General features: G+C 52.9%; 2 protein-coding genes across 2 annotated transcripts; both read right to left on the reverse strand.

Annotated features, from left to right (window-relative positions):
* Nucleotides 1-25,877: 25,877 nt before the first annotated feature.
* On the reverse strand, nt 25,878-43,705 carry PMP22 (peripheral myelin protein 22). The gene is made up of 5 exons (XM_062506063.1): nt 43,665-43,705; nt 42,698-42,798; nt 41,444-41,534; nt 31,166-31,306; nt 25,878-27,459 (listed from the first exon to the last, which is right to left on the reverse strand). Exons 2-5 carry the CDS (start codon nt 42,773-42,775, stop codon nt 27,293-27,295), a joined length of 477 nt encoding a protein of 158 aa, XP_062362047.1. The 5' UTR covers nt 42,776-42,798; nt 43,665-43,705; the 3' UTR covers nt 25,878-27,292.
* A 7,190-nt stretch (nt 43,706-50,895) lies between these two features.
* Nucleotides 50,896-57,550, reverse strand: TEKT3 (tektin 3). Its single transcript, XM_062506303.1, has 7 exons — nt 56,975-57,550; nt 56,377-56,460; nt 54,839-54,909; nt 54,461-54,604; nt 53,063-53,285; nt 52,397-52,551; nt 50,896-51,127 (listed from the first exon to the last, which is right to left on the reverse strand). Exons 1-7 carry the CDS (start codon nt 57,548-57,550, stop codon nt 50,896-50,898), a joined length of 1,485 nt encoding a protein of 494 aa, XP_062362287.1.
* Between the last annotated feature and the right edge of the window lie 12,291 nt (nt 57,551-69,841).

Consider the following 69,841-nt stretch of genomic DNA (forward strand, 5'->3'; position numbering starts at 1 on the left):
TGTGAGGGTGGGCAGGCCCTGGCACAGAGAAGCTGTGACTGCCCCTGGATCCCTGGAAGGGTCCAAGACCAGGCTGGATGGGGCTTGGAGCAGCCTGGGATAGTGGAGCTCCATGGCAGGGGTGGAACTGGATGTTTTTTAAGGTCTTTTTCAGCCCAAACCATTCCAGGACTCTCTAATATCTGTTACAGCCATTTCTGAACAGCCAGACCAAAACTCAGCTGAGTGTGATAGGAAATCCAGCAGTCCCAGGGGTGATTCCTGGGGAAAAGTATCTTGAAAATTATATTTCCCACATCCTGTTCCTCCCTTACACCTCTTTGGTGCCCTGACTCGCCCTGTCATAGCAGGAGGGAGCTGTGTGGGTGTGGGTGCCAGCCAGTCAGTGCTCCCTCCCGGAGCTGCAGGAATTCCCAGAGCAGCAGCACAGCAGCCTCTGGAACACAGCAGTGAGATAAGATTTAATGTCAGAGGGATTCAAACTGAAATGCTCCACTTGGACTTTCCAAGCAGCAAATCAAAATGTGTCAGCAAGAGTCAAAGTCCTAAATTAATCATGCACAAATGGGAGAATTAAAAAGCGATTCCTCTAGGTTGTCCTGTGGTTTAGAGCAGGAATAAAGTAAATTAGAACCACAACTTATCTTCTAAGCAAAAGCCTGAATAAGAAAAAGTTCTCTCACTCATTTCAGTGAAGCTGCAGCTCCTCAGATTCCTGATGCTGAAGCATTGGGTAGAACAGAGGGAAAACTTCCCACAAGGGAGTTAATTTTCTTTGCATTTCGCTGTGCCAAAGGAATCTTATCCCAACTAATACACAGTTATCAAAGGTGGAAATAATATGGAAGAAATTTTCATCATAATAAGCATTACTGCATTGAAAAAAGAGCTAATTCCAGCAGAAAAGTGTCTTTAGTGAATGAAAAACTATTCTTGCACTCATCAAATATTCCTATCCAAAGGAGAGGAAATTAGTCCTAAAATTATAACGTTTCAAATAATCCTTTAGACCTCCTTGGACAGGTGCACTTGATTTTGGGGAAAAATGGGGGGGAAGCTTGAGGAAATGGAGTCCAGGAGTGTTCCTGGATCTCTGCTTAGGGAAGCCACAACCAGGGCACTGTTCCTGTGCCATGGGCAGCTCCTCCTGCAGGCAGCTGAGAAGGGGAAGGGGAAGGGGAAGGGGAAGGGGAAGGGGAAGGGGAAGGGGAAGGGGAAGGGGAAGGGGAAGGGGAAGGGGAAGGGGAGGGGGAAGGGGAAGGGGGTCACTAAGAATGTTTGGATTGAAAGGGACCTAGCATGACCATGCAGTCCAACAGCTAACCACTTCAGGGCAAATCCAAATGGACAAGAAAGGATACTGAAGAGAATTCAGGATAGTAGGGGAAGAAAGGGGTGGTTTAGGGTAAGCAGCCACCAAAGGTAAGGACTGTGTGGAGCTGGTGGGAGATAACTGGGAAATCCTGGGAATACCTGGGAAAAGAGGTCCATGCAAATACTATCTTCCCTTTTTCCGCTCACCTGTCACCTGCCGTGCCGTGGGAAGGAATCACACTCTTATGGGAGCCCTGGGGTGAAACTTGGTACTAAATATGCCTGGGTGAAGCAGGAAACAATGGCACCATGGAAAAAGGATGGGTGCCAAGGTGTGGAGAGGACAAAAGCCTGAGGATGCAGGAGAAGGCTGGAGGAAGGGCTGGGAGGTGCTGAGACCAGAGGCACATGGGGGCTCTGATGTGTGACAAGTCCTGGGGCTCTGCACCCTGGGAACATTCCTTTAGTTAATTTGGGTTTTCAGTAGGAAATTGGGAACAGGTTTTCATGTTGGCACATCTGCAAGGCTGGGGGCTCCTCAGCCCTGTCCATACCTGGGTGTCTTCCTGCTCTGCCCAAAGGTGTTGCTCCCACACCTTTCCTTGGATTTGCAGAGGGCAAACGGAGCTGTCAGACACCAGAACTCTGCTCCCACTAAATATTAAGTGAGACTATTGAATGCCCCAGACTTCCCATGTGTTGTCTGGAAAGAAGAGTGCCAGGGAGAAATTGCTTGGCAGCACTTCCAAGGGCTGCAATTAGGGCTCCAGTGACACAAAACTAACCCAAAAAACCCAAACTCAACACCCTTAAACTGGCAAAACTTGCCTGTGTTCAAGGGGGATTTAAACATGACCTCAGCTGCCTGAGGTACACAAGCTGTTCTTGGGGAAAAAGGTGTGGGGTTGAGTAAACCTCAGAGAATTCAGGATTGGAAGCAATGGGCCATCAGCTGGAGACCATGAAAACTTTCAGTTCAAGGCATTTTCAAAACAGACTCATTTTAGCCAATGGAAATGTTCATCTTGATGGTATTCTGAGGGTTTTCTGTCAAAGCACAAATCTTTCAAGTCTTTGACAGCTGAGAAATGGAACATGCCAACCAGTCAGAGGGAAAATACTGCAGATCCCGGTAGTTTTGACCATGCAGCTAATTGTCTTCTATTTGAATTGCCAAAGAACTGCTTGAAATGTTTGTCAGCTGCCAAACCCCAGAAATATTTGGTCTCTAATGTTTAGATGAATCTCAACATTTTATTTATAATTTATCAATATTTTTCCCCCAGAAATTGTCTTCATGTCATCTATTCTGAATTAAGCTGGGGTGCCTGCAACTGCCTGAGACTGGTAAGGCTTTAATGTTTATTATTTGCAGAGGACAGCAGCGGCAAGGAGCAGACCCCTCCCAAAACCCTGGGACTCTGTAAAGGCAGAAGTTGCAAACATGGATTTTTTCAGGGCAAAAAGCAGAATAGCAATGGCTCTTTCAGGTGAGGGCAGGACAGGCCATGGAGAAGTGCTGAGGGGTTTGGAGCAAAGAGCCCCCCTGGCAGTGCTGGCAGCTTGAGCAGGATGGCTGAACACATGAGGAGGGGTTGGTGATTTCCAGACAGAAAGAAAACCACTTACTCTGCTGTTGTCAGGCCGAAAGAAAAATAATCAACATCACATGAAATGTCACCAGGAAGAGTTGGGGGGAAGGACTTGCAGCACTGACTGGGTGCTGAGACATCCCACAGCCCAAACCAGGCAAAGGGCAGAGCTGCATTTACCCCTCAGAGACTGGAAGGTGCCCATGGGAACAACCCCAGGTCTCTTCTGCTAGTCAACCATAAAACCTTAAAAGCAGACAGAGAGCACTGGCTGTTTAGCCTGGAGCAGAGGAAACTCCAGTGAGAGCTTAGAACTCCTTCCAGAGTCTAAAGGGACACCAAGAGAGCTGGAGAGGGACTGAGGACAAAGGATGGAGTGACAGGACAAGGGGAAAGGCTTTAAACTGAAGGAGGGTGGATCTAGATTGGATATTAGGGAGAAATTGTTCCCTGGGAGGGTGGGCAGGCCCTGGCACAGGGTGCCCAGAGCAGCTGTGGCTGCCCCTGGATCCCTGGCAGTGTCCAAGGCCAGGTTGGACATTGGGCTTGGAGGAGCCTGGGACAGTGGAAGGTGTCCCTGCCATGGATAGGGTGGCACTGGGTGAGCTTTAGAGGTCTCTTCCTACCCAAGTCATTCCATGATTCTGTGAATGAAATCTTCTCTAGTTTTGCCAGACCAGCTAAATCCCCATGACTGGTTCCTCTGAGAGGAAAAACCGAGTTTGCTCCCTCCATGTGCCCCCCCCCCCCCCCCCCCCCCCCCCCAGCAGAGCCCAGCTTTGCTCCTGTCCCGGGGCCTGGGGGTGGGCAGGAGACCTTCCCTGCCTTGGGATGGGGCCACCCTGCGCTGGTGGAGACCCCAGGGCTTCCACTGCTGGCCTCTGTAAAAAGGCAGAGGATGAGTTCTGGAGTCCCTGTCCTGTCCCTGTCCTGTCCCTGTCCCTGTCCTGTGGTCGCTCGGGCTGCCCCAGCCCCAGCAGCTGCTGTGTGGCCAACACAAGCTGATTCCAGGGGTGTGAGGAGCTGGGAGCTGCCCCAGCTCTCGGAGGAATGTGGTGGGAAGCCAAGAGCTTGTCAGGCTCTCTCCCACCGCAGGTTTGCCAGGAACTCCATAAAAATGTCATTGTCTCTCAGCTGCTGGTGATTATATCCCCCCTTTCCTGGGGCTGCTGCAATATGGGCGTGTGGATATAAGGGAGAATATCATTTCTGCCCAGGGCTGGCGTCCCCCTGGCCTTTTTCAAACAATAATGGACTAAATATAAAGAGACAGAAGCCGTTACTTGGCTCTTTAACCAGTGCCAAGGAAAATGAATAATTATGAACATATTACTTGCAATGAATTTCTACAGATGCTTTTAGGTTAGGACCCACTGAGATAATTTTTTAAATTCATCATTTCCCATTCATCTTTCATACAGTGTTCATACTCCAGCCTAATATGTTATAGGAGCTACTGTTTAGATCTGAGTTTAAAAAAAGGCAGGCTTTGGGTTTCTGTTAGGAGCCACAAAAGAGCCTGGGTGTAAAGGAATGAGGCAGTTAATGTGTTCTGTCTGTGTTTTACCTGCCTGCAACTCCACAACGCAGCAGCCAGCAAAGAGCACTCGGGGATCTCCAGTGCAAGCTGCCAGAAATGTGTCCTGAGGAGAGAAAGGATGGAAACCCCCCGGAAAAGTTCCTTACCCTGACACTGCTCTCAAATATGAAGGTGCTGGGGAGCAGCTGCTCCCAAGAAAGCACCCAGAGACTGAGAGTTCAACCGATTTATTTTTTTTCATGTTGGGGTTTTTTTTGGTTTTTTTTTTTTTTTTTAGCATGGGGAGAATCTCAGTGGAAATTCAGTAAGGTTTTTAAAAGAACTGGTACACCACTTTCTCTTCTGAGGCTCAGAGAAGGTTAAAACTGGCAGCAAACCTGCCTGGCCACAGAGGGAGAGCATCCCTGTGCCTTTTCTGCAGTAAGACCAAGCTGTGGCACACCAGTGTAGCAGCCTGGAAAAGGGTTTGATGGCTGGGGAACCCCAGGGGACCTTGTTTAGAGAAGGGTTGCAATCTTCGGGGCCACCCATTTGGAACCAACACAGAATTAATTTCTCAAGGGGAGAAAATGGTGCTGTGTATTAAGGAAAAAACTCCCATCCTCTGTCCCCTTCCACTAATTGCATGGCCAGAGAAGGATTTGGGAGGCAGCTGTCTGGTGTGGGGAGCTTTGTGATGGGAAACAGCGATGACAGCAAAAGCCCAGCCTTAGGATGCTCCATTTCCTGACCTTGTTCACCAGAGAAGAGGCCTGATCACAAAACTTCCAGAGAAGGCTCTGAAACCAAGAGGCAAAGATGCAGCAAGGTTTAGTGGCTGTCCACCAAAAGTTAAACAAAGCTGTCTGGAAAGAAGTACAAATTGCAAAATCTCGGCTGAAAAAGCGCAGATTCCAAAATCCTGGCTGTCCCTACACGTGTTCAGTCCCACGTGAGCACCTTAACACAGACAGGATTTGTGGGAATCTCGGACCTGGATTATGCAGGAGGTCAGGCAGGGCCATCCTTGGGGGCTGCTCTGCCTTTGCACAGTGGGTTTTTGAGAAAAGCCCTCAATTAGCTTTATCCCAAATGTGAGAACCCAGCTGTGATGTCTCCAATCAATGACAGCAGCACAAGGCAAGCAGCACACACAGGAGTCAGAGGCAGCCCAGAGCCCTGGGCTGCACCTCTGTGCAGCTGCTCACAGTTAATTAATGCAGCAGGAACACCGGGACATTTGGGAAAGAAAAGTCTTTTAGCTCCCTGTACACCTTCTCCAACCCACATGTGTCCCCAGACCACTGACAGTATGGAAAAACATTGCGGGAAGTGCCAAAAGGAGACAAAAGTGCCACAAGGAGAGAAAAGTGCCTTTTCTCAGTCCGTTCAGCAGCAGCCCCTGGAGACTGGGCCCTGTGGGGCTGTTCCAAGCAGGGAACTGCTGTTAATTCCCAGTCACTTGAGCAATTTCCTTGGATAACTCCCCTGCAGTGCAGAGGGTACAGGTACAGAGCCAGTGTTAGTGGAAGCCACAGAAAGCTGTGAAGTTACAGTGGATTTGGAAATGTCAGTACAAGATCTGGGCTGCAACATTTTCATGGGACCCCAAAATCCCTGCAAAGTTTTCCCTTTGAAGTCTTCCACAAGGTTAATCACAAAAGCGCTCTGCTACTGGGATTTGACCTTCCATATGGACTCAGCTTACAGAAAGGAGGGAGAAAATAAAAAATTACAGCAGGCCTTCCAATACAGCAATAAAACTGTGCCAAATTCCATTTGTTTTCAGTTGAAGAAACATTTGTGGAGCACCATAGGTGACCACCAGGCATCTCCCACTCACGGCTGCTTTTTGGCACCTCCCTAACAGCAGCCATATATTTCATGGATCTGTGAGTCCAGCAGGCCTCATGAATCAAAGGTTTCTCATGAATCAATGTCTTGCTGGAAAATACAAATCCATTAAACCCCAAATGATTTGTCTAAAACATCCCTCCTCTGAAGGAGTTCTTGTGGAAGTTCCCTTCCTTCCATTCAGTTCCATCTTCCTTTTATCTCCACTCATCCCTGGAAGTGCCTGATCTGCAGAGTGGGTTGGTCAAATCCACAACTGTTAGTTAGGAGGAGAGATTTAGTTTGGATTTTAGGAAGGAATTGTTCCCTGTGAGGGTGGGCAGGCCCTGGCACAGGGTGCCCAGAGCAGCTGTGGCTGCCCCTGGATCCCTGGAAATGCCCAAGGCAAGGTTGGATGGGGTTGGAGCAGCCTGGGACAGTGGAAGGTGTCCTGAGGTAGGGGTGGCACTGGATTTGCTTTAAGGTCCCTTCCAGCCCAAACCACTGTGGGATTCTCTGATTCTATTTTTGCCATCATCCCAAAGAGAACCTGTCGTGCCAGAGGCTGGAGAAACAGAGGTCTCCTGCTCACACTGGTTAGAGTGGGGGACTGAAACAAACATCTGGGTCTGAAACCAGTTTAGTGCTGTTTAAGATGCTCATCTCCCTGTAGCTCAGTTTTTCCTGATGAAAACAAAGTTGAAAAGAGGGAGAGTATCAGCCAAATTCTCCTGCAGCCAGAACTGCATTGAAGATCTTTGCTCTTCCCATCCCACAAACATCGGGGCTATTGCCTGTGCCCAGGAGAGATGAGCACACTGGCACAGCCTCCCAGAAAGCTGAGCTTAGCACAGAGAATTGACCCTCTCCTAACCCAGAGACAGTGGATCCCATGGATCTTGTCCTTCCCCAGCATCAGCAGATCAGCAGGGGAAGCAGGAACACAAACCCTTTGCTGATCAGAGAGCCCCAACCCCCCCGAGCACAGCACAGCCGGGGTTAAACCACACTGCTCAACTCCACCCCAAAGCAACTTCAGAATAAATAAGGTCTTAAATTGAAATTACTCTTCAGAGAAGGGAATTTCCACTGGGCACATTGGGCACACAGGAGCAGCATTTGCAGGCACTCTGTGGCTCTCATGCCAGAGACATCAACCACATGCCCAGCACCAAGTCAATTTTATATTTCTGTTCGAATATTCCTACAAGTGTCACTCCTGAGCTGATTTAACACCACGGCTGTGGTGTCTAACAGCTCTCCAGTGATTAATAACAGCCATTTGTTCAAAGCTAACAGCCCCAGTGTGACAGTAACAGATAAATTAGCAACATTAAAAATATGCTAAGGAAAACATTTATGTACTGGCTGAGTGTAGTGTGGGATGGTAACACACATCAGTGGTGCCAATAACAAGCTATTAATGAGGAGGGCTGGATGTTTAAGCCATTTTTGCCCATTCACCCATAATCACTCTGCCATGGTTCATATTTAGCCTGATGAACTGGGCCAGCTCCTCTGGACAAAAATGTTTTTATGTGCTCAGGCAGGAACATTGCAAGCAGATGGTGGGAGGAGCAAGAAGGTGGAACATTGTTCCCTCTCACTTCCCTTTGTCACGGAGCAGCCAATGTGCCAAGTAAAATCTGGGCATAAATTACAGGGCTGTTTCCCAAATTATGTCCCCAGCTTTGCATGTCATGCAGAATATTTTAATAATGCCAATTAAAATTCTGTTCAACAGGTCCCAGGATGCTCCTCTTGCCTGCCAGGAGTCACAGCAGCACGTTGCTGTCCCCAGGGGTGACCAGCAGCCCTGGAGGGGAGCTGAGCCCTCGCCCTGGGTCACAACCCTTTCCCTGCCGTATTCCAGCCTGGAGAAAAGCTGTTGAACTGAATGAAGCCTTGATAGAAGTCTGGAGCTGAGTCCCGTCCTCAGAACAAGCTGACACATCTCCACTTGCTCCATGTGAAAATAATCCCAGGGCATCACAGCACCCATCTTATAGAAAACTGCCAGCCCAGCTGCAAAATGCAGCCTTTTGTCATGACAAAACCCAGCAGACTGTGCTGTTTTGTTCAGCTGTTGAGGTAAGAAGGGCCTTTTGATGAAATTCCACATTGCAGTGCCAAGCCCCGGTAGAAATCTGCCTGTTACTAGGATGGATTGGCTTTCATTCCTTTTGTTCCCACCCCTGATTCAGGAACAGGCCATGAGACAGAAACATCAACAGCTTCGTTGTACAAATGATTCCCAGCAGGTGAGAGATGCTGCTGCTTGGATAGGCTGGTGCAAACAGAAATCAGTGCAATATTCCTCAGCAGATCTTGCAAGGCAAGCGGAAAACTTGAAATTTAGGACAAAGCAGTGGAAAAACTTGAACAGAGTCCAGCCCCTGTTCCCAGCTCCGCACAAGCAGGCCCCAAGCACAGCTCCTGGAGGCTGAGGGAAATCTGCCGGGGCTGTGCTGCCCTGGGTGCTCTCTGCACAGGGGGCTCCCAGGCCAGGCCGGGCTGTCAGCACAGCCAGCGTGTGCAAACGGCACGTGGAGCCCGTGCTGACAGATACCTGAGGTCATTGTTCCAGGCACTTGTTTCACCCAGCTCAGCCTCTCTCCACAAGGATGCTCAGCAACTCCTCATCTCTCTTGTCATGAGTAATGGACCCGTGTGATTTGAGCTGTTTCATTCACCCTAAACACCGCTTCCAAGCTGTGTCTTGCTTTGAGGTGTTTTTTTTAAACACTCCCATGTTCCATTTGGAAATGTTCTTTGAAAAAAACCCAAATGGTTTTCAACAACAAGCTTTCCATTTTGCTGATAATTACTTCCTTAGTTAAAAGAAAAAAAAAATCTGTGCTAGGGGAACATTTCCCCACTCCCTTTTCCCTGGGATGCTGTCCTCACTGAGTCTCTGATGGCTCTTGCACGGGGAGGGTTCAGGGTGTGCTGGGAGGAGCCCATCCCGAGCCCAACCCTGTGGGACAGAGCCACCTGCTCCCTCCCCATCCCCGAGTGAGCTCATGGGACAAGCATCCCCTGGAGCATGAGCTCACAACTCAACAGCTCCTCGGCTCCGGCTTGTGGGAAAATGTGAGCATTTCCCTCGGCTCCTGATTTGAAAAGTCACAGTTCTGTCTTCCCCAGGAGCCAAAACCTCCCCAAGGACTTACCCAGGGAGCAGCGTGGTCTGGTCAGCAGGAAGACAAAGGCTTTCACCTGGCTTTGCTGGGATTTAGAGGGGAGCTCCTAACCCCAGCCCTCAATTTCCTACCAAGTCTCAATAGAAGATTCATCACCAAGACTTTGAAGCCTTGCCCTGCATAACACCTCAGGTGTGAGTGGTTGTGCAGTCCTGTTCCATGGACGTGTCCCCTGAACTCACTGCTGGGTTCCCTGGTGTGAAATCTGGGATGTGCCTCACAGACACCAGCAGAGCAGTGTCATTGAGTGGGACACTACTTGCACCCTATTTACATGCTCATACAAGCAGGGAAATCACACATGAAGGGCTCTGATTTGAGGCAGAAAAAGGCCAGGAAATGTAATTCCTGAAGGGGAGAAGACGGGCCCAGTAATGCAAACACAAATGCCTGTGCTGTAGGGCTGAACAGCATCAGTCTTACAAGCACGGTTGGGCAGTTTTTCTTCCCCATTACATGCATCCAAGTCTCTTTGAAAGCAGTGGTTCTGAGCCTGGTTTCCATCTGAGGCTTCTGCCCAGACACAGCCCAGCACGCTCAGCTTCTGCAGCGTGCCAGGGTTTGCAATCTTCCCATCAGCTCAGCCTCTGCCACCCCTCCCCAGTGCCAAGCGGGGGCCGGTGATTCAGCAGCTCTTGCTGTCATCCTGAGCCGCAGACTGCTCCCACATTTCACCCCACCCCGGGCTCTTTGCCTGCAAGAGAAATGTGTCAAGGTTTTTTGGTTGAAAGCTCCACTTGGCAGTGCAGCCCAGCAGGTCCGGAGCTGCCGGGAGCTCTGACACATCTCCCCAAATGCCTTTCACAGATTAACACGGGCACCAAGTGTGGGACGAGGCTGTTTGTTTGCCGTGGCAGATTTGTGGGAAGGGCACCTGCGATAAAAAGGATTTGGAGGGGGTGTAGCAGCACACAGAGAACCCTCTCCAGATTTAGTGGACATGAGGAACTGTGCTGAAACTTGGCAGCTTGGCTCTGCTTTGAAGGCAGGAGTTGCGGCTTGTTCTGAAACAAGCAGGGGCAGATGTGGCTCTGGATGCAGATGGTGCATAAATAACACATTGCTGTTGCTGACCATGGGTGTAGCTGACCAGTGTTGGGAAGGATCTCTGGAAGACACGGCAGTGCAGGTGAGACAGGCAAGGGCTCAGGGGAGAATCTCACCTGGCTCTCACTTCCTGGTCCTGCTCTGCCTTTATTTTTTCTCTGGCCAGAAGCTGTGACTGACCACGCTGATGCTCAAAAGAGAATTCCAGATTTCATTCATTCAAGCCAAATCTCAACCTGGCCAAGAAAGCATGGAGCAAAGCAGATCAGACCGATCAATCACAGATTGGCTTTCACATTTCTTACAGGCAGCAAAGGCCTTAACAAATATCAACTGCAGGAGCTTTCTGACATTGCTGGAGAAGTTTTCCAGGTTTCTGGTGGAACAGAAGTTAACTGGAACCCAGTGCAGATGCTGGAGGAATGGAGAGGGCCACGGGCATCTGAGCCACAGCCAAGTGTGCACAAACCACCCAGAGACTCACAGTGTGCAGGAAGGAGAGGAAAGGGAATAACTTAAAAGGCTGGAAAAAGCAGCCCAGGGAATTTCTTGGTGGCACTGGAGGACAATAAACCCCAAACTGTGCTGTTCAGACCCAAGTTAACTCTTCATTGCAAAGGAGAGGGAGACAAATTCCTCCTGCCTTCAGGAGCAGCCTGTCCTTGAGCCCAGAGCCCATCAGCAGTCCCTGTGAAGTCCCTGTGGACAGCCCATTTCAGTCCCTCTGGAAGCAGCTGAACCCAAGCTCAGGCTCAAAGCACATCTCTGTGCATAAGATTAGAGTGGGTTTTAGGCCAGACAGCTCAGGCTGGAGCACAGTGGCCAAAATACAAGAGACCTGGGAAGACCACCAGAGCTCGAGCACAGAGCTGGACAAGGGCTGTGCCTCGCAGAGCTGGGCTGGAGGAACCTCTGATGCAGCATTCCCACTCTCCCTCCTCCTGCTCCACACGCAGGCGTTGGACGTGGCTGAGCAGCAAGTGCCCAGGTATTTCCTGGAGCATTATTAGGCAGGAAATCTGCCTCTGAGCGGTGCTGCTCATGTTGCAGACCTTTGCCCTCATGGTGTGAATGCTGCACGTTCCTCCTTTCGCTGTCACTCCAGCCCTGTGTGTGAGTCAGTACGAGATGCTTATTCTGGCTTCTTTCAGACCACGACTCATTTGCAAGAGACCAACTGTCATCACATTTATTTTTCTTCCTCCTGCTCCCCTTGGCCTGGCAGGCTGGGCAGGGCTGGGATTTGGGCCCCTGGGACCCCAGATGTGCCACAGGATGACGCAGAAACATCAATATTTTTCCTTGGAACGGATGTGTTTTTGTGCCATCGCCAGCTTGTTGCAGTCCAGGTTGTTTAAGGGCTTGGGAGAGAAGCAAAGCACTGATGGAAACAAAGGAGGGAAGAAATACTTGGGGGCAGTGGTCAGGAGGAGATGACTTGGGTTTAACGGGGCTGATAACGATGCAGAAGTGGAGGTGATGGCAACTGGCTGCCCCAGCTTCACTGCTGATAAATCTCTGGGCTTGGCTGGGAACCGCTCGGGCAGCAAATCCGACAGAGGCACATTCCTTGCAACTGGATTGGAAAGGCATTGCTTCCACCAGGCTCTGCAGAGGTGGGGGCTGAGCCTGCCAAAACAGATTCCTGTGCTGAGCTGGGAGCTGGGACCACCCCACAGAGATTCAGGTCCCGAGCCAGAGGTGGCACCTTGGAGTGAGGAGGAGAGAAGGTGGGAGGCTCGGGGAATCCAGGTAGCCCAGTAATCACAAACTTTATAAAGAAGTTGATTTCCTGTCAGAGAATTGATGGACTGGCCAGAATCAAGGCAGAGAAAGCCAGTGCTGAAAAACCCTCAGGGTCACAGGCACAGCAGCTGCCGTGTTTGTGGTGACACAGGTGGGTCCAGCCATGGCAAGGCACAGCTGGGCTGGTGCTCTGTGGACACACTGGCACATGTCCTGCCCAGGGAATTTATGCCATCAAGAGAGAATCACAGAATCATGGAACGGATTGGGTGGGAAGGGACCTTGAAGATCATTTCATTCAAACCCTAGGCTGCTCAGAGGCATTCAAGATCTTCCCTGTGCCTCAGTTTCCCCTTTGGAAAGTGAGAACAGCTGTACCCACTGGTTTCTAGCAGATCCCGCTGGGCACTGTGTGATGTTCCTGTGTTTTTGCGGTTAGTGCAGTGTTGGCGTGTGCTAGTTCAAACTGCAGGAAAGCAGTTTTGCTGTAATTAATAAAGCAAGGCCCTGTGATCAAGAACAGCTTTGATAGAGCTGTACAAGTTGTGTATCCTCTGGAGAAAGGAACTGATGCCTATGTAACACAGCCCTGCTGGGGCTGCAAGGGGAGTTCCCCTGGTTCCCAGTGTGGTCCCAACACCACAACTCACTCATAGGAATTCAAAATACAAGATTTTAATCAACACTGTGTTTTTCTCTGCCACATCATTTTGCTTAAGTCCAGTTTAAACTTGTGGATCAAAGAAATGGCAATGCAATGGGGAAAAAAAGTTTCCCCTTTGAATTTGCAGTTCATGCCTGAGTCACCAAAAAAAACGTATTGAAATCCAGTATTTTCATCATAAAACTGCAGGGAGGGAAGTGGGAAGGACTGGAGATGTAGCTCCTCAAGCATTTTAACCCAAAACTTCAGTACACTTCCATAAGAATGAAAGCAACTATTGACCATTGGATGGCTCCCCTTTATAATCTATTCAGAACTGGGTTTTGAATATTCATTTGTTAGTTCTGCTCCTCACATTTCTCTTGCTTCAGTGGAAATGCACAGAGAGGATTTCTGTGCTGATTTGCAGAACCTTCCCAAGGTACCTTCTGAAACCCTTCAAACAGGAAGAAGCACTGGATGGAAAATCCCTGCTCTAGGCTGCTCCCCCTTGTCCTAGCCCAGGATTGACTCAGAATAATCCATTCCTGGCCAGAAAGAAGAAAATATCCCAATGCCAAGGCTTTGATTTCCAGCTGCTCATCCAAATACCCATTTCTATGGGCTAAGGCTGGAACCCATTCCCAGCAGTTTCTTTTTTTCTGTGGCAAGAAAAAAATGCCAATTTTTAACTCATGCAAATGAGGAACAAGATCCATGTATAAAATAAACAGACAACCCATTTTTCACCTGTAATTGTTTCTTTGCCACATTAATAAAAATATGGTGTGTATTATGGTTAATGAATATGTAAATGAGATATGATTAATAACTCATTTGGAGAGAAATGGGACGATTCATTTACCTTCTGTAATTTCTCTGTGCCTCCCATTCTCTGTTCAATAGCTGTGAGGGTGGGCAGGCCCTGGCACAGGTGCCCAGGGAGGCTGTGGCTGCCCCTGGATCCCTGGACATTCCCAAAGGGTGACAGGCAGGTGACAGAGCCAGCTCCCTCTGAGCCCCTGGGCTTGCTGTGGTGTCCCCAGCTCAGGGACAGCACAACAGGCCCGTGGTCCCAGGGGGAGGGCGGAGGAAAAACCTCAGGATTTCAGCTTTAGATCTTCCACCCAGTCCCCACAAGGAGCCTGTTCCTCCCTCCCAGCCCACCTGCCCTCCTTTGGCCCCAGTGAGAGCAGGGACAGGAGTGTCCCCTGCTGCTCCAGCAGGGCTCCTGCCCAGCAGCCATCAAGGGGTCCAATACAATCACCGGAGACAAAGAATTGGAGATTCCTCACGTTGTTTAGCCCAAGTGGGTTTGAGTGTCCAGTGGTTTATTCCATGCCCAGTATCGATGTTCCCAAAGAGATGAAGACTTTGGGCATGGTCTGAAGTTCAATATGGGCAATATTCTTTCTGCTATTTTGTTGTTTTGTCAGGAATTTTGTATCAGGCACCCAGTTTTGTCAAAGGGACTCGTTTCAGGAGCAGGAGCTGGAAGGACATTGGGCACAGGGTGGGAAGCACTGAAGGTAAATGCACAGAGGTGATGGCAACCTTCTCCTGGAGCATGATTGAAGGGTCTTATAGACACAACAACACCAACAGCTTGTGGGGACAGCCCTCCCCAGCCAGCTCCATCTGCAATGGCTGAGCTGCAGGAGAAGCCAGTTGCCAGGAACCCCTGCCCCTGTCCCTCTGGTGAAGGAAGCCAGCGCTACAAGCACAGGAGAAAAACAGGTTTTTGTCCATCCCCTTTCAAGGGGAATTCCCTTTGAGGGCCAAAAATGAGCTATAATCAATGAGTGGAAGTCTGAGCTGCAGCCTGGTTCAGCCCAGGGCCCAGTTCCTTGTCCACAAGTGCCTTCCTTGCAGAGCCACGCTCCCACATCTGCTGATGGCTTTAACTGGAGCCAGCTGGGGCTCCCCTGGGTAATTCCTTGCACCCTGCAGGGTCACGGATCCAAGCAGACATCCCCTAATTCCTGGGTGAGCCCAAGCAGGCAGAAACTCAGCGGCAGAGCTGAGTGTGCACTCCCCATCCAAATGGAAATTTGGCTGCAGACATGTCACTGGAAATTACAATTTTTGCAGGAAAAAAACCCTAACAAAACTGTGATCAATCACTTGTTCATTAAAAGCAAGAATTTTCCTTAAAGTAAATGTTGGTTACAGAAAAGCAGCTGTTTGTTTTGTTTTGTGTAACCAAAACCAGAAGTTTGCTCTTTAAAACGTTTTTGAAAAGCAGCTGCTTCAGTCAGCAAAGCAAAAACAAAAGGAAACTGTCGCAACGACTAAAATAAATGTTTTCCTCAGAACTTCCAAGAATATAAAGGGAAGGCACGACTCGATTGTAGTGCCTGGCTCTGCTGCAGATGCTGAGTGTTTGCTGCCTGCGGCATCGCAGCCCCTTCCTGCTCCGGCGGGGCTCAGCAGGATGGGACAAGGGCTCTCCAGGAGCAAAACCCTGCCCTTGCATTTCCAAAACCCTGCCCCTCCAGGAGCAAGCCTACACCAGGACAGAGCCTGGATAGTGCAGGAATTTGTCTGGAGCTGCTTCCCAACCCAGCTGGAATTGCTGCTGGGGGAGGAGGGACCCAGCTCTGGGCACAACCAGGGGGGACTCCCTGGGGAAGGGGCTCTGCTCCCCTGGGAATCCTCTTGCAGCAGGGCTCGCATCTCCCCCACCCCCAGCACAGTTCTGTCTGTCCCAGCCTCTTTCTGAAGCTGGTGGAGTCGGTCAGGTCACTCTGAGAGACTTTTGTCTGTGGCTTACTTGGAGCATTGCAGCTGCCAAGAAAAAGGAAAAGGAAAGGGCAAAGGGGAAAGGAGAAAGAGGGAATGGGAGAGGAGAGGAGAGGAGAGGAGAGGAGAGGAGAGGAGAGGAGAGGAGAGGAGAGGAGAGGAGAGGAGAGGAGAGGAGAGGAGAGGAGAGGACTGTGGTTCTGAGGTTATTTATTGATTTTTCAATTTGGACAAAGTGTCATTCAAAACCCAAACTCTTCCTCCTTAATGTGCCTTCACTGAATCAAGTTCTACAGCACTCAATTAACACATAAATAATTAATACACTTCCAGTGAAAAATTCTGTCCATAAGAAGACCTCAATGTATGAAGTGCAGGGCATTAATTCATACACAGTTTTCTTAATGGACCTTGACCTTCGGCCTCGTGTCTGGCACAATGAAGCAGGAATTAATCCACCATATTTCATGGGCTGTCAACTCATCCCACCCCCATGGAGCAGAGCACCCCAAAGGTCCCCTGGATCTATGGATGGTGGCAGCTTTGGGAAGGTTTGGGGTCCACTGCATGGGGTGCCCCAAGGCCCCAGTGACACCAGGCTAAGCCTGGGACCACCCTCCCTGCAGCCCTGGGCTTTACTAAGTCAGCTCCAGGGAGCACAGCTTTGGCATCCCCTTTCAGGGGGAAGTTGCCATCATCCTCCTTGTGCTTGGGCAGGAGCACTCCCAAAGGCTCAGCCAGGGATCCAGGCATGGGGTGCACCAGGGTTCCCCACCCTGGAGGGCTGGGAGGGCAGCAGGGACCCTTCTGCTCTCCACCCCCTGCACTGGGTGTGTGGCCATCCCAGCAGGAGCACAGCTCCTGATCCTGCAGCCCTTAAAATCCCCACCATGCAGGACACTGGTGCTGCTGTCCTCTCCAGGCTGCAGCTTCACTAAGCCTCACTGCTGGGATGTTGTGAAAGAAAAGATGCAAATTCTATTACCCATCCCTCAAGGTTTGCTCCGTTAAAAATCAGATTTGGGCTTGGAACATGTCTGTGCTCCTGCACTTTGAGATGAGCTTTAATTAAGAGGTAAAATTATTAAAGCTGCAAGTTATTATAGCCTGAGGATCCCAGCCCAGTGATATGAAGCAGATGGTCGCGGGGCAAGCAAAAGCCCTTTAATAAAGAAGCGTTTGCAATTCATGAGCATTAATTATGTCCACTTCTCTCATTTTAAAATGTTCTGCTTGTCAGCCCTGGTATTGTGTGCAGAGCAAGCATGATGAATTAGGCAAACCCCTTCTGGTTCAAGACAAATTCTTTGCATGGCAAAAATTAAAAGTATTATCTCCCAGAAGATGGAGTGATTAGAATATTTAAGCACTTGGGGATCCCCACCTCTTCTCCCCACTGCCCCAGCTCCCCTGTTCAGGTTTTGGAGGGCACTGCTGGGATCCAGCCATGCCAGCTGCTTAACCAGACACCAGTACCACACTGGTCAGTCATTTACCCTCCTGCTCCACCCCTGCCACCCCATCTTGTATTTACAGTAACACTGGAGACCAGAACACACAGGAGGAGGGAAGGGCATGGTCCCACTGAGTTCCCTGCTCTGCTGCAGTTTGCCATCACCACCAATGTGCTCCTCACCTGATTTCCATGGCAGGGAAGTGTGCCACATCATGGGACCTGCTTGTCTGATGTCCTGCCACCAGAACCAGAGCTGGAGCCACAGCATTTCAATGGCCCTGGGCCTCCCAAACCCCACCCTCAGTCAGAGTGCCCACCTGCCCTGCTCACCTGGGCAGTGCTCCAGGCTCAGGCAAAGCACCTGGGGGCTCTGAGGAGAGGGCAGCAGCCAGCACCCAGCACCCCAGTGCCTGGGCAGCCCTGCTGAGGCCACTTCTGCTGCATTTGTTGTCACTCTGCTCTTGGCAAGGACAGCCACATCTTAGCACTGGCTGGTCCAGGGGCAGGACATGCTCTGACATCCCCCAAGGCCCACCTGAGTGTCCCAGCCCAGCACACCTGCCCTGCACAGCAGAGGAGGGCAGAGGTGCAGGCAGTGCTGCCCCTGGGCCAGTCCCACTGCACCTGCAGCACAGCCTCCTCAGCTGGCTCAGCCCAGGTTTGGCCTCTCACAAAAGGACCAAATCCTGAGTGAGTGCTGCTCTCTCAGAAGAGCTCACACTGGCAGTGTGAGCTCAGGAGCTGCACTTTGGGAATGCAGCAGACAGGAATCCTGCTGTCCTGGGAGGCTGCAGCTCTGGCTGAATGCCTGCACCAGTTAGACTGGGAGAACTGAATCTGCCTTGGTGGGAAGAGGTAGGCTTGAGAGTGGTTTGGGAAGACCAGCAGGATGCTCATCGGGAGCACTGCCCACCCATGTGAAGCTCAAAACCAAGGCACAAGTGACTGGTGACCCTGGCACACCAGGAAATCTTGCAAATCCATGGGAAGATGCCAGTCACATTTATTCTTGTTATTTGCTCCTCTCCTCATGTCTTTTCCCTCTGGGCACTTGAAGAAATCACTAAGACCACTTAACCAATAATTCCTCCCACCACTCTCAGCAAGGAGAAATCTTTTGCTGCTCTGATTCACAGCTAAAAGGTCTCTCCTTGCATTTCCTAGGTACAAATCCAGGTTTTCCATGCAGGGAAGTCTCACTCCATGCCTGATATTTCGAGATAACCCCACGTGACCTGGGAGCGAGGGTCACCTGCTCTGCCATCGTCCCTTCATCCACTGCACACCTTGGCAGATGACTCCCTTTGCTTTTGTAGAGATTTATTGGCTCTTCCTTCTGCTGTGGATTAAACCCCACCATGGTACTGCTGGATTTTTCCAGGCATCAGTCAGAGAAGTCATCCAGGACTGGACAAAATCTGAGCAAGTTCCCCACAGAGTCCCAGCAAGGGCTGAGCACCAAGCACTGAGAGGACACAAATCCACTCTGCAAATGAACCAGTTCATCCCAAAAACCAGCCCCACAGGCTGTGCTGGCCAGGCTGAGCACAGTCTGAGCTGGTCTGTGTTGAAGTGAATCCTCAGCCTCAGCTTTAAGTGAATCTTCAGCTGCTGCTTTAAAGTAAAAACCCTCCTGTCCAGGAATCCTTACATGGAATAAGCAAAACCGAACACCCGGGTTTGGCTTTATTCAGGAAGAGGAGGAGGATGCTCTGGGCGCTTGTTCAGTGCAGGGATGACTCGGTCTCTGACAGCCCCAGAGCTGTGACACCTGTGTCCCCATCAGGGGTCCCAGGGACAAGGCCAGCCCGGGATGCTCAGCTTCAGCCCCTGCACTCTCAGCTCAGGAGCTCAGGGCCAGGCTGCGGGGACCTACCGCCCCCTCCTGCACACTCCCGGGCATCGGGGATTTATTCTGCTTGCCTCTCAGCTCCGCGGGGGGTTCTTCTTGCTTCACGATTTAATTTGCCCGTGATTTATTTATAGCCACTCTCATAAAATATGCAGCCCGTTCTGAAGCCTGCGTGCACATGAGTGCCTGCAGGGACCGAAATCGCTGCCTCGTGCACGGCACGACAGCCCCGAGGTGCCACTGCCAGGCTGCCGTGGGACAGACCAGGACATTCAGTCAGTATTACCAGCAAATTTCATGCTCCTGTTCCCATCCCTTCCCGGCCAAACCCAGCCCTCCTGGTCCCTCCCTGCCAGGGGAGCACAGCTGGTGCCACCAGCTGAGCTCAAAGCCCTTCGGACCCTGCTGCCACCGTAGGAAGATGTTCCAGCACAACGACAGCTGGCCCGGGGGGTCCCCAAAGCTTGCTCTGAGACCCCTCAGGAAGAGGAGCAGGTGACCCTGCTGTGGGTTAGCGAACCCCAAGTGCTGGAGGTGGCTATGGGGGATCCAGACCTTCGGGACAGGGGAGGGAAGCATAAATCTTTTCTTGCGTGATGTAATTTTCATATGCAAATATCCCTGGACTTTCCTTGAGCCTGCCCACCCTGCAAGGCCATCACGGCCAGAGGACCTTCAAATCCCCTTCACACACCCAAAATGCCCACCACGACCTGTCCTGACCAAATAAACCCCAGCGCAGCTCAACCCCGTTCATGCCAAGGGCAGCCGCGCCCTCCAGTGCTGAGTGGGGCACACCAAGGGCTGGGTGAGCCTTTGGAAAGAACCCCCGAGGGGCTGACACAGCGTCAGCGTGCTGGAAAACGTCCCCGTGAGGAACTGCCCACCTTACAGGGCTGTCACAGCCCTGGGACACAGGCAAAGCCCACCCTGGGTCTGTCACAGCCCTGGGACATGGGAAAAGCCCACCCTGGGTCTGCCTCTGCCTGGGGACACGGGGAAAGCTCTCCGTGGATGTCGCAGCCTGGGGACACAGAGAAAGCCCCTCTGGGTCTGTCATACCCCTGGGATCTGGGAAAGCCCACCCTGGGTCTGTCACAGCCCTGGGACATGGGAAAAGCCCACCCTGCAGGGCTGTCAGAGCCCGGCTCAGGAGTCTCCTGCCCCGCCTGCTCCTGTGCTGAGCTGCGGTCAGGAGCAGCTCCAGCTCCCCCAGCACAGCCGGGGTTCTGGGGCAGGGCTGGGATGCCCCTGGGCTCGGGGGTTGGGGGGGGGGCTCTCGTTAAGGGGGAATGGGAGAGAAGAAGCAGCGGAATTAGACGCTGAGCACAAGGAAGGGGAGGTGGAAGGTAGTTCATTATCCCAGCCTTGCTCAGCCTATTCAGCCCTCCCCAGGCCCCCGAGTGGGGATCCTGCCCTGCACGGGGCAGATGGGATCCCCCCCAAGCCACCCCTAGGTGCTTCACGTTCAATTAGAGTGGAGCAAGGGACAGGGGTTAAAAAATACGCCAAGGGCCAGGCCAGGGACCCGGTGGGGGCTCCTCTGCTCATCTATATCACAGACACTAATTTGGTTTAATTTACCTCAAAGGCTTTGCTGGGGGCTGTAGCGGACGGCAGGTTGGGATCTATTCCTCTCCAAAGAGGTTTGAAAGGGGGCAGGGGCCTTTCTCTTGGGAGCAGCCCAGGGACGGAGCTTTGGGGATGGATTTTCCTTTTTAATTTTTTTTACAAGGGCTGCCTCCAAAGGCAGATAAGAGGGAGCCCTGGGAAATGAAAGCTGAAAGAGTGGATATGAAAGAAGACATGACCAACAAAGACTGTAATGAAGCAGTTAAAGGACTTTAAAATAAAGCCTCTCCCCACTCAGTGCCTGCAGAGGAGCAATAAAACCATCCTGCAAAGTACCAGCTAAAAATTCCCCCTAGGAAAGCTCACCCTTGGGGAAAGCTAAATATGTTGAATTATCCCCAGGAAGCAAATAAACCAGGGACACCGCGGAGCTTTTATCCTTTCATCAGCCTGGGGGAAGCGGCTTGTTAATGCTGGGAGCTTAGGGAGGCTGGAAGGGCAGGAACGGCCTGGGCTGTGGGGGGAGAGCAGAGGGTGGATCCCAGAGTGCAGCCATGACCTGCTCCCTCCTGGGCTGTGGTGAGCACGGGAGCTCTGCTGCCTCCCAGCCCAGCTCTGAGCACCTGGAGCAGCAATTCCTGCAGAGCTGGGAAGAGACCTGGCTGGCACCAGCCAAGGAGATGTGGCCAACACCCTGGGCAGGGACAGCTGGGTGACACGCCAGTCCAGTCATTCTTACCTGGATCTGCAGCATGGCCAAGCCCAGCCCCCTGCAGTGTGCTCAGGGCTGCAGGGAGTCACAGAATCGTGGAATGGTTTGGGTGGGAAGGGACCTCAAAGCCCATCCAGTACCACCCCTGCCATGGCAGGGACACCTTCCACTGTCCCAGGCTGCTCTAGCCCCAATGTCCAACCTGGCCTTGGGCACTGCCAGGGGCAGCCACAGCTGCTCTGGGCACCCTGTGCCAGGGCCTGCCCACCCTCACAGGGAACAATTCCTGCCCAGTATCCCATCCCTCCCTGCCCTCTGGCAGTGGGAAGCCATTCCCTGTGTCTGTCTCTCCATCCCTTGTCCCCAGTCCCTCTCCAGCTCTCCTGGAGCCCCTTTAGGCTCTGGAAGGGGCTCTCAGCTCTCCCTGGTGCCTTCTCTTCTCCAGGTGAACAGCCCAGCTCTCCCAGCCTAGCTCCAGAGGGTCTCCAGCCCTGGAGCATCTCCATGGCCTCCTCTGGCCTGGCTCCAGCAGATCCAGCTCCTTCCTGTGCTGGGCCCCAGGGCTGGAGCAGCTCTGCAGGTGGGGTCTCACCTGAATGGGCAGAAGGAACTCCTTCACCCAGGCTTGGCTGCTGCAGCCTGTGCTGGGGCCGAGCCGTGTCCTGTCCATATCCCATATGCCATATCCCGTATCCTATGACCCCCATCCCTCGGGGCAGGGCTGGACTCTGCAGGGCTCCCCCCGCCGCTGGCCCCGTGGTCCCGGAGCGCTCCGGTTCCCCTGGCCAGGGCCACCCCCGGGCACCTACGGGTGTAATTCCCACCCTAATTCTTCAATTTACGAGGCAGTAAAGGAAGGGGGGAGATGAGATTTGCTCAGCACATTTACCAGGAGTATTTACTGCTGAGAACGCCACAAAAACCACTTAAACAATTGCTTTTATGACACAACACACATTAAATAAAAACTTTCCTAATATTTTTTTCACCCCACTGCCATTTTTGTGCCGTGCTACTGCTGTTGTGTTCAGCTCACTGCTTTATGGGCTGTTTGGATTTTAATTGGGCTGTAACCCCAGGGAGCACTGAAATTTGGAGACTCATTTAGCTCTAAGAGTGCTCACAGCTGATCAGGCAGAAAGGCTGGGTCCTGCTTTAATGCCTTCTGTCACTTTGGGAGCTGGAAGAGCCGTGTGGGGAGCACAGCACACGCCGTGGGGATGAAGCTGCAGTCTGGCTGCTGGTGGTGCCCACATCCCCTGTGCAGAGGGAGTTCTGGGCGGGGGTAGAGGATAGATGCTGTGGCCAGTGGATGCAATGAGGGCGGACTGAGGTCTGGGATGTTTGGGAAAGGTTTTTTCTCTAGCACAGGAGTGTCGGGGAGTCTTCACACCTGGAGGTTTTTAAGTCTGGGTGAAGCAAAGCCCAGCCCAGCCTAGAGGTGGTGGCAGACACACCCAAGCAGCACATGGGAATAAAGACCTCTGGAGCACCTTGTGGTTTTATTATAAACTTTAAGTCTTTAACACTTTGACTTAGCCATTCCCAGTGTGCAGTAAGTGATGCCTTTGGAGGGACGCTGCCTCTCCAGGCTGCTAAACATGCCTGGGAGCTGCATCCCATCTCCCACCACCTGACCACAGGGACAGCAGCCTTTGGGGACAGGCTGGGAGAGCTGGGGGTGTTCACCTGGAGAGAGGGGAGGGCTCTGGGGAGAGCACAGAGGCCCCTCCAGTGCCTAAAGGGGCTCCAAGAGAGCAGGAGAGGGACTGGGGACAAAGGCCTGGAGTGACAGAACAAGGGGAATGGCTTCGAGGTGCAGAGGGAAGGGCTGGATGGGATATTGGGCAAGAATTGTTCTCTGGCAAGGTGGGCAGGCCCTGGCACAGGGTGCCCAGAGCAGCTGTGGCTGCCCCTGGATCCCTGGCAGTGCCCAAGGCCAGGTTGGACACTGGGCTTGGAGCAGCCTGGGACAGTGGAAGGTGTCCCTGCCATGGCAGAGGTGGCACTGGATGAGCTTTGAGGCCCATCCAAGCCAAACCACTCTGTGACTCCAGAGCTCAGCCAGGCGCTGCTTGCAGCTGGAGCTGTCCCTCCCCACTGCTGCCACCCCAGCCATGTCCCCAGGCCTGGCTGTGTGTGTCCCTAGACCTGGCTCTGTGTGTGTCCCCCACATCCGGCTATGTGTGTGTCCCCAGACCCGTCTCCGTGTCCCCCAGACCTGTCTGTGTGTCTGTCCCCCAGACCCGTCTCTGTGTCCCCCAGACCTGTCTGTGTGTCTGTCCCCCAGACCCGTCTCTGTGTCCCCAGACCTGTCTGTGTGTCTGTCCCCCAGACCTGTCTGTCTGTCCCCCAGACCTGTCTGTGTGTCTGTCCCCCAGACCCGTCTCTGTGTCCCCCAGACCCGTCTCTGTGTCCCCAGACCTGTCTGTCTGTCCCCCAGACCCGTCTCTGTGTCCCCCAGACCCGTCTCTGTGTCCCCAGACCTGTCTGTCTGTCCCCCAGACCTGTCTCTGTGTCCCCAGACCTGTCTGTGTGTCTGTCCCCCAGACCCGTCTCTGTGTCCCCCAGACCCGTCTCTGTGTCCCCAGACCTGTCTGTCTGTCCCCCAGACCTGTCTCTGTGTCCCCAGACCTGTCTGTCTGTCCCCCAGACCTGTCTGTCTGTCCCCCAGACCTGTCTGTCTGTCTGTCCCCCAGACCTGTCTGTGTGTCTGTCCCCCAGACCTGTCTGTCTGTCCCCCAGACCTGTCTCTGTGTCCCCAGACCTGTCTGTGTGTCTGTCCCCCAGACCTGTCTGTCTGTCCCCCAGACCTGTCTCCGTGTCCCCAGACCCGGCGGGGCTCGGGGGCTCCCGCGGCCGCCGCTCCGCCCGCAGCCACCAGAGGGCGGCCGCGCTCCGCGTTCGGCCGGGACCGGCGGGAACGGGCTGGGGGAGTAACGGGGGAGCAACGGGAGAGTAGCGGGGGAATAACGGGGCAGTAACGGGGGAGTAACGGGAGAGTAACGGGGGAATAACGGGGCAGTAACGGGGGAGTAACGTGGGAGTAACGGGGAAATAACGTGGCAGTAACGGGGAAATAACGGGGCAGTAACGGGGGAATAACGGGGCAGTAACGGGGGAGTAACGGGGAAGTAACGGGAGAGTAATGGGAGAGTAACGGGGAAGTAACGGGGGAATAACAGGGGAGTAATGGGGTAGTAACGGAGAAATAAAGGGGCAATATCGGGGAGAATAAAGGGGATATAACGGGGAGAATAACGAAGAGAGTAACGGGGACATTAACGGGGAAATAATGGGGGAATGACGAGGAGACTAACGGGGGAGCAACTGCGGAACAACAGGGAGAATAACGGGGGAATAACGGTGGAATAGTGGGGAAATAATGGGGAACAATGGGGAGAATAACGGGGGAATAATGGGAAGAATAATGGGTAAATAATGGGGGGAAATAGGGAAATAACGGGGAAATAACAGGAATAACATGGGAAATAACAGGGAGAATAATGGGGGCAGCACAGAGGAATAACAGGCGAATAATGGGAGACTACCAGGGAAATAACTGGGGAAATGGGCAAAGGAGGTGCCAAAGTGCCCTGGTGCAGGGTGTCCAGCAGCTCCCCTCCCTGCCGAGCTGTGCCGAGTGTTTGCAGCCCTGGTGGAGAACCAGGGAAACAGGGTTTGACATCATCCAAGCACCCGAGTCAGCCCAAGCGAGTTCCAGGGGATTACGGAGTATCCTGAGCTGGAAGGAGGCCGCAGGGATCATCCAGCCCAACTCCTGGCCCTGCACAGACACCCGGGGAAGTCTGTTCAGGGCTCCTGAACCACCCTCTGGGGGGAGAACCTTTCCCTGGTACCCAGCTGAACCCTCCTGACACACCTCCATGCCAGTTTGGGGGACAGGATGTCAGCTCTGCTGCAAAGCAGTGGCTGTTTCCCTTGGGACCCTTTCAAAAGGTTCTCAACTCTTCACCTTGTTTCTTCTTTGCAAAGTTCTTTTGCTACACACACTTGCAAAGGATCTTTGACACAAAGCAGCCCTGCAAGCTCAAGTGCTGGCCTGAATCAATGCCACTCACTTCTTTACCCTGTGAATAGCCAAAGAACAGAGGTAAAACTAAAGTGCTCAGCTTGTTTCTGCTTTCTGAGATGTTGATCCAAAGTGAGGAAGAATATCTCTGATTTCCCCACAGGAGGGAAAAACCCACTTGTGATCCTACCTGCTCCTCAGAAAGGAAAGATTTGTCCCTCTGCCAGCTGCCAAACCCAGCAGGACCCAGGGTGACCTCGTGTCCCAGGGCTGCAGCTCACAGGGAATCCGCTGCTGCTCCAGCAAGTGGGATCCCCTCCTGGGCTTGGAGCTCAGCAAGATAGACACACAGGAAAATAAATACACAGTGAGGATGGAGAGGCTCTGGCACAGGGTACCCAGAAAAACAGTAGCTGCCTCTGGATCCCTGGAAGTGTCTAAGACCAGGCTGGATGGGACCTGAAGCAGCCTGGGACAGTGAAAGGTGCCCCTGCCATGGCAGGGGTGCCACTGGATGGGCTTTGAGGTCCCTTCCAACACAAACCACTCTATGATTCCATGAGTCCATTTGATGGCTGTGTTTTGGCCCAAAACCCCAAAAAGCAGAAGCACCTGAGTTATTCTGACTTTTATTTCATTGCTTCTTAGTCCACACAGTCGGTATAAAATCAGAAAAGCAAAGCAGAAAAAAAAAGTAGAACCCCAAAAAACCCCAAAATTAACCAAAAAAAGCAACAGTGTCTGGAGTCCTCAGAGGCAGCCTGGGGTCTGTGCTGGTGCCTGTTCCACTCATGGCCAGACTTGTTGCTGACAGACAGAGGACTCACATCTCGCTCCGGTGCCAGAGCCCCACGGGCTCCAGCCAGAGCTGCTTCTGTTCCTCTGCACCACAGAGGTGGAAAAGTAATCTTGGTTATAAATGCTTTATTAAAAATAATAGTAAGTGCAAATCTAAGTACAAAAGCAGTTATAGCTCATTTATAGTACGCAGAATTATTTCTCATTTCTAGCTTGGTTGTTTACCTCAACTGACTTTCCAGTGACTAAGGTTAAATGGCTTAGCAGGGTAAGGAATGGCAAATAGATAGCACCATTTCATACATCTGGTATTGGATTTCAGGGACAGACTGGGCTGGCTGCTTTCTCAGGGCAGTTTAGCTCCGTGGCAAGGACAGAGCATGTTCCAGGCTGGGAGCAGCACTTCAAAGGGCTCGGCTCGGCACAGCCCAACCCCGGCAGCCGAGCAAGGGAGGACAGCCCGGGCTGGATTGCAGCTCCACCTAAGTGATTTAACAGCCCGGATTCCCAGCGGGCGTGGTGGCAAGGCAATGGGATTTAGGCACATAAGTCATTTAGGCACTTGGGGCAATCAAAGCCTTTGCTCCGAAATCCTTCAAACCTTTTGGAAGCGTCTGTCTCCCATCAGATCTGGACGTGCCCTTTGGATCACAGCTTGTGGCAGGAGCAGAGCCCAGCCCTCCGGCTGCGGGACCAGGTGTGACTGATACGTGCCAGCCTAAAACCAGGCCTGGGGGCTCTGACGGAGCAACACGGGCTGGGACAGGGCAGGAGAGTTCAGCTCAAAGAGGATTTTGCATGAGAGAAAAATCACTGCTCTTGTTACACTGTTAGGAGTGAGAGTTCCTTAGGCACTTGCTTTAGGCTTTAAAACAGCACATGGTCAACAGAAGCAAACAAGACTATGTACATATATGTAAAAAGTGTTATAAATAGGTTTTTTAAACCATAGATACTATATACATCTTCAATTAACAAGGAACTCTTTGAGTGTTTCCTCTGGGGGTTGGTTGGGTTTGGTTTGGATGAGAGGGTTTATTCCCTTTTTTGGTTTTTTTTGGTGTTTTTTTTTTGGTTTTTTTGGGTTTTTTTTTGTTTTGTTTTGTTTTTTTGTTGTTGTTGTTGTTGCTGTTAATTTTCTTTTCCGTTTTCTCGTCTATTCTCCCCTGCCTCTGTCTCCTGTGAGGCCATCGCCAATGCCCCTGTCACACCGGGCCACATCCCACAGCGTCACTCGCGCTTCCGGAGGATGACATAGATGATGCCGCTGGCCAGGGCCAGGGGGAAGGCCAGCCACGCCAGGATGTAGGCGAAGCCGTAGGAGGTGTTTTCCGAGGCTTGGTGCCAGTCCGTGTGCCTCACTGTGAAGATGGCAGCGCCACTCATCACACACAGCCCTGCAGGGGAAGCACAAGGGATGTCAGTGATGCCGTGCACGGGCCGGTCCCTGCTGGGAGCCCAGAGTCACAGAGGACAACATCCAACCCCAGCACGGGAACTGGCTTTGTTATTGCCCCCTTGGACCCTGTTCCCTGGAAAGCTGGGAGTCTTCACATATGGGGAGGGGATGCTCTGGGCTCTGGCCTGCCTGGAGGTAGACAGGGATATCTCTGCCATGCCCAGCAAGCAAAGCCAGAGGCTCTGGAACAGACAAAGCTGGAGCATCACCTGGGCTAACCCATCCCTCAGGCAGCCCCAGATTAGGGCTGCTGCTCCAGACCAACCCCACTCCCTTGGTGCCCTGCTTAAAAAACGGTCTGAGCCACTTCCCTGCAGCGCTGCAAGAGCTCAGACACAAAGCTGGGCTTTCAAAGCAAGAAGGTTTCTGTGTCACCTCTCTAGGTGATGAAAACCACAAACCCAACTGGGCCTCAGGATGCTCTGGCTGTGATCCCCCATTCTTTACACCTGCAGCAGAAGCTCAACTGCAAACTCCATTTCCAGCAAACCCTGCTCCTCAAAAAAGCACTGCTTCTAGAAACAACACTGCTTCTTGAAAACCCTGGCCCCCACCAAACCCTGTTCCTTGAAACCCCAGCTCCCTGCAAACCCCTCCATGCCCGTGGCTCATCCCTCTTCCCTGGCACCCCCTGGCCTGCCAGGGCTCGTGCAGGTCCCAGGGGTGTCTGGCCAGGCCCAGCCCTGGTGGGCAGCATTTAAGCTTTGTTGCAAACCCCCCCATCAGGGGCAGTACTGCCCGGAGCTCACACAAAGCCACCTCTATTCCTGCCCCGAACAAGCTCTTTGAATCAATCCCAGTAGTTCTATTATCCAGTCGTGGGGCTGTTGTTGGAGCCGAGTTCCAAATCCCCTGCCTGACCCTCAGGACCACCTACATTTCAGCACCGTGATATTTGAGCTGTAATTCCACTTGACACTGCTCCTTTTGTTTGGGGAAAGTGCACAAGTGGGAATTCACTTCATTAAGGCGCTGCCAGAGCAGTTTCCATTCTCCAAGCACAGGAGCCAACTCCCACTGCCCAGCCCATGCACGGAGAGCACAGCCATTGTCTGGGGGACAGGGGACAGGCGTGTGGCCACCCTCTCACCTACAGACAGCCACATACAGCGACCATTGTCTGCAGCAGGAATTTGGCCAGCCAGAGAGGGCTACAACTGCACTTCTGGGGCACCTGCCCTGCTCTGGGCCTGAGAACATGCTGGGCAGGCAGCCCAGCTGCAGCCAGCTGCCTGCACTGCTGCAAGCAATAATGCATCATCCCTGCAGAGCCTGGCTTCGGGAGCATACTCCAGCCTTGCTTTGGCAGGTCGGGAGGGCAAACACTTCCTGACATTTGTTCCCAGGGTTTTCTCGTGCTAGAGCAGCCCCAGCCCTGTAGAGGAACCAGGCTGGGGCTGCGCAAGCTCCAGGGCAGCTCTCCAAGCCAGGTGTTTGCAAACAGCCTGTGGGATGTGGGCAGGCACAGCTCTGGAGGCTGAGCCCACCCTCTGCAGCCCACAGGGTGCAGCTCTGGGGTGAGAGGGGTAGGAGAAAAGAGATAACAATGATGATGAGAAGGATGCAATAGTTGGGTCAGACCCCAAGAGGCTCAAACCAATGTCTCTGCCATGCTGAGCTATGAGGAGTTATCCATGCATATGCTGGACCCACCAAGGATGGAGGGGAGCCTTTGAGGGCCTTTTGATGCTCTTGATCCCATCAGGACAAATCTAGCCAGACTTTGGTGGTGATTCCAAGCTGTGTGAAGGTGCTGGGGATGATCCTGCCTGGCTGCTGCACAACAGACCAAAGTGGCCTCAAGCTTCTCTTCTTGCCCTTCCCTCTCCTCCCTGGTATCCCTGAGCTGAAGCTGCAGTGGGCACCAGCCCTGCCCTCCTCCCTGCCTCTCAGGGCAGCACTGCCCAGCTCTGCCACCCAGCAGAGCCTGCTGCTCCTGCCCTGGCTCCCCACAAGCAGCAAGGAGACCAGAACGGGCTCAGCTCCTGTGACCAAAGCTGTCCCCACCTCCAGGTGGGATCTCCTGGCAGTGCTGGCACAGCCACGTCCCATTTCCTACCAACAACCCTGACATTTAGAGTCACAAAGATCAAAACTGACCTGAGCCTTCTCCTCCAGCCCTGGCCAGGGAGAACAGCAAGGATGGCCACCAGTGTCCACCTCTGCATGGTCTACCTGGATCCAGAGCTCTGCCTACAGGTCCCCCTGGCCAAAGGGAATCTTGATGGGATAAGGACAGGTATTTTGTGTCCTTCATACTGACTGGGCATGGTGTTAACCCATAGCTCAGGTACGTGTCTGACCCTGCATCCCCTTGGGACACCCAGCACAGCTGCAATCCAATTTCCTCCTCATCTGACAATGAGGACTCACCAGCAATCACTCAGGAGAGAGAAACCTTCTGCTCCCAAGTCTATTAGAGCTCTCAGGCAGGTAATTGCATTATTAATGCCCATTTCCCCTGCTTGGCTCCATGGCTCTAAGGGGTTTCCATATATCTCTTTTTCCGGAGATGGTGAACTGATCTGAACTCCACCTGCACTGTGGCCAAGCAGATCCACTCATTATGGATTTCATGCCAAGAAAGGTTATCTCTGGATTTCTCCAGGATTTGGGAAGGCCAGTTGCTTAGAGGGTGCCCAGAAACTTTGTCTAAACACAGTGAATGAGTTTTTCCACTGATAAAATACCAAGACCTCGGGTGGCTTCTAGTTTAACATGTAAAGCTCTAGGAAAGAATCAGACTCCTTCCCAGACACTCTGTCCTAATGCAGCCAGGACCTCAAAGCACAATTACATTTTTTAGCCTGAACTCTTGAAAATCCTCTCCATTGTTTTCATACATGCAAGCATAAACAGAACCAGTGGCTTTACAGCATCAGTACTTAGGGAACTGCAGCACAGAACATGAGCTGTGGCTCCTTTCCAGCACTGAGTTCTCAAAGAGTTAAAAATAGCAGCTCAGTTCAAGTCAGAGCTCACCCTGAAGCTCCAGGGCTCTGTGCTCATGGGGAAAGCACTAGGCCCCCTCATGGCAAGTTTATAAATAGTCACCGAGCCCCCTTTTGCCAAAACAGGATTGTCACAACTTTCCCCACCCTGCCAGTAGCTGTGGAAGCCTCACCCAGCCTGGTGAAGGGTCCCAGAAGCCAGCACAGCCACCCTGGACACCCAACATCCACCCCGAGCCTGGGGAACAGGCAGAGCTCTTGTTCCAGCATCCCTGTGATCTACTGCCCCCAGCTCTGCCCCAGTGGCTCTGCCACCCTGTCCCTCCTGTGCCTCCCTTGCTGTGGCAGAAACCCTATAGCACCTTCCCTGTCCAAGGGCAAAAGAGCCTAGATGCACAACAGCCCACGAGCTGGACCCCACCCCAGAGACCTCAACACTCCCAAAGTATCGTCTCCCTTCCCTTCCCTTCCCTTCCCTTCCCTTCCCTTCCCTTCCCTTCCCTTCCCTTCCCTTCCCTTCCCTTCCCTTCCCTTCCCTTCCCTTCCCTTCCCTTCCCTTCCCTTCCCTTCCCTTCCCTTCCCTTCCCTTCCCTTCCCTTCCCTTCCCTTCCCTTCCCTGACAGCAGCTCCAGGATGTGCCCCTGGAGCTGCTTGTTCCCTCCTTGCTCTGTCCCTGCCCTCAGCCCCACTCACCTGCCAGGATCTGGAAGACTCCAGTGATGTAGAACCTGCCGCCCTTGGTGAGCGTGAAGAGCTGGCAGAAGAACAGGAACAGTGACAGGACACTGAAGATGACGGAGAGGATCATCATGGCTTGGACAGACTGCAGCCATTCTGGGGACAGACAGAACACCTCAGTGTTCTGAACACCTCACCCCTGCTGTGCCCGTGGCCTCGCCACCAGCCCCGGGTCCCCAGCCCACCCTGGCTCCCTCGGGCTTTGGGAGCAGCTGGGGGCTGTATCCAGCACAGCCCCAGCTGCTGAGATCCCCAGCACAGGCACGCTGCCCCAGAGTTTCGGGTGCCATGTGGATGCCATGGATCAGCTGCTGGAATACAAGGGATCACAGGCCTGGGCACTGCCTCGGGCACATTTACTGCAAAACAGAGCAGAGACAAAAGCCCTGACCTGCAAAAAGCAGACGGAGCCTCTCCTCCAGCTCCGTGCCAGGTCCTGACTGTTCAGCTGTGCTGCAAACACCAAAGCCATGTGCAACAAGCTCTAGGACAGCCTGCTGGCCAAGCTCCGAGGGCAAAGAAACACACGGGAATGAAAACACCCTCTGCCCCTGTGGAGTTGAACCTTTTGGAAGTCCTCCCCAGCTGCCAAATGCAGCTGTGTCCCAGAACAGACCAGTTAAACCAGCCCATGTGAGTCACTGCTCAGCTATTTCCAGGCTTAGTGGGTGTGTAACTCCCCACGTAAAAAAAAATATAAATAAACAAGCAAAATGCAGCTCCATGCCATGAGCTGCTGCAGCTTGACAGAAAGAGGCAGTGCTCACAGATACCTTTGCCTTCCCCTTTCCTTACAAAGTTTGAAATCAAAATAAAGGACTCAGTACAGGTAAAATGAGGCACAAATCACCCAGTGAAAAGACAGAAAAATTCTGCTAGGGACTGAATCCTCAGATGGGAGTAGGCAGCGCTGAAGCCTCAGACTCAGTCCCATGTTGCTGCCACAGTTTTACTCCCACCAATTTCAGTCCCCTGCCTGCAGAATCGGCTCCATGCAGCAAATGGCTGAAATGGAGCAAAACTTCCAAACAAAGCTGCCCTTCAGCTCAGCCACCTCTGACCTTGGAGCAGAAAACAAGGCAGCTGGGACTGTCCAGGGCAGCGTGTGCACCAGAGAAGTGACCACACTGAGTCCCCACGAAATTCCTGCGAGCCACACTTGGGGAGGGGAGAGTGGAGTTTGGACCAGAGAGCGAGCACAGCCTCCAGCTGGGATGGCAGTGATGGCCCACGGGCACTCCCAGAAAATCTGTGGCTGCAGGAACATCCTGTGCCACTCAGTCACATCTCTGTGTTTGACTTTGCACCAGAATTTCTACCCCTTGTCTTTGCCTCTTGTCTCTGGATGTTCAGGCAATGGAACAGATGCAGTCCCTGCTCCCAAAGCTCTGGAACTACCCAGAGCAGTGCCTGCTCCTCACAGCCAGCCTGGTCCTTCCCTTTCCTGCCACACTTTCCATTTCGAATACTCCCCAGCTGCTGCCCTTCCCTCACTCTAGTGCACCAGCTGCTGCCACTTCTTAGGAAGAAGCAGCTATTCCTGCTTCCAGGAAATCCCAGTGTGGATTTCACTGCAATGTGCATACAAAATGTCCAATGTATTTCCCCTAGCTCAGGTAGCCAGGAAGGGAAACCCCCTCCTGCCCCTTCAGCTCTGGCTGTCCTCCACCAGTGGGAAATGGGATGAGGCAGCACCAGCAGCACCCAAATCATCATAAATTCTTGCTCAGATCAGACCAGAGAAGTGGTTGGAAGCACCTCCTTCCACTCCTCAGCACAGACCAGGCTCCCATCCCAGCCCAGGGAAGCTGAGGTCTCCTCTCACCCCTTCCCAAGCCCTGAAGCTGTGTCCAGCTCTGGCACCGGCTGAGCCAAAGCCAAGCCCTGAAGTTTCATCCAGGACCAGAAAGCCAAATCCCTTGTGATTACAAAGGCCATGGGATCCAGCCCAAGAGGAGCCCTTTCTGCTGGGAGGTGGATGCTCCCACTGCTGCTTATTTTAGGAGAGAACTGTCTAGACGGAAAGCTGAGATGAGCTGCCCTTTAATTGCATCCGCCTCCCCTGCCTGGTTTTTGGTTCTGAATGCAAATGATTTATAGGGGCTTTGCAAAATCCCATTGTAATCAAGAGCCATGTCAGATGCAGAGAAAGGAGTGCTGAGGGGGGAGCCCAGCATGGCCAGAGGGTTTGGGCAGCCAGGCTGGGAGCAGGGAAATTGGGAGATGATCCCACAGACCAGAGCTCTGGGCCAGCTCACATCCAGCCCTTCGCTGACTTTTGCTGGCCTCCTTTGTGAAAACAAAGGGCAGGACCCCAGCCCAGGACTGAGACCCACAAGAGTGAGTTCCAGACCTCCATTAACTCCATGCCAGCTTCCCAGAGACTCCGGCTGGATTAGGATAGCTAATTGCCATAAATGCATTTTAAATCACCCCCGTAACAACAGGTAGGATTTTTACCTCCTCAGCCCCATGTGCCTTTAACCCCTTAGGCTGTTAGTGCTGTGTCCAGCCCTCAGGACTCCAAACACAGCAAGTTTCCTGGAGCTGCAGCCGGGCTGTCAGCACTGTTTACTCCCAGGCTGTTATTTGTGGTTTCCCCTGGGCAGCGAGCTGGTTATCCCATTTTCCCCTGCATCTCTTCAGCTCTGTGTATATCTTTGTTCTTCAGGAGGAAGAAGAAAAGGAAACAGCATGGAAAGGACAGATAACACCCTGCACACTGCTTCCGGACACGACCCGGTGGGAGTGGGTTTAGAGCCCTTTCAGACAGCCAGAGACAAAGCAACAAGATTTTAGAACACAAATTTGACTTTTTCTTTAAGTTCTGCAAGCCCTGTTGTGCTCACAGCACTGCTTACAACAGCAGGGAGAAGATTTCAGCCCTGGGATGATAAAAACCATGCTTCACTGCCCTAAAATCCAGCATGAAAGAAAGAAACCCAGAGCAGAAATTGGAACCCAGAGCAGAAATTGCAGATTAATCTCCCAGACAGACAGCAGAGGCCCAGCCCTGCTTGCAGGGATGTCTTATGCCCTGACAGGACTGCCAGGGCAGGGAAAAACGTTCCTGGCCAGAAGGAGAGGCCTTGAAGGACAGGCACTGCCTCCCCAGGATTTAATTCACACCCCCACACCCTCTTTGGCCCCAGCCAAGGAGGAAAACTGAAATGCACACTGAAGACACTTATTTGAGCACTCAGTTTATCCACTGCTGTGATAACTCCCTCAACTAGTGCTGTGTATTAAAAACCTTGCCGTGCTGGGATCTGCAGCTGATGGGAATGTTTGGCAGATGGAGTTTTCCCTATGCCAAGTGTGTGCGCTCTGTACATTTAAAAAGCAACCCCTCCTGGGGAAGAAAGCATCCATTAAGGAAATAACTGTAGAATATAATACAGCCAAAGCTGGAGGGGGGAAATTCATGCCCTCAGCTGCAAAACCTGCTGTTTCCATGCTGCAAGTTAAATCTCACAGGGTCAGGAACAGCACAGGTACAAAGGCACCGGCTCAGGGGTGCCAGGAAAAGCCACATTTTCAGAGCAGAGTTTTCCCAGACCACACTCTCAGGAGTCAAGGCTTGACCAAGATCTTGAGCCCAGTGCACATCCTCCCCTCTGAAGGGGCCAGGTTGCAGCAAAATGCTGGAACTTGCAGTGGTTTTGATGTTCGAACACTGAGGAGTGCTAGAAAAGGGTGAAACGGAGATGCAGAAACACCAGCTCAGCTGCAGCACTCTATGGGCTGCACCTCAGACACAGATCCCTTGGAACCCCAGGATCAGAAAGGCTCAGGTGCCTCTGGTGCTGCTCTGCACAGCCCAGACCCCCCAACACTGCCCCAACCCTCAGCCCAGGGTTGCGGGGGACACCTCTCCTGCAGGGGACACCTCCACTGCAGGGGACACCTCTCCTGCAGGGGACACCTCCACTGCAGGGGACACCTCCACTGCTGGGGACACCTCCACTGCAGGGACACCTCTACTGCAGGGGACACCTCTCCTGCTGGGGACACCTCTCCTGCTGGGGACACCTCCACTGCAGGGGACACCTCCACTGCTGGGGACACCTCTCCTGCTGGGGACACCTCTCCTGCTGGGGACACCTCTACTGCAGGGGACACCTCTCCTGCTGGGGACACCTCCACTGCAGGGGACACCTCCACTGCAGGGGACACCTCTACTGCAGGGGACACCTCTCCTGCTGGGGACACCTCTACTGCAGGGACACCTCCACTGCAGGGGACACCTCTCCTGCTGGGGACACCTCTACTGCTGGGGACACCTCTCCTGCTGGGGACACCTCTACTGCAGGGACACCTCCACTGCAGGGGACACCTCTACTGCAGGGAACACCTCTACTGCAGGGAACACCTCTACTGCTGGGGACACCTCTACTGCAGGGACACCTCCACTGCAGGGGACACCTCTACTGCAGGGGACACCTCTACTGCAGGGGACACCTCTACTGCTGGGGACACCTCTACTGCAGGGGACACCTCCACTGCAGGGGACACCTCTCCTGCTGGGGACACCTCTACTGCAGGGACACCTCCACTGCAGGGGACACCTCTACTGCAGGGAACACCTCCACTGCTGGGGACACCTCTCCTGCTGGGGACACCTCCACTGCAGGGACACCTCTCCTGCTGGGGACACCTCTCCTGCTGGGGACACCTCCACTGCAGGAACACCTCCACTGCAGGGACACCTCCACTGCAGGGACACCTCCACTGCAGGGACACCTCCACTGCAGGGGACACCTCCTTCCCATCTGTGCAGCTGAGCACTGTGCTGTCCCAGGAAAAAGCCAGGGAGAATCCAGCTCCACTGCAGCTTTCCTTTCTCCTACTGTGGCCCAGCCTCCCACTGGCACAGTCAGACATTCCCAGCTGCTGCTGCCAGATGCTCAAGGCAGGAGCAGCAGGTCTGGCACCCAAGAGCTGCTCCTTTCCAATTCTCCTCTCTCCATCCCCTGTGAACGGCCACGCTGTGCTGGATTAAGGTATTCCTGGGAATCCCACTGGCACAGGGGGATTCTAAAGAGCTCCCAAGCTGATTGTGAGGGCCAGGGGGTGAGCAGGAGGGAAACCCTGGGGCTGCTGGGAGGCACTGACTGAACACAGTGCTCCGAGTCCTGTCCAAGGCCTCCTGCTCCTCTTCTGCAGTTCCTTCAGATGGAGATGAACCCCTCAAACCTCCATCTTCTTCTCTCGGTTCTGCTCCCTTTTCTTCTCCTTGAAGCTCCATCCAAGAAGTCTATGAGGATGGGACGTGCAGAGCCCTCCAGAGCTGCCAGACTCCGACATCCCATCAGAGTTCACATCCCACAGAGGCCACTCCTGATGCAGCTGGGGCAGCAGAAAGCTGCTGTCACCACAAAAAACTCCTTCCAACAGCTCCACAAAGCCCAAGGAAGCTCCTTTCCCAGACCCTCGGTGCAGTGGCTCTGACCTCCTGCTGGCCTGTGCTGAGGTGGCAGTTCCATCACTCCATGCCCAGATCCTCACAAGCTCTCCAATGCCAGCTCCCAGTGAGGTCCAGTCCAGGCAGCAGGAGTGGTCAGCAGTGGTGTCTTGGCCACAGACCTGGTGTAGGCCTGGTCACTCAGCCTGTGCCCACAGGGACATCCCAGAGCCTCATCAAGGCCAAAAAAATGTTGGTTGAAGGTTTTCCCAGCACCGTACTCTGCAGGGGATTCCCCCACCCTTTCTTCTGGTTTTGACAGTCATCATTTGCCCACATTTCCTTCTTCCTCCCATTCCTCTGTGGGCCAGAACACACATATGGCAGGGAAGGTTGTCTGACCCCACCTGTCATAGAAAAAATTGGAGCCAATGGTATCTGGATCAGCTGAGAAAAAAACAGCACTGGTTCCCAATCTCTCCTTTTCAGATGTGTTTTGTAAGAACAATGACAAAACATAGTTTTAAGCAGAGGAGATCTCTTTCCTATTGAAGACAAGGAAGTTATAGGACAAACTGATCTGAAATATAAAATATTCTCTTTGAATAGGAGATTTTTAGATTTTAGAAGTAAATTCTTTACTCGGAGGGTGGGCAGGCCCTGGCACAGGGTGCCCAGAGCAGCTGTGGCTGCCCCTGGATCCCTGGCAGTGCCCAAGGCCAGGTTGGACACTGGGGCTTGGAGCAGCCTGGGACAGTAGAAGGTGTCCAGGCCATGACAGGGGTAGCACAGGGTAATCTTTAAGCTCCCTTCCAAACCAAATCATCTGGGATCCTGTGAATGCCCCTCAGCTGATTCCAGAACACCAAGGGATGAGTTCCAGTCCCCTGGAGCTGGCAGAGAGGGTTCAGCCCTGCCCGAGTTAAGCCAGTCTCATCTGTTATTAATGACATTAAGAAAATCTGCTCTGGGCAGCCACCTGGGCTTTGCTCACAGCCATCACATCAGCAAATCAGTGGGGGCATCACAGGGCCCCCATCACTCAGTGACTGGGGATTGGCAGCTAGGCACTTCCCAAGGTTTAGGGGTTTCTTTTCCCTTTAAAAGAGCCCCAAACCACCAGCCTGCCTGTGGATAAGCCAGCCACAGAAGAAACTGAGAAAGCAACAGGAGAAACGTCTCCTGCCATTACAAAAGGATTTGGGGATCTCCATGGATGGCCCATTGCTTCCACACTTTCAGCACTCCCACCACAGAGTAGAACACAGCAGAAAAGGAGTCTTCTTTCCTGCATAAAACATTCTGCTGAGGAAAGAAAAGGCTATTTTTAAGAGGAAAAAATATTCCTGTCTGGAAATCTGGGATGGAATCTCCTTGAAAGCACTTGCTGGGCCTGGCCACGGGGCTGCACAGCACGGCTGGCACACAGCCCTGTCGACCCACAGTCCCAGGATTCAGAACTGAATTCCTGAGATAAGTCTTTTCCAGGAATGTCTGACAGCGCAAACGAAGCAAAGATTGCAACATTTTTTCCATAGTTCTCGGGCCTCTTGAAGAAAAAAAAGCATTATCTAACAGCAAATGCAAAAATCAAAGCAACAAGCAGGCGGTTGTACAGAGAGGGAGTGGGAATGTGCCCCGGGCTCCTGCTGGGATGGCTCAGCCCTAGCACACACCGAGGGGCCGAGCCTGCCAACAGCAATTTGGGAGGTGGGAGCTCAGCCTCACCAAGGCCGGTGCAGTCCAGCCCGTGCCCAGGGCCTGCTGATGTCCCAGAATCCTCACCTGGGCAGTGCTATGCTCAGCTTTGCGCCTGCTCCATCCCCATGGGATGATCTGGAGGGTGAGGAGCACAGCCCAGAACCTGCCCCAGGGAGAAATGAAAACAAATCCTGCTGGCACCTGGATTTAAAAATTCTGCTTCTTGTTGGGCATCCACACAAAGGTCACTAAGAAAAGGGTCCCTGTGGGACAGGACGGGAGGCTCAGCTGAGACCAAGGGAGCACCACAGTACCACCACCCCCCAAAGTCCCCATCCATGATGAACATAGGTGACCCAGTACCATCTAATTCCCAAATTCCACTCACTTAGTCCCACTGCCTTTTGAAAAGAGAAGAAGCAGTAACCACACCCCAGATGGCCAGAGCAAAAACTGCCTCTATGTAAAGACTGAATGTTCTGTCAAAATTCCCAATGAGGATTCCTTGCTGTTTCCCCAGAGCACCTTGGCATTCCAGGATTAGCACTCAGCACCATCCTAGGCACAGAGAAATTAATTTATACAGCTCCCTGGAGTCGACTGCAGCACAGCCTCTGTTCTGAGAGCTGTCACCAAGGATGGCTGGTGGTATTTGTATGGAATTGTTCCTAATTTTGAAAATAAGCATATTCCTAGGAAATGGGTGTGAAGATGAGGCAGGAGACAAGCATTAGCCTTGGAGGTGGTTCTGCAGGGTCCTTGCCCTGTGACCTCACTACTGCTCCAAAGAGGAGCCAACAGCAGCTCCTGGCAGCAGTGACGGGGAGGGAGGGAGCAGGACCCGCTGGAAAGGAGACCCTGTGGCATTTTTGTTGTTTTTACAAATAGACCTTAAAAGCCCTACATCAGCCCAGGAAATATCCTTTGATTTTACATTCCTACAGCAGTGGTGGGCTCTGGATCCTGCATCCAGGGTACCACAAGATGAAGACAGGTCCTCAGCAGCACTGCTCCCACACCCTGGCTGCAGGGTGAATGGGGCACAGGCTTTCTTCCAAGCAAAACCCTTCTCCTGAAGCCAGAGCAGAACCTCTGGATACGTGAGAGCTGTCAGAGAGCTGCTTAAGCCTTGAGTACAGTGAACTTCTACTCAAAGAGCAGCTCACTGGGGCACTTCATCCTGGAATCCCAGAACAGTTTGTGTTGGATGGGATGTTACAGATCCCACCTGCCATAAGCAGGGACACCTTCCACTGAATCAGGGCTATCAACCCAACTCAGCTGCTCAGCTGCATTTTCAACAGGATCATCTTGATTATAATCCCATTAAGAATGAAAAACCAGCACTGGAAAGGCTCCAGCAACCCCGGGAACAGGCAGTGGGCACTTCCAGCACACGGCAGGACTGTCGGGGGTGCGGAAACCACCCAACCACAGTTCAGACAAGCCCCTCTGAGCACTGACAGCCCCGACAGAGCATCCTGTAAACATCCAGAAAGAGCGGCGCAGCTTCGAAAAGTGAAAGATTTGGGGAGGCTTTAGAGTGCCGGGCTCTGGGACTCCTGGGGGCAAGCGCTGCCTTTCATTACAATCGGGGCTCAGCAGTTTCGGAGCTCGCATGACTGGCTCTGAAGCAGGGCTGCCTACGCTGCAATAGCCAGCCTGCTGCGGGACGCGGCTCCAGAAGGCTCCCGGCCCGGGATGCGATCCAGCCGCTCCCCGGCTGGCCCGGACACCAGCAGGCGTCAGCAGAGACCAGCGCTGGGATGGAAGCAGCCGTGCCCGCGGAGGCAGAGCCCGGGCACACGGGGGCACGGCCAGGAAGGCTGCACAGAGCAGCGGCATCGCCTCCCCACGTGGGTAACACCAGTGGTTCGCTCCCAAAGGCTGGCGGTTCTGATCGGAATCCCCAAAAAACCTTCTCACGGCCTCCGTTCACTGGGGGACCCCTCGGAAGCATTTCATGCTCCTCGTGTGCCTGTGGCCCCCTCTCCAGGGCCACATGGCATCGGTCTGCTCCCGCCCAGGCCTGTGTTCTGGGCACAGCATCACCGTGTCCCAGGGACAGTGGTGGCACTCGCAGCTGCCGGCACTGGGGGCTGCACTGGGACAATCTGCTTCGCCAGGAAAGCAAAAACCAGGCTAACAAAACAAATGCTGGCCCGAGCACCGCTGACATTAGCTCGATCTTCCAGGGAAACTGAGGCACGGGCTCGCCCAGATCTCTGACACGGATTTTGTGTTCCTGGTGCCACCGGTCACCCTGGAATTGGCGTGTCGCTGTGTCTCAGTGCACTCTTCTCCCCTGCTGACCTCAGCAAACAGTTCGGGGTGATGTCACCCAGTGTGACATCAGCCTTCACCAGCTCAGTCCCGCGGGGGTGCTCAGCCCCCCGGCTGTGCGGGCGCACGGGATGAAGGGGCCGAGCACTCAGTGCAGCCCCATAGCAAACCCCAGCGCCAGGGCTGGGCCCGAATCCCAGCCTGTGCCCGCGGCAAAACGCAGGAATATTTCCAGGTAGGGAGACAGTGTCCTCAGGGCCCCGTGAACAGCCTTCAAACCTTCACAAGCAGAGCAACGTGGAGCTGCGCCAAAAAGGAGCCCCACAGCCTCCAGCCACTCAGCAACCCTGCCCCAAGGTACACCTCGTGCTCGCGCATTCAAGAGGAAAAATGTGCTAATAACAGGAGAACCCCCCAAAGGGCTCGAGCCGTCACCGACAGTGCAGCCAAGGGTGTCACCCTGCCCTGGTGCTGCCAGGAGCTGCCCCTCAGCCCGGGCTCAGGCAGCCAGAGCCATGGGCAGTGGGTCTAGTCCTCGTCCTAAGCCCCATCACAGCTTCAGGGACTGGGAGGGGAGGGGGAGCAATCCCCCACTGCCGGGCCAGCCCCGTGTCCCCACAGCGGGACACAGCAGAGCAGGCAGGGGCATGGGGCGGACACAGCAAAATCCAAGAAGGAATCCCAAATAATCCGCGTGGGCAAATCTCTCCATTCCATAGGAGCCGGAGGGAGAACGAAAGCAGCGTGTGGGAGCAGTCCTGATCCCGGGGGACAGCCGTTATCCCGGGTGAGGGCAGGGACAGTCCTCATCCCGGGAACGCAGCCCTCATCCCGGGGACACTCACCGTTGGAGGAGGATGCCAGGCAGTGGAAGTAGGATCCGGTGGTGCAGTTCTGCCACAGGTCTGCCGTGTGCCCTCCGTTCACCAGCCATTGCTGTGGGACGAACACAGCCCGTGAGCAGGGCCAGGGAGGAGAAGCCTGGAACCCGTGGCCGTGTCCCCTCAGCGCCAGCCGTGTCCCCCCAGGCTCCGTTACGGAGCAGCCACAGCCTGCCCGGCCAGGCGCTCCCAGGGACACGCTTGTCCTTAGAGAGGGGCTTGGAAAGTAAATTCCGATATTTGCCTTTAACTGCTTTAGCCCCAGCGGCACAGGAACAGAAGCTCTTTATGCTCTTTAAACACGGAGCGAGTCCCGCGGGGCCGCGCTTCCCTCCCCTCGCCGGCCTCGCCCGCTGCCTGGCCGGGATATTTGAATGTTTCCACGTGATTCCTAACGGCTCGGAAGATTTTTGTAACGTTTTCCATTACTATTACCCCCCCCCAAAAAAAAAAAAAAAAAAACAAAACAAAAAAACAAACAAAAAAAGAAAACCAAAAAACACAGAAAAAAAAAACCAAAACCAAACCAAACAACAAAAAACCCGGGAAAGAAGCCCCTGGTGAAGCAAGCTTGGGAGTCACTAGCTCCACTGAACAGCCGCCTTAAAGCCAACCCAAACCTCTGCCCGAGCAGCTGACGTGTTTACTGGGATGCAGCCCCGGGACAGTGCTGAGAAGCCTCTGTGCTGCATCCAGCCCTCCTGCCGCTGCTCACACAGATTCAGCCTTGGAAGCTGCGTTAGGAAAAAGAGGCTGTGCCATATTCCCAGCCACAAAGGAGGAAAGCTGGGGAGCAGAACTGCTCTGCTGAGGAGTCCACGCCCAGCCAGCCCCGTTTAGGGGCTTTGCTCAGACTGGCTCTTCTGGTCCTCTGCGTAAAGCTCAATAGCAGGTGGAGATCCCTTATGAAAGGGGAGAGTAGCATCACCCCAAAGGAGGAGATTTAGGGTGCTCCGAGGCTGTTCCTTGATGTGAACCAGCCTGGGGAGGATGAGGGGATGGTTTCCAACAGCCCTCGTGCCTCTGTGCCAACGTGGGTGCCCTGGGCACCCACCACAGAACACAGCCAAACTTTCTGAGACCAGCAACCAGCCAGTAGAGGCTTGCTGCTAACAGCCAGGCTGCAGAACCAGACATAAATATAAATAACTCCTCCTGCTCGTGCCACGCCATGTCCCTGCCTCATGGAAGCCCGGAGCAGGGATTACCCGTACTCACACTAACGATGGTGGAGACGAAGAGCAGGACCAGCACGGTGACGTGGAGCACGATGATCCCCAGCAGCAACAGCAGCATCTTGGCGGCGGTGGAGGGCAGAGCTGCAGCGGGACAGGGATGATGCTGAGTGCGTGTGTGTCTGTCTGTCCGTGCGTCTGTTCGGGGGCAGCTGGAACCCTTCGCTCTGCCCCGACCGGCACGGAGGATGCTGCTGGGGCACTGCCCGGCGCCCGGGTTCGCTCCGCGAGCACCACCGACAGAGAAGAGTCCGAGCCCTCTGCCCGCTCCCCGATGTCCCCCGGGGGTCCCCCGAGCCTGTTCTCCCTCTCCCGCCGAGAGGGGTCCTCCCAGTCCCCTTCCCGGGACCTTCAAATGGGGGCGGTTCCCCAAGGGGGCTCCCTCAGCCCCTCTCCCCGAGAGGGGTCCGATCCCCCTCTCCAGCGGGAGTGCGCTCCCCGCCCCGGCTGAGGGGTCGGTCTCGGCGCATCGCACCCCGGGGGCTGCCCCGGGCCCGCTCCGCAGGGAAACGGGGGCAGGGGCGCCTTGCCCACCCACCCATGGGAGCAGTGTGGGTGATTCTGTCGGCCCCCACCCCAGGGGGAATTTTACGGGGCTCATCTGCCCTGGGGACCCCAGGGGAGAGGGCAGGGGGCGGGGAGCAGGGGCGGCAGCCTCTGCCCCTTTCAGCCCTCAGCTCCGCTTCTCCGGAGGTGCCCTCAGCCCATCTCCCCTCGGCTCCCCCAGCGGAGACTCTCCTGGACCCCTCTCCCAAGCTGGGGGGGAATTTCCCCAGCCCGTCTCCCCCTCGGTGAAGAGACCTCTCTGCCCCGACCCCTCTCCTTAGAGAACCCCCAGAGCGGGGCTGCTCCTCCCTTCCCCCTCGGCTGCGAACCGCCGGCAGGTCTCTCCAGCCCGTGTCCCCCCGGTGTGGCCGCTCCCCCGGCGGGGACGGGCGCTCCGTACTCACATCGCGGCGGAGCGGAGCGCGCTGGCGGCGGCGGAGCGGGCGCGGAGCGGAGCGGGCGGCGGCGCTGTCAAGTTTCCCCTTTAACCGGGGCCACCGCCCCGTTTGCGTCTGCGGCACGGGGAGGGCTCAGCCGCCGCCCGCCGCCCTCCTATAAACGGGGCAGCGCCCGGTCCGGCCCCGGCCCCTCTGCCTCCCCCCGGGACGCGGACGGGAGGCACTCACGGAGACGCCGCCGTCCCCAGGATACGGTTCCCGAGCCGCTCCCGCCCGACAGCAAGGAGATTTGAGCGGGGACAAGAGACGGGCACCACGTTCTCCTGAGCCCTCGCTGCCCGGGCAGCCGTGGAGCGAGGCGGGGCAGAGGTGGCCCTGGCCCGCTCTCCGAGCAGCCCCCCGTGGGTGGGGGATGTCCCACAGCCTGGGCGCTGCAGCCCCGGGGTGTCTGAGCAGGACAGGCCGGTACCCGGAGAGGACAGAGCTCTCCACATCGGGGGTCCCCTCACCCCGGCCCAGGGCAGGGGTGCAGCCCTGTGGCCGGATCCGTGGCACAAGATTTGGGGAACGAGCGTCTGGCTGAGCTGAAGGGATTCTAACACTTGAGAGCCAAATTAGGTAGAACTGAGCAACTTTTCACTAAACGGAGGGTGCGATGTTCCACAGCTCTGGAGGACACTCGGAGACACATTCTAACACTTGAGAGCCAAATTAGGTAGAACTGAGCAACTTTTCATTAAACGGAGGGTGCGATGTTCCACAGCTCTGGAGGACACTCAGAGAGTTAGGACTGGAGAAGGCTCAGGGGAGAGCTGAGAGCCTTCCAGTACCTAATGGGGGCCCGGTAGAGCTGGAGAGGAATTTGGGACAAGGAATGGAGTGCCAGGACACAGGGAATGGCTTCCACTGTCACAGGGCAGGGTCAGGTGAGATACTGAGGAGAAATTCTTCCTTGGGAGGGTGGGCAGGTCCTGGCACAGGGTGGAATTCCCAGAGCAGCTGTGGCTGCCCCTGGATCCCTGGCAGTGTCCAAGGCCAGGCTGGACACTGAGGCTTGGAGCAGGCTGAGACAGTGGAAGGCGTCCCTGCCATGGCAGGGGTGGCACTGGATGGGCTTTGAGGTCCTTTCCAACGCAAACCAGTCTGGGATTCTCTGACTCAGGTGCTCGGGAAGGAAGGGATGGCTGTGCTGCCGCCCTCGCTCATTCCGCAAGCACAGCCAATCTGTTCAAACAACCGCCCCATACACAGAGTCCGCCCCCAGCTCCCAAATAATCCCGCCAGGAGACTTGCATTAATGCCCCTGAGCATTAACGCCAGTCCCCCATCACCTCCCATCTCCCCGCACCAGCTCCCGACTCGTCCCGCATTGTTGCACAAACGAGGGAATTCGGCATCCAGCCTCCCGGGCTGTAAATCTTGGGAGAAGGGAGCTGGGGAAGCGTGCTTGGCTCCTCTCTCCTGGCAAGCAGAGCCGTGTTCCTGCAGCACGGGCTCCTCACACTCACGGAAGGGGTCCCGGTACAGGCTCCAACCAGCGAGTGGGAGTGCAACTGAGAGCACCCAGGGGGTCGGGGGAGAGAGGCAGCAGCTGAAATGAGACTCCAAAGGATGCGATTTCCCTTCCCCTCCAAAAAATCCCACCAATTCCTCTGCCGCTGCCGTCTCTCTGCACCCTGTGACGCCTGTCAGTGCCATCCAGAGGACCGAAACATCCGTGCCACCATCAGAACCTTCCTGGCTAACGAGGCTGACTGGGGCTGTCCTGGCCCTGTGGGCCGGGTGCCAGAAGGAGCCCCCGCACTCGGGGCTGAGAGAGAAAGGTCTTGTCCCCAGAGCTGCCATCCAGCCTCTGGATCTGATTCTCTGATCTGGGTTTGCGGGTCTGAGATCTCGGCTGCTGTTTCTGGACAAAATATCCAACCTGTTCCCTGGAGCAGAGCGGGACACACTGGAGGAAGGCTTTGGGAGGTGTGGGGGTCACAGACAGCTCCCGAGCTCCTCCGTGAGTGCAGGACAGCAAAACCGCCCCAGCTCCGCCTCTGAAAAAGGTGCCTAAAGCAGATTTTTAAGCATGGGGAGAAATATCTGAAAGTCAAACCAGGGAAAAGAGCAGTCTCTGAGTAACCAAGTCAGTTTTGGCTGAGAGACATGGATTGGAAATGGTGAAGAAAGCCCAGAGAGAAGAGCACATCACTCTCCTGCTTCTTGCACACTTCTTTTGGAAAGGTGCACTGTTCAAACCGAGCAGGGCTGTGGACAAACATCAGCTGCTGCTGTGAGTGCTGAGACAGAGCTCTGGTACCAGGCTGGGGCAAGGCTCCTCTTTGCACCTTTTGTCAGCCAGAGATGCTGGAGGGAGCCTATGCAGGGAGGAGAGGAGGTGAGGAAGTGAGGAGGCGAGGAAGTGAGGAGGCGAGGAAGTGAGGATGCTCACAGCTGAGCCCTCGGGGTTTTGCTACAGAGACAAGGTCACAGCCAAGGTGGGACAGGCTGCAGGCGCTCCCGGGGCCCCCGGAGCTCGGTGGCAGTGCCACCCCCGCCGAAGTCAAAGCAGGCGCCACAATAAATTGGAAAAATATTTTGTGTACAAACAAGATTGGCCACAGGCTGTGCTGGGAACACTGGAAGATTTACGAGTTGTATAAACTCCGGGTAAAAAAATGTGGATTTCTCACTTTGAATCTATTCCATGGGACAACTTTCAGTATTATGTTTCAGCTTGAAATTCTAGAATAAAATGATGAGAATCCAGGAGGCAAAGTGGGGTTTCTATCACTTTATGGGGCTCAGATGCTAATCTGACAAGGCATGGATGGACTGAAAGGGAGGTAATGCTCATTTCACTGTGTGACATCAACGGAATGGCACATCAGGGCTCTGCTCATCCCTTTCCTCGGGCCAGGTGAATGAAACCCCTCTTAAAACAAACCGTTCCCAACTACACAAAAGGGCAATATTTCCGCTGTATGTCTTTATGAGGATGAATTTGTTTAACCCCACATTTTGCTCTCATCACAGTTTTAGGGACTCGCTTCCTGTTCCCTACCCTAATGATTAAGACCATGAGTGAGGAGGGTTTGAAATGCAAAGGGCAGGGCCCGAAATCGGCGCTGCCGTCAGCAAACCCCTCCTGCCGTTCGCTGGGGACTGGGGAGGGAACGAGGCGGGGAAAATCCCGTTTTTAAACGACTGTGCCACTAGGAAAACGAGGAGAGCAAGATATGGTTTGGCTGCACTTTGTGCAGGATCTATAGTGCTCCCTCGAAGAACGCACATGCAAATGTATAAATATAGATATATATATATATACATATAAATGTAAATACACAAATATATTTACAATGGTGGAATGGGCATTGGAAAAATATTTCAACCAGAAAAAAACATAAAGGGAGACTTTATATTCAGCAAACTTCAATAACAAAATGTCTAATGTGTCTTGGAGGCATTGGATTATTTTTCCTGATTTGTTTTCTACCAGTTAAAGAAGAATTTATAAAACACTTTAGTCCTGTCTGCATTCATGCCCCCAAACCAACTTCATCCAGCTTTTTGTTTTCCACTCCAAGCCAGTTGTCAGCACTGATAGAGCCAGGCTGAAATCACTGGAGAAAACCTAACTGATTTCAAGGAAACCAAAATTTACCCACTGACCCCAAAACCCTCAAAAAAATCAACTGGGCTCCCCAGCTGGAACTGTGAACATCCTCAGATACTTTCTGAGCTGCTGGTTCGTGCTCCTCTCCTGCCAGCACAGAACAGACCCTACAGAGGACACAGGTCTAAACCAGCTTCAAGCCACATTTTTGCCCAAAGTATTGAGTTTTACACTTTTGGCTCCAGCGGTGCCAGATGTGGCCCCTTTTTCAGTCCCCTCCAGGATCCCAAAGTTGCCACTGCTGCTCTGAGGATGCAGATGCTCCGTGCCCTGTGGATCCCTGCTGAGGAGCACAGTGGATGCTGCATGAGCTCCAAGAGCAACTTGAGCAAGAGCACATGAAACAAATCCATTGGGGGATATGAAACCCAAGGACAGCCCTGACTGCTCAGGAAGCCCTTGGGATACTAATCACTGGAAGCTGGGAAAGTGGACTGGGAGAATCTCACAGAGCTCTTGCTGCCTTCTGGTGCTTTTATCTCAGCATCTCCTGTTGGCTCTGGCAGAGGCTGCACCAGAGGCTGCACTTTGGCCTGAGCCAGCACAAGCATTTCTGTAATCCTACAGTGCCCACATTTTCCTTTAGCATTTTGCCAAAGTTTTCTCCCTTTTTTTTCCCGTAATAGCAATGAGCTGAGGGTTGTTTTTTTGGGTTTTTTTTCTGATTGCTGATGCTGTCTGGGGAATTCTCTCTCCCTTGAGCACAGTAATCTGCACTAGTTACGCAAGACATTGTTAACATGAGTTTTGGCAAGCTTTGATTTCACCCAAATTCATATCAGACCCTTCCAGGGCATTCAATGATTTTTGTTTTCTTAAACAACAAAACCTCCTTTCTGAGAAGTTTCTTCCTAGCCTCCCTGGAGTGTTCACCTGGATCCTGGAACTGAAACGAAGCAACAGTGTCCTGGGTTTATTAATTTATTGTCTTCCCTCCAGTCTAAACAATTCATTTACGCACCCAGCTCTGCAGTGATTTGCTGCAGTGATGCAAATGGAATGATGCAAAAGGGTGGGAATATGGTTGTAAGATGCAAAGGAATTTCAACAAAGTAACTTTCTCAGCAAGTTGGCTGATAGAGGCAGCAATAAACCAGCAATAAATAGCAATAAAAGCAGACACATCATTCTTGTGGAGAAAGGAGCCATCCCCTCAGTACAGAAAGGTGGAAGATGGGCTGGGACTATGATTTAGAAGTGATCTCTGAAAGGAAATCATTTAATGGCATGCAGGAAAGGTATCTTAGCCATTAGCAGGAGGAGGCAGGGCTGTTGTTTCATATCCTGGAGCACATCAAAGGCTGCTCAAATCCCAAAGCCAGCCCTGCAGTGATTAAATGGAGCAGCTTCACTCAGCAGCAGCTCTGTCATGGAAAGCAAATCCCTCCCTGTGCAGGAGAACCGGCCACAAGCCACGTGTTCATTGGAATTGCACTCAAACTCTCTCCCTGCAGACCCATTCGACAGGAGTTTGTGGTAGGGCAGGCTCCCCTCAGGGGAAGAAGAAGACTCACACTGAAGTACTTGTAGGATGCCCTGATCAAAGTGTCTGGGGGAATTGTGATATATCAGCTGCCAGAAGTGACATCAGTACTGTCAACTTATGGAAAACTGGTGTGGAGAGAAGGAAACCCCAGAGGGAGCTGGGAATTCTCTAACGTCTGGGAAATTGCAGGGAAGTGGAAAGTATTTGTGAAAGAAATTAGAGGAGCTGAAGCTGAAATTCCTCTGGTCATGGCTCTAACAGAGGAAAGAAACTTTGGCAGTGATGTGGAAAGGAGCATCGAGAGGCCAGGACAGTGAGAGAAAATGGAGTTGTGTAATTGCAGCACCACATAAATGCTGGCAGTTAGGAGAAAGTCCTGAAGGATCTGGGCCAGTGGGAAAGATCAGAGTTTGGGGAGCTCCAAAAGCAAAATGGGAGAAAAGTGGAGACTGATCCTGGTGTGCCCTCACTGTAAAACAGAGCCCAGATATTTTTGACATGACTCAAAACCAAAGGTGGAAGTGAAATGAAGGCAAAGCTGTGCTGGTGCCAGGACTTGGCTCTTGGTACTAAAAGGCTGGAGACTTTCAGCAAAAGGCTGTGGGTGCCTCTGCACCCCACACTCAGCTGGGAACAAACTCTTGGGGCCCAAAAGCCTGGCAGCTCTGCCTGAGAACATCTGGAATGGGTCTGCAGACAAGTGGATCAGCCAAAATCACCAGGGGCTGGGAAGGTTTTGGGCTCGGAGCACAGACAGAGAACAGCAGGGAGCCACTGGCTCCTCTGGGAGGCAGGGAAGTGGAGAAAGGGAAGGTGAGATTGGCTGGGCAGTTTCTCCTGCTCGCAGTTGTCTCTTTCCTTTGGAAAGGGCAGCTGCTGCCTCTGACAGACTCCATCCCCAAGACACACACCGAGTAGAGGAAATCTATTTTTAGTCTTGACAAAAGTGCTAGTAAAGAAAAAAAGGTTAGAAAGACAATTGCTTCCTGTTTAGGGCTGGTGCTGGGAGGGAGATCCTGCCAGGGCACTGAGGCCGGGCAGGAGCTGGGGCCAGGGAGGGTGGGGAGGGCAGAGGGGTGAGGAGGAGTCATCTGGGGATAGGAGACAAGGAAAGGTGCTCCCAGCTCCTGCGAGCCCCCACGCTGGGCTGGTGGTCCCTGCCCCGGATTTCTGAAGGAGGGAGGGACTGGAGCCCCTTTGGGATTCCTGGTGCACACAGGTTTTAAGCTGAGATCAACAGCTGAGGTTAAAAGACTCAAGAGATGCAATAGTCTAAGGAGAAAAACTGCAAAATTACTTTCACACTCCCCCTCAGATTGATTGAAGACTTACCCTCTGAAAATTCCAATACTTGGTAAAATCACTTGGATTTGCAGCACAAGAAAAGACTGTGCAGCCAGAGGGGTTAAAACACAATTAATCTCTTTATCTTCAAAGTGCTTTGGTGCTCCCAATGAACTACACATGAGAGGCTAAATTAGGAACCCAAAATTATACCCACAGTATTTTCTTCAATGAACTTTCTCCAAGTTGAATTTACTTCCTCTTTTTAGGACCCCAGCACTGACATTTTTGATGGCATTTAGCATTTTTAAAAAGCAAGACAATTATCACAAGAAATCTGCTTAAAATGCACATTTTTCTATTTTGGGAACAGCACAAACTGCAACTCTTTCCGGGACAGTTTGTCTTTCTTCTGCTGCACCATTAAAAATCCATCCTGGATGTCAGCAGCTCATTATTCTGACAAGTGGCTTTACTTCCCCTTGTGCCTTCTCCACATCACATACACTCAAAAGGAGGAAGATGCGACAGTTTTTCTCCTGAAAACACAGACTGGAAGGGGAGGAATGGGTCCCCGTGGGTGGATTTGGTGACATACAGGATATTTTCAGCTCCTTCTTGGCACACAGTGAAAGAGAAAATACAAAGGGAAAGAATCATCCTGGTAACCCAACAAACAAAAACACTAATTTAATTTCTACCCGGAGTTTACACCAGGAAATGAAATCCTAACAAATTTGTGAAATTGCAACAATGTATTTGCAAAGAAGCTGAGAGAAAGTGGGGATGTGCCCTGAGCTGAGCGCTCAGGTGAGTCCTGCTGAGACATAGCCCAGGATCTGCACGGTGCTGGGGTAGCTCTTGCGCATCCCCATGCAGCGCTCCTGGTCGATGAACAGGGAGTTGTTCTTGACCACCAGGTCGTGCTCCAGGACCCCCTTGGAGCGCACCAGCATCTGCAGCATGTCCTCAGAAGCCCGCAGGCACTGGTGCAGGTTCCGCAGTGTCTCGTTGATCTCGTTGACCTCTTGGACAAGGCTGGAAAACAGCGGGAGCTGGTCAGAGCCCCCAGGGGAGGTGGTGTCCACCCAGATGGGCCCTCTGGGCACAGGGTTTCCATCAGCAGCACGCTCGTGCCCTGGTATGGGACAGCCTAGGGCAGAGCTCCTCCCTGCCTCCACAGGGAGGAGTGTTTTGGAGAAGTTTGTTCCAAAGCTCTGGATGTGTTCAGCCACGTCTGCCAGAGCAGCTTGTGCCACCGGGGACAAGGATGAGCAGCTGTGGTTTCCCGTTTCTGTTTGGCTTGTGGCTTTGTTGGTTCACCCTCCTGGATTTCCCCGTGCAGGGGTCCTGCACAGGAGACACACACAGCAGGACAGGGCACTGGGATAGGATAAAGGGGAGCGTGGAACAAGTGGAGGATGGAAAAACCAGTGGCATGTGAGATGCTGAACCAGTTCTGGGGCTGGTTTTAAATCACTTCGAAAGGGGAACTGTGCTCAAAGGGCTCCCAGGAAGAGCAGTGAGCTTTGGGTGACTCCCAGGGCTGCTGCTGGGCACTCAGGGCTGCTGCTGGGTACTCCTTGGGCCACGATCCCAAAGTCCTTGGAAGAATTTCCAGTGTGCCCAGCAAATGAAGGACAGCTCCACATGTGCACCGTTCCTTGGAGTTACCAAAAGGAAGGGCTCGGTGGTAGACCAGAATCCCAGAGTGGTTTGGTTTGGAAAGGACCTTAGAACCCATCCAGAGGGACACCTTCAACTGTCCCAGGCTGCTCCAAGCCCCATTTCCAACCTGCCCTTGGACACTGCCAGGGATTCAGGGGCAGCCACAGCTGCTCTGGGCACCTTGTGCCAGGGCCTGCCCACCCTCACAGAGAAGAATTTCTTCCCAATATCACACTGCCCCCTGTCCTGTCACTCTCTGCCTGTATAAAAGGCCCTCTCCCTCCTTTTTCTAAGCCCCCTTAGGGTGCTGAATGGCCACAGCAGGGAGAGTAAGAGGCTTATCCTCCAAAACCGAGCACATTCAGCCACCTGGATGAGGCAGGAGAGAAGTGGGAATCTCCCAAGTGGGAAAATGCCAGCTCCCCATGGGGTGGCATAAGGCTGCACCCAGCCAAGGTGCCCAGCATCCATCACAGGTGAAGAGCTCTCCCAGGAGGGCTGGGACACCTGCTCAGTGCTTTAGATCTGACCAGGGCACTTGTAGAAGGAATATTTAGGGAGGAAAAAAGCCATTTTGTCACACAGAGATGCCCCTGAGTTACCCGCCCTGAGCCCTGGCAGCCCTCAGCCCAGCCTCACTGGATCTGGGCAGCGTCCCGACACAGCTCCACGTTGGGTCTCCTTGTGCGCTCATCCAGCCGGGTCTGAGCCACCTTCAACTGAGTTTCTTTGTCCTTTATGGTCTTCTGGATGACCTGGATCTTTGTCTCGATCTGGAAGATTTCCTGTCGTGTCTGGGGTGAAACAAACATAGGTATCAATGAAAAAAATACCTTCTCAATTGATCACATCATTCCCTTTTCTCCTGCTTGTGCAGAAAATAAAACAAGTTCCATAAACAGCCCCCTGGGCTCAGGCCACTGTTGCTCCACCACAAGGCACAGATCCAGCAGAGCTTTCAGGGAAAATCTCTTTGCTCTTGCTGCCACATCAGAGGAGAGTTGGGAGCAGAGGAGATTTAGGAGCACTGATGGATCTATTGAATTACCAGCTTCCCAAAATTGCTTCTTGCAAGAATGGATCATCCATCAGCTAATACAGGGAAAGGTTTTAACAGCTCCTCATTTAAGGATTTGGCATCAACCCCTAGTGCTGCAAACTTAACCAGTCTGAGCCCTTCCCAGGAAGCTTCCCATGAGTCCCAAGCCAGGTCCCAGGACTGCTGTCCCCCTGTTGTGCCTGGCAGAGCAGAGCAGGGAGCCCAGGGGGAAGCGGCCATCCCTCAGGAGGACGTTAGTGGGGCACCTTGGCCAGGTGTGTCTGGATCTTGCTCTTGGCGTTGGCGGTCTCGGTGATGCGGCTGGTGAAGGCGTCGTTCACCTTGCTGAACTGGCGCCACATCTCGTCGGCCGTGCCCATGAGGAGGCTCTCGGTGCTCGCCCTCAGCTTGGCCGAGGCCGTGCGCGCGCTCTGCGAGCGGAAGATGTTGCTGTCCGTGAACCTGGCCCACGTCTCTGGAACCGAGACCCTGAGGGGCAGAGCACAGCCTTAGCAAAGCTGCGCTGCTGAGCCTGGGCGCAGACTGATGCAAATGAAATCTACGCTCTTAATTCAATTACATGGAAGTGAAACATCTGGAGCCCGTTTGGGTGATGATATTTAACAAATGAGTGTGTGTTCACAAAGAGAACTTGTGAAAGCTCAGACAAACAAGAGATTCTCCCATAAAAAAATAGAGATTCCAATCGGAGCTGCGATTTACACCTTCAAAGCATTAACTGCTGAGGAATTCCCAGCCTCACAAGGACACACAGATCACAATTCAGTCAATTCCTTTTGCTCACAGCCCGTCTCAGTCTCCTACTAAACTGAACTAGCTTTAGATCCCACTCCATTCCCTGTCTGTGCATTTGGGATGAAGTTCCTGCCTGTGCAGTAGTCCAGAACAAGGTCAACAAAAGACTTAAATACCACATAAGCTCCATTTAAAACCTGCTGATTCTCGGCACATTTTACCCCCCTCTGAATTTCAGCCTGAATCCTTTGCAATCCATTTGCCTGTCTAAATATGTCTGAGCTCTACTGTGAATAATTATTCAAACTACTAGAAAAATGGTCTCAATCTGTGCCTATCCATAAACTTCATGGGTTTGTGTGAGCAGATTTATTCTCTCAGCCCTCTGCCACTTGGGCATCTCTCTGTGAGTGCTGGGTTAGGTCACTGTTCATTTCCTGCAGAGGCAAAGCTGAATTCCTGGCACCCAAAAGCCGCTGAACCCTGTCCCAGGACCACGGTCTCATTTCTTGATTTTCTGGGTCATTTCAGCTCCCTGCCAGGCCCTCTCTATATTGGAGAGAGCCCCCAGACTTTCCATCAGTGAGGAGCACTCAGGCAAGCACTGAGACATCTCTGAAAATATGCATGAACTTAATGGGCTGTGCAGAGGTGCTGGGCTGAATTCATTTGCAGGCTGAGCTCTGAGCTCTGATCTAATGTTTAATTAGGTCGGACTCGCTTTTGCCTGCCAGGTGTTCAGCATCCAGCTGAAAGCAGAGGGTTCTTCTCTCCCTGGAGAGCCCAGAGGGAAACAATCCCTGGAGGTGGGTGTCTCCAGGAGGGATGGATGTGCCTTCAAAGAGGGCTGGGAAAGCGCAGCTCCCTGCCAGGCCAGGCTCTGTGCCAGCCAGGCCCCCAGTGCTCACGTGGCATCGATCCTCTCCACACCCTTGAAGAAGTGGATGTTTCTGGAGGTGTTCTTCAGCTGGTAGCACTTGCTGTCGATGTGGTGGCCCATCTGCTTGTCAGCCAGGTCCTTCTCCAGCTCCTGCCGGGCCTCCTTATTGCACCTGGAGCACACAAACAGCAGCCCCAGTCGGGATGAAGGTGTGGGATGGTTTTCTGCCCATCCCACTCTTCAGCCCCTCCGTGCTCCCGGAGCACCCCTGCCTGCCTCCCCAGAGCCTGCAGGGTTTTAACCTGGTGGGTTAATCGGGGAGGGGTGCAGCAGGGATCTGCTGGGGGACACGGCACAGCCGCAGATGCACATTACCCCTGCAGCAAGGGCCCAGAGCCCTCCTTACATGAGCTGGGAATTCACTGTGTCCAGGCACTGCTGTAACCTCTCCCGGCAGGACCTGATGATCTTGATTTCCTGGGCAAATGCAGAACGAACCCCATCAGCATCGGTGCTCAGACATCCTGGGCACTCCTCCCCCCGGGCCTCGCACACAGCAGGAACTTCCCCTTCCCCCACAGCAAACATGGGGTGCAGGAAGGGACCCCAGCCCCAGTGCACCCACCTGTGCAGCTGGGCCATGCCCAGGGACCAGGAGGGGACAGGAGGGGACTGTGGCCATGGCCAGGGCCTCTGAAATCACTTTCATGGTGTGTTCCCAGGTGTTTTCATCTTGACATCAATGGCCAGGGCTGTTCTCCATTACAAGGAGACAGGGCTGGATCCTGACCTGACATGAGCAGTCACTGTGGTACCCTGGGCCAGCAGTGCCCTGGGCCAGCAGCCCACACATCCCCATTGCCATCCCAGGGCATTTTTCTGCCCACAAGAAATCCCTTCCGTATGGGACAAGAGGACTTTGGTGTAAACTCCCGGTCAGTTCTAGGCAGGGTTTATCTCCCCTGGAGGAAGGTTCATGCTGCTCTCAGCTCCCTTGTCTCCAGAACAAGCCTGTTGCACCCATGAAGGTTTCCAGGGACAGGTGATCACTGCTCCAAACCCAGGGATTTTCAATCCCTCCTGTTTGCAGGAGCCAGCTGAATACACAGTCTAAATACATCCCAAACATTCAAAAACCTAAATAGCATTATGGAGATATAAGCTCTGATAATTTTCCTAAACCTTCATGACCTTTAGACTAATCTTTTAATTTTTCAGGACCTGACTCATAACAAAAAAATCTTTTAAGAGAGCAGTGGCTTCACAGGCCCAGGGGCTGCAATTTCCTTCCCAATTTTGTGAGGCTTTGGCAGTGATTATATTTCACTGTACCCTGCATTAGTATCCCATTTGCTGTGCCATGTTTGCTTTTAATTCATGATTTAAAGCAGCCTAGGTAAAGGCAGGCAGGAGTGCAGATTTTTATGATTTCTACCAAATCCGTTGCCTGAGCACACAGTGACAGTCCTGCTGCAGCCACTCTGCCCTGAGCAAAGCAGAGCTGGGGGAAGTGTAATTAATATAGTTTATTGGCCCAACATAATAAAGCTGGGGAAAGCAGACAAGCTGTCAGGCGCACCCTGCCCTCTCCATCTGTGTCTGTGTGATATACAGAATGTGCTACAAATACAGAGACAGGTCATATAAATAGAGATCTGTGCAGGCAGGACTCTGAAAGGCAGAACCATCTCCCACACTCCTCCAAGAGGGTCAGAGGACCCAGATATGTCACACAAACCCGGCTCATTTCCAGCTCTTCCTTCCTCTGCCATGGACATACTGCTGGGTGGGAACACCAGCTCCAGCCCCAGCAAGTTTGGGGGGTTGAAGAATTCAGCATCTCATCAGTGCTGAAGAGCCACTGAGGGAACAGGGCTGCCATACTAGTTATGGGGAGTTTAGGTAAAAATAACTTAGACACGGGATGTGTGTTGCCAGACTCACTGTGATGAGCTGTTTCTCCACGTCATCATTGACCAGGTCGATGCCCATCCTCTTCTCCCGATGGAGCAAACACTTGTGAGCCACCTGTGGGGACATGTTGTGACATCAGCGCTGGCTGCAGGGACAGGGCTCCCTGTAGGGACAGTGCCCATGTCAGGGAATGCAGGAAAAGAAAATACAGGTGGGTAGAGGATGGCAGCCTGGAAAAAGCTGCCCGAAGCAACTGAATTAGCTGACAACAGCAGCAACATCGGCATGGATTCAATGGGAGGGAGCCCACATGCCCCCAGGCCACCACAGCAGACTGCAGGGACTCTGCCAGGCTTGGTGTTGACCTCCCCAGAGCCTCGTAGTAAGACATGGGACTTTGTGTCCCAAGCCAGGATTTTGGATATAGAAATATTTGGTTAAACAAACACTGCAGTGATGTGCTCAGCATGTGCTGGAGGAGAATGCAGCAGATGCAGGGGATTTGTTTATCACTGACTCAACTAATGGGCTCTTCATGAAAACTTTCCAACGTTACAGAGCTGGGATGAACTTTTTGAGAGGTTTGAGTGGCTGCAGATGTTTGAGCTGGTGGTTGCAGGATCCCTACCTGGAAGGGGCCCTCGGTGTCAGCCAAGGCTCTCTCCAGCCGTTTCTGCATATCCGCCAGGGAATTGGTCTCCCTGATAATGGCATCCAGCTCGATGCAGAGCTCGGATTTCCAGTACTCTATGTCATTGACACGCTCTCCCAGGTTCCTAGTGCTCTCGCCTTGGGTCCTCTTGGCCTGCTGGTACACGTCCTTGATGGCACGGTTCAGGTCGGCCCGCAGGCGCTCCGCGTTGTGCCGGGTGGTCTCCGATTCCTTGTAGTTGGTCATGTTGGACCTGTGCCAGTCATCCAGCGTGTGCCGGGTGAAGACACGATTGGGTCTCTCGGAAATAAAAGGAACTATCTTGGTGGGGGGAAGCCCAGGGAAGTTTTCGGTGAGGGGAGCCAAGGTGGGGTTGAGGGCAGCTGCTTTGTAGTAGGAGTTGGGCATCCATGGCATGCTGAAGCTCTCGGGATGATAGGGAATGCGGTTCTTGTAGTTGGCAGCCACAGTGCTGGTGGCTGGCAGGACCTTGGGAGGTGGTGGCCGTGGCTGGTTAAACTTGGCTTTTAAGGGATAACCATAGAGTTCCATCCTGGAATGCTGCTGGTGCGAGTCCTGCACAAAGGGGGCAGAGGAAGACCTCACTCAGAAAGTTCCTGTCCTTGTGGTACCTCTTACAGCAACACCCAGCTTGTGATGGGACCAGCCGTGCCCAGGGCATCCACACAGCCCCTAAATCTCCTGAATGTAAATCCCCTCTGACAGCATCCCAAGCATTTGGATAGGGAGGGATTTGACACCAACTTTGCTGTTGGTATCTTGTGTCAGGTCTTGAAATGAGGAGAGAAACAAATCATGGCTGCTTAGGAGGACCACAGATCTTACACTTTTGTTTTCCTTATTCCTTAATTCCTTATTTCCTATTATTCCTTCATTTTCCCTATCAATCTAATTACCTCCCCTGTGAGGGTGGGCAGGGCCTGGCACAGGGTGCCCAGAGCAGCTGTGGCTGCCCCTGGACCCCTGGAAGTACCCAAGGGCAGGTTGGAAATGAGACATGGAGCACCCTGGGAAGTGGAAAGTGTCCCTGCCATGGCAGGGATGGTCCCTTCCAGCCCAGGCCAGTGAGTCTTATCCCAGATCCAGCCTGGCTTTGGGATGGACAGTGGGACACTCACACCCTCAAATTCAGCACAAAGGCTTTCACAGGTGTGACTGGCTCAGAATGACTTTGGCAGACCTGAGGATGTCTGTGCTCAGCTCCAACAACGTTCCTGAATGTGCTGCTCCACAAACCAGTGATTCCAGGCCTTTGTCCCTGCTGGGGACAGGCCACTGCCATTCCCTATCTCCATGCCACTTATTTACCTGGGGAGCAGTATTTGGAGAGTGGGAGATGCTTTCCTTGGCTCCCACCCTGCAAATAAATCCTTCCCTTTTAGACACTGACAGACAAGTGTTTAAGAGAGAAAAAGCTTTGGGAATGGACTGGATTACTACTTTTCCATGCATTTCCAGCTGAAATAAACTCCTTCGCATCCCCCTTGGGATAAACCACACCACGATGAGAGTTTCCAGCACTCTTGGACATGGGCACAGCCCAGGAGCTGCTTCCCACCCAACCTGGGATGTGTGGGGGATGGAGGAGGTTTGGGGCCGAGGCCAGTACCGGCTGTGCTGCTCCTCCCTCCTGGTGAAGCACAGCTCCCCCCTGGCTGAGCTCTGGGCTGGGGGTGTCTGGGGGTGCTGCTGTTCATCACTGGCTGCTGCGGTGCTGCTGGCCCTGCCTGGCTCTGCAGGACCCCGTTGCTATGGACAGGGGGTTCCGTGACCAGTGACCACGTTCCGAGCGGGGTCTGTGACACTGACTGGCTCTGTGACCCGTCCTGGCCATTGACCCGCCCTGTAATGGCCACAGCAATGGCAGCACAGGTTGCTGGATGGGCAACGTGGGGCCAGTAAATGCCTCCCAGGGCATCCCAGTTCCTGCCCTGCTGGGCAGCTTTGTGCAGCCCCTGGGCAACCAGGGACAGGTGTTGAGTGGCTGGATAATGCTCGTGGCCACCTGATTTAGGTGAAGGATATCCTGCAAGGAGCAGGATCCTTACAGGTCCCTTCCAACCTGGGATGTTTTATAGTCCTATGAGCTCAGTGCCATCAGTGGACAGCCCAGTGCCACCCCAGTATCCAAGGCCAGGTTGGCTGGGGCTCTGAGCAACCTGGTCTGGTGGGAGGTGTCCCTGTCCATGGCTGGGGTTGGATAGATGAGCTTGAATGTTCTCTCCAACCCAAAGCATTCCAGTCAGGAACTCCGTGCAGACTCTCTGTAACCCAGTGTCACCCCTGGGCAACTTGATCCCACCCTTGGGCAGCCCCCAGTGCCATCAGTGGGGCTCAGTACAGCCCTTGTGCATCCAAAGCCACTCCTGGGAAACCAGTGCCTCACTGGGCAACCCAGTGTCCTCACTGGTGTTCCTGGGTCAGACAGAGCCTCGTGATCCAGTGATGCTGGGAATATTTCTGGGAATGCTTTCCCAGTTGTCTCTGGCTTTAGCCTGGGAAGAGGCAGACAGGAGGAGACGGGAGGGATGTTGGGGGTGAGCCCAAGCACCCCAGCTCATCCAAGGAGGTCTCTTAGCTTCTGAGGACACCATCCAGCTCTGCTTCCATGTCTCACTTAATTCAGAGGGATATCTTCTTTTCCTTAATTTCCCATCTGTGTCCATGGCTCATTGAGTACCCAGGCTGGTATTTCTGCCCTCTCACAGCTTCAGTTTCTCCTGATTCTCCCAACTCCTGCAGCTGCAGACTGGGACTGTACCAAGAGGTTTCCCAGGTTCTGGTGACCCCTTGGCAATCCCTCCTGAGCTGGGCTCTCTGGGGCAGCTCTGCCTCTTGCCATAGAGTGACAGAAAATGAATCCCAAAGTGTTTCGTGTACACAAAGTGCAGCACATCTTCATTTCACATTAAACATTCACCCGTCCTGCTTTAGCCACAGGAGGAATCAGCTTCATCAACCTGAAACAAAACATCCAGCACATCAGTTGGTTTTTCTACAGCCAAACCAGCTAAATAATGGCAGTTAAAGCCTGCCAAGCTCTGTCCCCAGCAGAACACCCACCCACCCTGGGAGCAGCCCAGTTCTCTGCTCCCTGCACGCTCCCAGCTCCAGCTAGGCTCTCACGCCCTGCCTGTGGCTAATTCTGTTCAGATGAATCACTGCCCAGCCAGGGACACCACTAATTGTGGGAGGCAACCCCAGGGCTTTTGAAGTATTTGCTAAATTAGGCAATAATAATTTGATAATGTTGTAAAGCGCCCAGGGGTGCTCTGTGAAGCCCAGGAAGGACCTTCCAGGGCAGCAGCACAACAGAGGGACAGTGAGGACATCACAGTGGGCCAAGCTTTGGTACCACCAGAACCACAGAATGTCCCGAGCTGGAAGGAACCCACAAGGATCATCGACCCCTGTCCCTGCACAGACACCCCAAAATCCCATCCTGTGCATCCCTGGTAGCGCTGTCCAAACTCCTGGAGCTCTGGCAGCCTTGGGGCTGTGTCCATTCCCTGGGGAGCCTGGGCAGTGCCCAGCACCCTCTGGGGGAAGAACCTTCTCCTGAAATCCACCCTAGACCTCCTCTCATACATCCTAAAAGCTGCAAAGATTAGAAGAATTGGCACAGGTAACACAGTCAGATACCACAAGTGACTCTAAAATAGCTGCCAAGCGCAGAGCCTGTGATGCCAAAATCCCAGATCTCTGAATACCCCAGCGAATTAAACAGGCTGTTTACACCACCACCATTTATTCGAGTAATTGAACCTGTTCCTTAATTCTGACTACAACTCCAACAGCTGCAACATCACTAAAATTACAAACTGTCCCCACCCAGTTGTGCTGGGGCACATCCAGTTTGGGTGGACATGTGAGGACACAGCTTGTGCTGAAGCCTCAACCAGTTTAGCTCAGAATAAAAGAACAAAACCAGGCTGAACCGAGAAGCTGGTGGGAAGCAGAGGTGCCAGTTCTCAGCATGGCAGTCCAGGCTGGCCAAACTGGAATTTCAAGGGATACATTTAGATACCTGAGTACAAAATCTACTGCCAAGACATGTCAATCTTTGTGTCACAGCTCTACATTCTGCTGTCTATTAATACAGCATTACACTGGGTCAGAAGCTGCCCCGCTGAAAATACCCTGAAAATATCCAGATCCTTGACAGCACCCCCTGTGAGCCTGCACGTAGCCAGAGCAGCCCAGTCACTCTTTGATTCACATTTGAATATTCCTCTGTCTCCCATAAATGCTGCACCTGCCTGAAAGGGATCAACTGTTCATTCACAGTACCACAGAACCCCAGAGTGGGCTGGGCTGGATAGGGTTTGGAGCAGCCTGGGGCAGAGGCAGGTGTCCCTGCCCATGGCAGGGCTGCGATGATATGGGCTCTAGGTTTCCTCCCAACCCAAACCATTCCACGATTCTCTGAGATGATTTTCACCTCTGAATATGAGGCTTTTAGAGAGAAAGCAATGAAGAGATCAAAAATAAACTAGAAGTAGACCTAAAGTAAGGTGGCAGCTGATTTATTCAGTCTAACCAGAGCAGCATTTGACTGAGCTTTCCAAACAATAAATGTGGCATGAATAAATCATCACAAATCCCTCCCTGAGCTCTCGTGATGAGTCACAACCACCAAACCACAGATGCTCAGGGCAGGCTCTGCTCATCCCCAAGGTTAAGCCTGGGATCACTCCTGTAATTACAGCAGTGGTGACCTCAGAAAATGTCATCACTTACTGGTGATGCTCTCAGCAGTGCCCAGGAACCATCAGAAATAAAAAAAACTGAGTTCAGGGAGAGCCTCCCTGCAGCCTCTTCAGTCCCTCCTGGGCTGGGGGAGCTCTGGGCTTTGCTCCCTGCACTGAGGGCACTGCAAAGTCCAGGGCAGTGGGAATGGTGTGCTCTGAACTGCACCCAACAAGCCCAGCACAGATTCTCACAGCACAGAATCCCCCAGCTGCACAAAGCAGCAGGAGGAGACAGCTCCGTGTCCCCCTGGACCACCTAAAAGCTTCAGACCTTGGCTGGGAGGTGAACACGAGCCCAGAGCAGGGGGTGCAGAGCATCCAGCACAGCTCTGCCCCGCTGGGATGTGAGAGGAGCCTGGGGGAGTTTGGACCTTGCAGCCAAGCTCACACAAGGTCACAGTTTGGGGTCACTGAAAAGTGAAAAGTTCTCCTGAAACCATCCCCTGTTTTTTCCTTTGTATGTCCCACCTGGCTGCAGCCCTTGATTATCAAACCTTCCTCCCACCCTGGGGCTGACTTCTTCCCAAGAAAGGCAGGCAAAAACTGCTCCAATTACTGATGGAGGGAGAAAAGGGAAATGAACACAGTCCCTCTACATTTACCTTGAAACATCCCACCTGGGAAAGTGCTCAACCACGTGCTGTTTATTAACATCAGCTCCATTATTTCAGGGCAGTTTAAACAAAATTTAAAAGTGAGCCCCAGCATCTGAGGTCTCTGAGTAGAAGTGGATGGCTCTGGTGATTGATGCTCCACACATGCTTTAGTGCTCAGCTGCAGCGAGTTATTGGTGGCCTCTCCTTACATACTCCTCATTTCAGAGCCAGATGTGAAAGCAATTAACACACCGAGGGGACTCTCTAAGTCTGTGGGGCTTTTTATAGGTTACTGTTTATTTCTGGACCTCTTTTCTTGAGGTGAATTTTGGCAGAGAGCTCCATGGCTGGTTTATGTCATGACTGGCCATTGTTTAAAGTTTTTTATTGCTTTGGCAGAGGGCTTGCATTGGAAAAGGGAGGCAGTTACTGGATTTTTTCCCCCCTGTCATCGTATTCAGGCTGTGACTCCACAGACAGCAAAAGGATCAAAACATCTGCAGAGCTGATAGGAACAACCTCAGCTCCTGCCCCTCAGGAAATAGTGAGGTCTGAACATAATCCTGGTGTGGAAGGGCCCAGAAAGCTCATCTGGGAAAAACTACAAACCAGAATTCATGGAAATTGCTTTTTAGAAAATTAAAATCACAGAATGGTTTGAGTTGGAAGGGACCTTAAACATCTTCAAGTCCCAACCCCCAAAATCTTCTCACTTTTCAGCTCCCCTCCGGCACTGCCAAGGTGCTCCCTCCATGGTCACCCCAACACCCTTCCCCAGGCTTTGGAGAGGGGGCTGTGCCCTGCATTGTCCCCTGGCACAAGCTGGGCATGTTCCATGTCCTTTTGGTGCCACTCAGGACGTGACCAGAGAGTAGCCTTTGCTGAAGAAGTGCTCCTGACTCCTGGCCTGTAGGATCACTGATATAGGAAGTGCAATAATCCCATAATAATCCCAGCAGCCCCAGGTACCCCTGAGACCGCTGCAGCTCCAGAAGGGAATGTCCCATGTGTCCCCTTCCACTGCTATGTCCCTGCTCCAGCTCAGGGGAAGGGAACCATGTCCCAGTGCACTCTTCCCCCAGGAAATGTTCCTGCTGGGAATGGCTGCAGAGAACCTGCTGGGCACAGCACTGCCCACAGGATGCTGTGCTTGAGCTGCAGGAGAGGATCCGTTCTGAGCGTGCAGCCCCAGCGTGCCCTGGCTGAGCCCTGGGCAGAGCTCCTGTCAAACCCCTGGTACACCAGGGCAGGGAAATCCAGCAAAACCCCCTCAAGGACCCGGTGAGCCGTGAGTATGCGGTGCCCTGACCGCCCCAGCCCAGGGACACGCTGCCAGTGTCCACCCTGTCCTTCCCCCACGTCCCTCCCTCCCTGGCTGTAGGACAAAGCCCACAGCTCGGGCAGGAGGATTGGAAGCGGAGGGAACATCTACTCCACTCCAGCCCGACACATCCAGAGCCGCGCTGGCAGAGCTGGGGGTGTTCACCTGCGCAAGAGGAGGCTCCAGGGAGAGCTCAGAGCCCCTGCCAGGGCCTGGAGGCACTTGGAAAAAAGAGGGAGAGGAATTTTTACCCAGGCAGAGAGTGACAGGAGACAGGGAATGGCTCACCAGTGCCACAGGGCAGGGCTGGATGGGATACTGGGAATTAAGAATTGTTCCCTGGCAGGGTGGGCAGGCCCTGGCACAGGGTGGAATTCCCAGAGCAGCTGTGGCTGCCCCTGGATCCCTGGCAGTGCCCAAGGCCAGGTTGGACACTGGGCTTGGAGCAGCCTGGGACAGTGGAAGGTGTCCCTGCCATGGCAGGGGTGGCACTGGATGAGCTTTCAGGTCCCTCCCAACCCAAGACTTTCTATGATTCTGTGATGTGCCCAGAGGACCTCAGAGGCTGCAGCCAAAACACAATTTAAATTCTAGCTGCTTTTATTTCAACTTCCCAAAATCCAGGTGGCCTTTGCTGCTTTGTCCCTAACACACAGAACAAAGCAAGTGTTTGTGAGCACAGCTGGTTTTGAGCACCAGCCAGGCTGTGCCTGACTGACTGAACACTTCTGCAGAGGGATCACCTGCAGAGCTACTGCTGCTACAAATGAAGCAATAATTTTCCATTTCAGTATCACTCATTATTTGGGATCACCTGAGGGATTGTCTAACTCCAGACAAGACTTTCTTTGGTCAGATTTGGCCTTGAGGGCTTTGATAAACCTAAAGCATGTGCATTTAAGAGATGTTTTGATTTGTGATCTGAAAAACTTCAACTACCTTTAGGTGCTGAATAAGGACAACAAAGCTGCCAGGCTCACGTGGCCAAATATTCGGCTGGAATCAGAACCTGGACCTGAGCTGTTCTTTCCTTTTAGAGAATTTGCTTTTCTTCCAGCTGCCCCAGCCCAGCCAGGATGCCAGGCTGGATCCTGCATGGAAATGGGGCTGGCTCTGGCTGAGCTCCCAGCCCAGCCCTGAGCTCCAGCCCTGGGGCAGCAGCAGGACTGAGGAGCACGCAGGATGTTTATCCTCCACAACAAAGGGAAGCCATTTCCATGTCGAGATGAAAAATAATTAAGACAGCTGTGATCAGATCAGATCAGATCAGATCCTGCAAATGACTTGGTATTTTTTGTCAGGATTTTTTTTTGCTGGAAAGGGCAGATCAGATTGCCCAATATAGGCCCTTTTCCACCGGTACCAGTGCCGTTCTGTGTGTCTGTCCCTCCCTGTAACACTGCAGCAAGAGGAGAGGCTCCTCTTTGCCCTGCCCTGCATAGACCTTTAGAGGGATCGTTAACATTTCATTACATAAATATTTTGCTGACACTTTCTCTCGTATTACGTGACATTTTTGTCCCTGGAGCCCCGTGTTCACTCAGCCAGATGGAGCACGTGGTGCTTGGCCATGAAATGGAAGCCATGGGCTTCTTCCCCTGGAAGTGACAAATATATTCAAGGAGTTTAAGCAAACGATGTTTTCTGATTATATCCTGAGCTGCCTGCAGTTAAAGGTTAATTCTGGCATGTTTTGGAGAGATGGATGTCATTCAGACTAACGGGAAAGAATGAAAACCATTGAGGACTCTCCTTCATAAAGGTTTGCTCCAATTTTGAGGTTTGAGCTGGGATTTTTACCTGAACCCCCAAAAGCCAACCTCTCAGTTTTCCTCTAAATCCCATGGTTTCTTCCTAAGTTTTGCCATATACAATCACGATCCAAGGACAGACACTTTGCAGCAGGCCTGTGACACAGAGTGGTGTGAGGAGCACTAGGCTGGGCTCTCCCTGTGTCACCCACAGGCCTGCAAAAGGAGGAGTGTCCTGCACCCAGAAATTCATCACACAAAGGAATGTGATGGGGGTGGGCAAGGGGGCCCTGGAACGTGATCCACCTTCAGCCATCAGCTGGACAGAGCAAAACAAACCACCCTGACTGCACCTTGGAACAATGAGAACAGATAAAACCAGATAAAGACAGTGAAGCAAATAATGACCAGAAGACATTTGCAATATATAACAAAAGCAGGAAAAGCATACCAGGAAATCTGCATTTTCCCACACTTTTTGGAGAAATTATTTCATGATCTGCTTGCCTTGATCATCTGCAATTACCAACAATTCCGGAATCATGGAATGACTTGGTTTGGAAGGGACCTGAAAGCTCATCCACTGCCACCCCTGCCATAGCAGGGACACCTTCCACTGTCCCAGGCTGCTCCCAATGTCCAACCTGGCCTTGGGCACTGCCAGGGATCCAGGGGCAGCCACAGCTGCTCTGGGAATTCCACCCTGTGCCAGGGCCTGCCCACCCTGCCAGGGAACAATTCTTAATTCCCAATATCCCATCCAGCCCTGCCCTGTGTCACTGGGAAGCCATTCCCTGTGTCCTGCCCCTCCATCCCTTGTCCAAAGTCCCTCTCCAGCTCTCCCAGAGCCTCTTTAGGCACTGCAAGGACTCAGCACACAGCATGGGCTCACAGAGCTGTGTTTGAATCCTTACCCCATGGGAAGAGTTTGTCCTCTTGTCTCAGTGAAGGGTTTATCCCTTGGAAAATGCAAGAAGCAGGAAGGAGCCAACTGGGCTGGCCCAGCCCTTCCCACACTGGAGTTCTGCCCTGAGCTCCCCTCCTTGGCTTGGTTTGCCACAAACAAGCACCAAAATGTTTCAGGTTTGCAGCCTGGTGGAGCTCACGTTTTTCCACCGGATTATTTCCCCCTCTTTCTGCAGTGTGAGATTCAGCTCCTGGGGGCTCGTCAGGGCTTGGGTGAGGTATCTTTCAGATTTGGGGCTTTGTGGTTTCACTACAGCCACCTGGAGTTTTATTTGAGGGGAGCCCAAAGAACCAAGTGAGTAATTGGCCAAACCCAGTGGGTTTTGCCTGGTTTTAGACCAACATTTTTTAATCCCCCTGATATATAAATCATCTCACTTGTAAAGCTGGGCTATAAAACAGAGCCAGCTCATTCCCTTGCTTATACATTTAATATCACCATGATTCTGACCCAAAATTTCCTCCTTCTGTCCCCTGAGAGCTGAGGGAATCACCACAACCAGCTCCCATGGGGACACTTTCCCTAAGGACATGAACTGGGACAAATGCCACCCTCCATTAGGCACATGCAAAATGCTGTTTTCAAACTAAAGATGCAATTTACTAAAGCCAAAATCAGGATATTTGAGGTCTGGCACATGCCCATGAAAACCTTAGGATGATGTTATTTAGTGCTGAGCATCACCAGAGTCCAGTGACAGATCTGTGGAGAAAGCTCAATCCAAATGTGATACTGAAGTTGCACAAAAAAAGCTCCCAAAAGCTCTGGGAGGGAGTACCAGGAACAAGTACAAGCTGTAGGAACTGGGAAGGTGCAGCTGGAACCTCCAGGAGATGTTGAGCTCTTGGCTTCTGAGAGTGTTTATAACTTGAGAAGTTGAAATTGCACTGCCAGCCCTTACAGGAAGGAAATGGGGCAGAAGGAGCTGCCTGCGCTGTCAGGTTTTATTGTTCCATTAGGACTTCCATGGAAATTCGGGGTTTTCTTACAGCTACAACTTGCAGGTCATGAAGCTGTTGGAGAAACTCATCTCTCATGCCAAGATTCTTCTCTGAATCTCCCATTTGCACAGAAAAGGTGACCCCTAAAAGGGGAATAACCAAGTCAAAAGTGTTCAAATGGTACAAAACTACTTTGTAGGGAAAAGGGGTGGGAATGCAGACTCTATCCCTCCAACCTCTTGTTGAACTCCATGGAGCCTGGGATGCTCCTGCACTGTGCTTTTCAAACTGGAAGAGAAGGGAGTAAGAGTCTTCCCTACCCAGAGAAATCCCTCTAGCCTGGCAGCTCTGATCCAGGATAACTCCCCCTGGAAGAGAGGCTGCTCTGTCCATCCTCACTATTCCTAGGGGATGCTTTTGCCTCCCTCCATGGGGACATGGGGCCCTGCTGGAGCATCCTCTGCCTGCCTGGAGCACAGCCCCGCTGCCTCTGCTGGCCGAGGGGGAAGGAGAGCAGCGACCTCCACTGCAGGGGCCAGCAGGAACACCTCCATCCACCCCGGGAGCTCCTGGCTGCTCCAGCCCTCAGCCCGAGGAGCAGCTCGGAGCCACCTCCGTGGGGTTGGGTGCTCCAGGGCCAATCACCCACAGCCAAAGCTAAACCCTATCACTTCCCAATTCCAGCCTGTTCAGGGAATGCGCTCCTTGTTTCCCCCAACCCCTTTTCCTCCTGGCAGCATCATGCCCTGCCATGGGGAAGGGCTGTTCTTAGGGATGTCTCTTTTGGGTTGGAATGCTGAAATTAAGATCCTTCCTTCCTTTAAAGAAAATATGTCTGATGATATTTAAAAGCTTCACCCCAGCTCGAAGGCTCAGCTCTGGCTGCTGAATGAAGCAGATTTTTTTGTTAGTTTAACATTTACCGGAGACTGGGATGAGCCCAGCTCCACCAGGACCACCCAAACACCCTCCAGAGGCTCTGGGAAGTCTGGGATATTCCCTTTAATGTGCCTCGGAGCACATTCACTCGTTCCTTCTTTCTTGGCACAGTTTTGAATCAGTTGCAAACAGATTTAGTAAAATATTTTCCATCAAAACCCATTTTGACAGAAAATGGCTTTTGGACACAATGGAAACTTTTGTGGAGAAGAAAAATGAAAATAAAGCCTTCTCAGCTAATGCAGGAGGCCCTTATTAGAAACAGAAAGTTGTTTTCCTCCTAGAAAGGTTTTTGGGAAGGTGCTGCTGCAGCTGTTTTATCAAGGTGAACACAAGCTTGTTGTGGAATAATAAGAAAAGTTCTCATGCCATTGTCACTCCTGGAGCAGGAATCACAACCATCCCAGTCCTGGGAGGAGCCCAGGATCCATCTCCAGGCCCTGTCCTCAAGATCCATCCTCAGGATCCGAGCATCCCCCCTGCCCCGTGTTCCTGGCCAGCTGTGGATGTGAATGGCTCAAAGCAGGGGCGTTATCCAGCTTCCCTCGAGTTATCTCCTGCTACATCTGACTCTAGGGAATCATTAACACTCACAACATCCTGGCTGGAAGCTGCAATTTCCATTGCCAGGGAAATCCTGACATGAAGGGACAGATTGATTCTGATTCTGCACAAAAAGCTGGAATCCTTGTGTTTGCCAAGGAACAACATTTTCTCACAGGCAGCAGTTTAGGGCCATTACAGTGTTTCACATCAGCAACTCTTTCCATGATTCCTGCCCCTCCTGTGCCTTTCCTAAATCACACTGCACGTGTGTGAGTGATACAATCTAGAAGGACAATAACATCTGAAAATTTACGCTCTACATTACATGAAATCAATTTAATGACAGAACAGAAACATTCTGCTTCTGCTGGAGTTTCTATACCGCCCAAACAAAATATTTCCACTTTATTTTTTTTTTTCTGCTGGAAAATGTTGTTGGAATCAGCGCATTTCTACTGCATGGCTCAGGTTCAATTAACCTGCTGGCTCATATGGGAAGTTTTCCTGAGAATAATTTATTAGTGGCTTTATTATCTGAGATACTCCCATCCTACTCATCCCCACAACACTCCCACCCATCTTTTGTGTGCTGCAGTTAAAATACTATGCCACAGGTAAGCAGCACAGACAGAAACTGAGACCATGTTTTTCCAACTTCATATTCCTGAAAGTTGGCACAAAAATGGTTCAGAGCAATTCCATCCCCCTTTGCTTCTCCATGGGCTCCTCAGGATTAAATAACCAACTTCTGCTGGTCTGATGGGCCAAATCTCCATTTCTCTATAGCAACAAAACACAAATTTGGCTTTTGTGTGGCCTGACTGTGCTGGATGCAATAGGACAGGAAATGGGAAATTGTGGCTGTAGAGATACACACCTTGAGGTCTTTGGAATACTTTGATTTCACAAGGACATGGGGAAAAGGGAGTGCAGACAGGACAGGCAGTGGGGAAGATTTATCTTGAGGCTGCCACAGACGACAAAACCACCTCTGCTCAGAGCAGCACTGT

The sequence above is a fragment of the Cinclus cinclus genome, chromosome 20 (genome assembly GCF_963662255.1).
Source record: "Cinclus cinclus chromosome 20, bCinCin1.1, whole genome shotgun sequence".
NCBI lineage: Eukaryota > Metazoa > Chordata > Aves > Passeriformes > Cinclidae > Cinclus > Cinclus cinclus.

Bases quoted from the DNA above. Each gene is read 5' to 3' on its own strand.
- TEKT3 (XM_062506303.1), bottom strand. From the start codon at position 57,550: ATGGAACTCTATGGTTATCCCTTAAAAGCCAAGTTTAACCAGCCACGG. The intron at 52,552-53,062 runs GTGCCCCACTAA...GTTTCACCCCAG, and splicing joins TCCAGACACACCTGGCCAAG to ACACGACAGGAAATCTTCCA. The intron at 51,128-52,396 runs GTGAGGCTGGGC...GCTGTTTTCCAG, and splicing joins CGGGACGCTGCCCAGATCCA to CCTTGTCCAAGAGGTCAACG.
- PMP22 (XM_062506063.1), bottom strand. From the start codon at position 42,775: ATGCTGCTGTTGCTGCTGGGGATCATCGTGCTCCACGTCACCGTGCTG. The intron at 41,535-42,697 runs GTGAGTACGGGT...TTCGTCCCACAG, and splicing joins TCGTCTCCACCATCGTTAGT to CAATGGCTGGTGAACGGAGG. The intron at 31,307-41,443 runs GTGAGTGTCCCC...GTCTGTCCCCAG, and splicing joins CCTGGCATCCTCCTCCAACG to AATGGCTGCAGTCTGTCCAA.